Source organism: Haemaphysalis longicornis, unplaced genomic scaffold (genome assembly GCF_048455015.1).
Source record: "Haemaphysalis longicornis isolate Haplotype H1 unplaced genomic scaffold, Haemaphysalis longicornis Haplotype H1 scaffold_7, whole genome shotgun sequence".
NCBI lineage: Eukaryota > Metazoa > Arthropoda > Arachnida > Ixodida > Ixodidae > Haemaphysalis > Haemaphysalis longicornis.
The window spans coordinates 182504219-182575278 of NW_027526422.1; the positions used below are offsets into that span (position 1 = coordinate 182504219).

The following is a 71060-nucleotide window of genomic DNA, read 5'->3' on the forward strand; positions in this document are numbered from 1 at the left end:
CAGTTCCAGACAGGGGTGGTACCCTCGGCCCAGGGCTCCAATGGCCTCTGCTGCTTTGTGTGCCCGCTGAATCGGACTGATCTGGCCTTCGCAGCAGCCCCTGGCCACCAGTGGCTCCCGTTGTTCCGCATTAGGATTTCTGATTTTGGGGACAGCTGTTGTGCTGGGGCATTCCCATGTGGTGTGGTAGAGGGTGGGTTTTTCTTGATGGCACAATGGGTATGCGTCCGCATATCGAGTCGGACAAATTTTACTTAGCACGTCCAGGTTTGGGAACGTGCCTGCCTGCAGCTGTCTCCACTCGGTGGCTGCTGGCCTCGTCAGGGATGTGTGTGGCGGAGGGTACCTTTTTCTGATACTCCTGTAGTATGCCAATCACGCCAAGTGTTCTGGGGGGACTGGCAAGGGTTCTTCAAAGTCGGAATCATCGGGTGCTCGGTTGGTAGTACAGCCCCGAGCAACCCTGTCCGACTCTATCGCCAAGCACGCTGGGGCCCACAGGATCCTGCGTTCAATCTTAAGTGGATGCTCAGGGTAGGTGGCGCACCCAGCGCCATCTACCAATTCTTTTGGAAAAACTCCTGTCTATGAGGCACGCCATGCATGGCCTAGGAATATAATTGGGGTTTCGGAGCGAACGGCCAGGGTTGGAGCCAGAGTAACGGGTATATTTTTATCTAAGGCCATCGATATTTTTTCTCTCTAGAATGTCTTCTTAGATCAGTTGTGCAAATTCCATCCAAAAAATAGAAGAGTTGTGCTATGGTTTGGGTCGGCTTAAGGGCTCTGCATGGCTCACTAATGTTCTGAAGTGCCGGCTAGCTCACACCTCCCTGGGAACGAAATATTGCGCGACAGCAGCCTTTGGAAGCTCGTAGCTAGTCTACCGATTGTAACTTAACCGCGACATGCCACGCACAACCAGCAACGACAGCAGCAGTGAAAAGCTCATATACGACTCGTGATTCCCATTGGCAGCGATGTTAATGTACCTGTCCATGCATTACCTTCCACAAGTTGTGAATTGGAGCTCACAAATTTGCATAACTTAGGTGTTCCCAAAGCGCTTATGCCCTGGTAGGCAACAAAATCCACAAGTCACAATCCTAAGTTTTTCCCCCACCTACCAAGGGTTCAATGAGTCCCTGAGCGTCAATTACATTTTAAGTACGCGGTTCTCTGTCATCCAGCCTTGTCTACTCTCCACAAGTTGCATCTCCAATTACACCCGTAGCATCTGCACCTCGACGACACCTCCAATCCTTTTTTTGCATTTGGTTTGATTTACACTTTCTAATCCTGTTCATGAACTGTTATGCTACTTGGTTTTGCCGAGCAGGTACTGAAAAGCAACAGAATGAAGCCGCACAAACCCTTATTAATAACTTCGGGCGACACCCAGATGCCGTGCAACAAACCTTGCCTAGAAAAGTGTTAAAGTAAGATGTTTCCCTGAAGGTTCTTAAATGGTCAGCGACTACATCGGCTAGACTTAGGCAGTAGGCATTGCAGGTCACTGCAGTGTGTGGTGTTCAGGTTCAACAAAACAGGAATGCACAAATCGATAGTTTCTTTAAACAACACGAAAAAAAAAAAAGTTTTATTGCGCTTTTCAGCGAACAGAGACAAAAGCAAACATGGGAATGAGAACTGTTGTGATGTGCATGTTGTGCAATGTTCTATTTACAGTCGTAAAGAGTGACAACGTTTCGAGTAGTGGTTGCTTGACCAGAATGACGCTCGTGCCAATACATGGCATGGGAGGCCATTACAATTTACAGGAGGCAAACGCTTATACAACAGCAACACGACACTGCTTGACCACTTCCTTTCAAACAGTGTCCAAAAAAAAAAAAACCCTTCGTTTTCAAGGATACTCATCTTTCTAAAGACAACCTGCCTTCAACTTATAAATCAGAAAGAAAAAGGAACCCTTCCGAAATCTTTGGATAAGGAAAACCTGAGCACTTGCAGTATGAGAAATACCAAGTATTTTTGCAACAGTACTCACACAGGTAAACAGACAGTCAGAACTTCAAAAGCTCACAGGCCAAACAAAAATCGGTAAGTTGTTACCTCAAACTCCATTCTTTTTTTTTTTCTAACTCCACAAGACAAACGGGTGCTTTCAGCAATGGTGTTACAAACAGCACTTGCATCTGTGTTTCACACTCATTGACATCACTTCATCATCACACAATGAGTGGTAGATTCCAGCCAATCTTGCATATCGAATACTGTAGGCCTTGCCATCACAAAAGTGAGAATTCCGGCTGTTTTTTCAGCAAGTGTCGGCACCAAAACCTGTCACCGCACTTCACTTAAAACCAAAACACTGGTTACACGAGCAAGTTTCTCTCGGCGAGCCTGCGTTTGAGTTGCCAAACCTTACTGTACAGAAAGAAAATTATCAACAGCACACAGTGCCGCTTTGCCTAGCAAAGCAGCCCGCTGAAAAAAAAAACTGAGCTAAAACTAAAATGTCTCCCCCAAAGTCTTGTCCCGCACGCTCTCACACAGCAAACTGAAGACCAACGTCTCGTTTGCTTCGACTCCCCACCAAACGTTTGATGACATCTTGCTCGGCCAGGAGGCAGCAACGTATCCACAGAGACTACAGCAATTTTGCTCACAAGTCAATCAGCGCAACCAAGAGCACTGCCTCTCACTCCATCGACACAGCCCTGCACCGAGCCCGGAACAGGATCAGAGCCAAAATGACTCCCTAAGCACGCGAGAACTTTACAAAACAATTAGGACGCATAGTTCCCACCTCCTTTCACCACCTAGAGGAGGAAAGAAGTCGAGGCTCTCCCCTCGCACACACACGAATGACCACGTCAGAGAAAGAACCCCGTCCTGAAGTCAAGTCCCTGCCCAGAACAGGCTCTGGGTCCACATGATTTCACTGCTGCAAACGCCGCCCCCTTCCACACCCCCTTCACTTGGGGTGGAGGCTGGCGGCCTGCTGCTGGTAGTAGGCGGCCACCTGGGAGCTGTAGCCGAGGCCGACGCCCCGGTGCGTGTGGGTGGAGACGCGGGCCGCCTCGTACTGCTGGTCCAGGTCGTGGAAGAGCTTCTCCTGCTGCTTGAGGAGCGGGTTGGCGGCGGGGTCCGGCTTGTCCGTGGGCGGCGGCGGGTCCCCCCGGATGCCCATCAGCTTGCGGAACTTGGCCGTCACCTTGCCGTCCTGGTCCTCGGCAAAGGTCATGCGCTCCCACACCTTGGCGCACGTCGAGCTCGGCTGCTGCTGCTGCTGCACACAGAGAGGGGGGGGGAGGGAGAGAGGATTAACACGTCTCTCGACTAACGCAAAGGATGTGAGCTGGAACACGTCAGCAGGATCTACTCCGAAGAGCAAAACGGTCAGGTGGATCACAATCCCTGAACTGATTTCTCAACTAACGCAAAGGATATTAGCTAGAACATGTCATCAGGATCTACTCTGAAGAGCGAAATGATCAGTTGGATCATGATCCCTGAACTGAACGCCAAAAAAATCAATGTTACAGCTACCTGCCTTGTCTACCCAAAGTAATATTCCACTCTGAAGAGGTTTACAGTCTCCTCATTGACACGCTGTTCTGCTGGTTTGCGATAGCTGCTGAGCCTGACATATTCAGTACAAGTGTACAGCATGGCGCACACGACTCCAAGTTTGAAACATGGCATGTGTGTCTGATCAGCACCTGTGAAGGGAACCCTCAGACTGATTCCACTAATGTCATACACTTCTCAGCTACTGCTACACACAACAGCAGGCAACTATACTTGGGTACAACTTAGGAGCTGCAACGGAAGTTGCCACTCTGCCTCATCACCACAGCCGGATGTTACTCCGCACGGCGCAAGTAGCGCGTTACTAGAAATGTTTTGAACATGGCACGAGCCAGTTCCATGATTTTTCGGACTTAATATGTTTATAAACTACTGCAGCGATGACAAACAATGTGACAAAAGGCAGGCGATAGTATGCATTCACAGCAATCTCCTTTGAAAATGTGTATGCCCGTTGACATCCAGTTCGTCACTTAGGCGGAGTGATACCGTACATGACCTATTGCTGCTCTTAACTTATGTAAAAGTAAAACACAAGGAATTGCGACACTGCCTGAATGTGGAAGCTACAAAGTGAAAATTAATTCAGATTACATTGTTTTTTTTTAATAAGGGGAGGGGGGTCTTTGGGCAATTTTTTTTATTTTTAGTGCCAGCTTGATGAAAATTGGCAGGCTTGAGCAGTTTTTTATGCTGATTTCAAATATGTAATTGGTTTTAACATAGCAGAATTTGTTGAAGAAATACAGTGATTTGAAATGAATTTATTGAGGCATTTCTTACGGGGGTTTAGAGCTATTTCGCTTTATCAAGCTCAAAGATGAATTATATGGACATAATGCCAAAGGTCCACTCTGCCAGGCTATGCTATTTTTATTCATTTCAAAAGCTTTCGCAAAGTATGAAAGAAGTGAACATTTTATACAAATTATTTCGTCATTACTCAATTTTGCTTATAGGTGAACAGCGTCAGGGTGATAAAAATAGCATAGCCTGCTAGATCAATTCAATACGGATACAATGATACCAGCCTTGTCATCCTAGTGCAAGAGCAACATGACAAAACCCCCCGTAAGGCGGAGCACGGTCTCGCAAAAAACGAAACTGAGAAAAATGCATTTGAAGTTTCCGATCATGGTAACTTTTGTTACAGCACAGCTACAATAACAAAAATGGCATCACTGTGTAGCTCAGTTCTTCATGAAGAAAAGCACACTAAGTATGTGCCTGTACCACAAAAATAAGCGTAAAACATTCAGCGTAAAGCCTAGCATAATCTCTGAAAACGGTTGAGAAAAAAGTAAATTTTCTACTAATTCTTGACAACCTCGGCCGACTGGGCCTTGGGAAACGGGTATACAACTACGTAAGTAACTTCCTATGCGAACGCACAGCTACTCTAGCTGTAGGGGGACTCCAATCAGATGTGATCAAGCTTGGGAGCAGGGGAACTCCACAGGGTTCAGTCCTTTCCCCGTTTCTTTTCAACGTAGCCATGATGGGGATTCCCGAAATACAGCAAAAGATCGATGGTCTCCAACACAGCCCTTATGCGGACGATGTCACGCTTTGGGTCAGCGGAGGCAGTGACGGGCAAATTCAGGACATCTTGCAACAAGGCATTGAGGCGGTGGAGCGGTACGTAAGTCCCAGGGGCCTCAGTTGCTCCTCGCAAAAGTCAGAATTGTTGCTCTACAGGCCCACTAGTAGGGGTAGACGTACCGACCCGAACACCCCGGTTGTGAATATTTTCGCAAATGGAACGCAGCCCATCCCCACAGTGTCCAGTATACGGGTTCTCGGTCTCCGAATACAGGCCAATGGACACAACTCGGAAACCGTCCTCGCGCTCCAAAAAAGCGTGCGTCAGACTACCCGACTCATATCGCGAATCGCTAACCGGCATCACGGTATGAAGGAGCACAACCTTGTTCGATTAGTTGAAGCCTTCGTCCTCAGTAGGATAACCTACGTCACCCCTTTTCTACACCTCAAAAAGGACGAAGAACTCAAAATTGACGCCCTTATTAGACGGGCCTACAAGCAGGCCCTCGGCATCCCGATCACTGCTCCGACCGAACGTTTCGAGGCGCTGGGGCTTCACAATACCCTTAGCGAACTAATAGAGGCTCAACGGCTGGCTCAACGGGAACGGCTTAGCCACAGCCAGACGGGTCGGAATATTCTCGGCTCCCTGGGCATCAACCACCTGCGAACAGGCACTCACAAGATACCCTTGGCTCCCGAAGTGCGCGATCAAATTCACATCCCACCGTTCCCTAAAAATATGCACCCGGTTCACAATCAGGAACGCAGGCAGGCAAGGGCGAAAGCCCTGCACAAACGATTCGGAAATTCGGAGGACGTGCTGTACGTGGACGCGGCCGACTATCCGGGTCGCAATGCTATGGCAATTGCAATAGTCAATCACCAGGGCAATTCCATCAGCTCCGGGTCGGTCCGCACGAGCGAGCCGGAGGTGGGCGAAGAGGCGGCCATTGCCCTGGCAATGACGGCATCCGCAAAAACCAAATACGTGGTGAGCGACTCAAAGTCTGCTATTATAAATTACGCAAGGGGGCGCATCTCCCCAGAGGCATCTGCAATTCTAAGGATTGGGCTAAACAAAATTCAGCGTTCGGGCAAGATATGTCTAATATGGGCACCTGCACACTCTGGCCTGGCTGGGAATGAATGCGCGCACGACGCCGCTCGAGGATTTTCTGACCGAGCTGGTGACGACAATAACGCTCGTTCACTTCGCTGTTCGGGTAGGGATCGCCTTGTGTCCTACAGGGACATAACTAATCATTACAGGCTAGAGCGGACCCGCTTCCCCCGGCTCATCCTACCCTCAGAAAATGGCAATCCGTGGCTTGGAGACTTCTACAAACCAACTCGTATCCCAGCCCGGTTGTGTACAGTCACTGTTGCCCTGGGCAATATTCTGACAAGTGCCACCGGTGTAAGGACAGGGCAGACTTAGCCCACATGCTGTGGGCTTGTCCACAGGCGACAACGTTAGGTCGCAACATCGCTACTGTAGAGCAATGGGAGACCGCATTGCTCAGCTCCGACCCAGCTGATCAAGTCTGGGCCATTCAGCTGGCCGAAGACGCTGCTAGAGCCCAAGGGCTCTTGGCCGACGTCTAGGACTACTGGCTGTTATGCATTAAAGTTTTCACTCACTCACTCACTCTACTAATAAACTTCAGAAACCAGATTTACTATTTCCCAGTTTATTCCAGTGCCTCTGAAAACTACATACAAGCCCACTCATCACATACTGCAGTCTCTTCTGCTACCTGTAATGCTAAAGCACAGCAGCCAATGAAAAAGTGACATTATTCCGTTATGCTTTTCAAAACTAAAGCAAAGACGTAGGTGAATTGCAATTTTCTAATCAACGCTAGGGCTGTACAAATAGCATCACCTGCTATAGCAATTCAATACGGATGCAATGATACCAGTCTTATCATCATAGCTCAACTGCAAGATAAAAAAACACGCCGTAAGGGGGAGAGGGATCCCTCAAAACTAAAAACTGCAGGGCTGTAGCTGGATATTGCAATTTTGTGATCAACACTAGGGTTGTACAAATAGCATCACCTGCTAGAGCAATTCAATACGAATGCAATGATACCAGTCTTATCATCATAGCTCAACTGCAAGATAAAATAGAGCCCGTAAGGGAGAGAGGGATATCTCAAAACAAAAAAACTGCACGGCCGTAGCTGGATATTGCAATTTTGTGATCAATACTAGGGTTGTACAAATACCATCACCTGCTAGAGCAATTCAATACGAATGCAATGATTATCACGAATTTATCACGTCCAAGTCCACGAAGACAAATTCCGTGCCACTTTCCGAGCTTTCGCTCGCTGGTTCTCTGTCTAAAAGTTTGAACTTGCGCTCAATCGCCGACTGCGACGCCAAACGCTTCTTCACATCCTCCGCATGTTTAGCACGCCCGGCAGATTCACCAGCGGCGTAATACACGGTGTCGATGCGGTCCTGATTGGCACTCGAGGAGCCGGAAGACGGTTCGCTGACGCCTGAAGCACTGCAACTTGCCATGGCCGGAGATTCCGAAAATCTGTCTCAGACGCAACAGGCGATGTCGTCCCCATGTTCCACGCGCGTTTCTGCTGCTTCCCGCACGCTTGACGCGTAATTTTTTTGATGCGAACATCTCCCGGTATTGTAGCACGAAAAAGAACATGTTGCACCAAATTACAGCAGCAGAGAGAAAAAGACACGATGAGATAAACTACCGTGGAGGCGAACGCGAGGAAAGAAAAACAAAAATACAAACTCAAAAGGCGCCGGGTTCGCCGCGCCGCCCAATCAGAGACGCAATACGAGGGGCTCGTCTCTCGCGCGCGCGCGCGGTCTGGCCTATCAGGGACTCGTAAGTGACCTTTCGAAAAACGGCGAGAGCGAAGGCCCTTGCCATGCTATGCCATTTTGAGATATCGCAAAATACGCACAAAAAAACGACCTTTAAAACGCGTCCAAGATGGCTGCCGCCAGTCGTCTCCTTCGCGCATGGCGCGCGTGCGAAGTTCAAGCATTTCTTTCTCGATTTTCGACAATTTGGGGTCGCCGTCATATTTACAAAGTTGATTTTTGGACCCTTTTCGATCGAATTCAGCAGTGAAACTTTTAGCTTCTTGAAGTTACAAAGGCTTAAAAAATTTATTTTTCTCAAAACACGTTTTTTCGCGATTTTTGGCCATTCTAACCTGCGTCCCCCCTTAACTCTTTCGCTACCGCGCCTATCAAAATCGATCAATTTGATCGATACTTTTGGGAGCGCCTTTTCATAACGTTCCAGGCGTTTCTCGAACAAGTAAATCTGTTCCGGAGTTAGATCAGAAAATGGCCTTTCAAAATCAGTTTTGTTTTCATTTTTGCAACGGAAACGTGATTTTTGACACGCTTTTGAATCACCTGGGTGTGAAAAAGGGGTGTGGTCATCGCGCGTTACGGCTACCAACGAAGAATGCGTGCAACTCGTAATTGCTCTGCACCGGTGCTTGTTTTTTGCTATCAGGGCCTGAATGGGGAACTAGCAAACGATTTGCAATCGTCAGGTTCGCGCTCTGACAGTAATAATCCCAGAAATCGGCTGAAAATGTCAAGCAGTGCCTGTTTGCAAAGCTACTTTATGACTTTAGGCAGTTTTATTGCCTTTGCGCACGTTGTTCTAAGTACTGTGGTAGTTCTACTTACCCCAGGACCATTCGCAAACAGTTTACAACAGTTTCGGTTTCGTTCCTGCATCGCGAAATTCATATTTAGCGCTACTACGCAGTTACCCAACTTCAAAGCTACCTGCCATGGTGCCTGAAGCGTTCGCGACTGATCCTCGAACAAAGCACGGCGCTCCTGATTTCCCCCACCCCAACCCGATTTCTGCGATAAGAACTTCAGATGCAAGTCAAAAGGTCACACCCAGTCGCCAGATATCTGTTCCACCGAGGGCAGCGCTTCAAACCGGCCTTACACTGCCAGCTGTTCGCCTTCCAGTTTTGTTTCCATGCGAGGGTATATCCGGGTGTCTAATGTTGCTGCTTAGTTGAACTGTCTATTCGGACGAAGTCTCTGGTTTTTGTACTGTTTTTGAAAAATGTTAGGTGGCGCTGCATCAGAGGAGGCTCGTTGTGCTGATCTTTTTCAGTGCGCAACTGCTACTCGACCAAAGACCGCAGGGCACGATTCTAGCTCATCGTACCTCATTTTTGCGAGCAAGGCTACAATTGCGAGTAAGAAGATGATAATAAAGCTCAGCTTTATGTTTTCAGAGATAACTGACCGTGAACGACAACAAGCATCAGCCACGGCGTTCAGTTTTCAACTTCATGCATGTTTTTTTCGCATCGCTTGCTATTCCCAAATATTGTGCTCGCTGTAAATGCAAAGTCAGCCATTGACAAGATGTTTTTACGTTATGTGGGGGCAAATTGGTGCCTCCGATACCGTCAAACCGCCAAATTTATTCCAGGGAACCACCCGAAATTGCACAATTTGAATTAGAGGTTGGGCTTCACCGCATGACAGGAGCACCGTGCGTGCTAACATTTTTTTTTTATACCTGACAAACTGTTCCGCACAAGTCGACATTTTTTCTAGGGCGTGTTTTTGAAATGTTTTCCTACAAAATGTATATTCTAATTTTTTTCTACTACCGGTGGTTTGATATACACAACTCCTTTATTATCAATTTTTTCGACAACTTGACAAAAATTTTGGTTTTGATATTTTTTTAACAACTATGATTTATAAAAACCTTTAAAAAAGTGGTATTCGTATTGGAAATGCCGTTAAATAATCTGCATTTTGTGCTCCTGCAATCGGTGCCTAACCAATTTTTTAGCAGGAAAAAAAATGTTTTCTTGGACCCCTAAAATTAGTCAATTTTCCGGCGGTAGCGAAAGAGTTATATTGAGTAGAGTAAATAGACCCCCGCTCACCTTGTCGGCTGGGGCCTCAGGGGGGGTGCTTCCCGTCCCCTCGGCCTGCGGCTTCTTCCAGAGCAGCTTGCGCTTCTGCATCTGCTCAGAGTACTTCAGCGCGTTCACCTGCGTCGGGTTGTAGTAGCTGCACGGAGAAGAGACAGCACCGCTTGAGAATGCAGCCACACACACACTTCCCGTCCACACTGCTCAAACCAGTCACTTGGCACCGGATAACCTGCAGGGTACCTTTGTTAAACATTTTCGCAGTTTAACACACGACTACTCGTAACTCTCCCAACCCTCTCCCAACATTCCATTCCCGTACCCCAGGTGTTTTGTGCCAGACTTCTTCAATATATACCCATTGCGAAACTCCACTTTGGAACCTAGGCGGTTCGAGCAATCTATGTGTAATGGCAGAGCACATAGGGGTCAAAAACTGATTCGTGCTAACATTTACTTCACATACAACACAACTTGATAAAACAAGAAGTTTCCTTTTCAAATTTGGAAACAGTCGTTTCTCCACTACCACTTACGCCAAACAGCCACAAGAACTTGAGTGTGCTCAGTTTTCTGCAGACAGATGGCAGGCTAGTCGACCCGCCCTGTCTGCCCTCAGAGAGGGAGCCAACACTGGACTTGGTTTCTGGCATGCCTATAAGGAGTTTCACAACTCGCGATATTGAGCAACTGTTTCAGTGCAACATCAACTCTTCCTCTTAGCAAAGCCCCAGTTGAAAATGTTTGTGCTACAACACTGTCCAAGAACACTGTATGATAAAGTTAAAATAAAATGGACCACAAAAGGGGTAGGACAAGGATACACAAGTAGACGGGACACTATCAAACCAGCCAGTGTGTCAACAAGCAGGCCCATCAGCACAACTTCCCGCACACTTCACAGAGTGACTGCCTGCCTGCGGTGGTGGGCCCCAGAAGAGGAACTGTGGCGCGTGAACTTTCGGAGGCTCCTCACACAAAAAAGGAGGGGCACAGATCGTGTCAGTCAAACGTCAAGTGTAGCGTGTTCGTGGGAGAGCGAGTTGAGGCTATCGTGGCATAACTAGAACATGTAGCAGGTTTTTCAGATATTGCACTGTACCGGCACTTACACGCCATTGCATTTTTTTTTCCTTCAAAGTGAACTAGTCAGTAGCTAGCGCTCGTCCCGTCTACTTGTGTTTCCTCTTTCCCACCCTTTTATCTTGGCTACAAATCAACCGGCTTGCCAAAGCATTCTGCAACACATGATGCATGATGCTTGAACTGCACCCATCACTTGTCAGAGCAAGCATGAAGGCAAGCCAGGTTACCTCATTCGGAAGATAAACCCTTTCAGCCCTGGAATCCTTGTTTCGTGCAAAAATTGTTTATCTGCATGTTTTCGTACCGTTTTAGACCTCGGAAGAGTAGAAACAGAAAATTGAGCTGATATTGCAAGTGTATTACTTACGAAGTTACAGACATGACAAATAATTAAGTCATTAAACAATTAAAATTTTCCTTAGAGTAGAAACAAAATTTTCTTGCTTCCCTGCAGGCTACGGCATCCTCGGCCTTCAGGAAAAAAATAAGGCTAGTAGTGCAAGCAACTACCGATTTATGGACATTTTGACAAACCAGGATTTTCAACTTCTTTACCCGCGCCATCGTTGCACCCAGAGTCCACTGGAGCTGCTTCTTTTTCACGGCTTCCAGCCACGCAAAAACGCAACACTGCTGATGTCTACAGTGGAAACCCGATAATACAACTTTCAAGGGACTGCGCGAAAGTGCCATGTGAATGGGGTAGTGTATGATCAGGGTATGGGTAAATGCAAGCCTAGCAGACGCTCTTGTGCGACAAGTTGGCTAGAAACTTATTCAAGCTGCTATATTTAGGGCATTCTCGCTTAATTTGTGAACCCTTAGCTAGAATACCAACTTCCTAAAAGTAAGGAACGGCTATTTTGTGCCCCCTTCTCCTTTGCGGCATCTGCGCTTGTCCGCCAGCCTTGCGCGTGCGATGTAAGCTGGGAAGGCCGACACACCTGAGCGAATTGAGGGGAAAAAGCGAGGGAGTGGAACTGTTAAGGTCAAGCCAAACGGACCACAGTACGAGGCGGGATTTGGAAAAAACGTAAGAAAAGCAACGAACGGAGCAACATGGCTTTCAAAGACACTGATAAGCAGAGATCAGGCGGCATGAACGGTACAAGCCAGAAAGAAAGGACCGCGGGGCAATGCAGAGGTTGAAACAACGCGTTGGGGAAGAGAGAGCACCGTGAGAAGAACAAATGCAAATTGAGCATGTGAGGAAAGCGAGTTTTCGGTCATTGCCGTGGGGTTGCAGCGTATGCGTTTCCACGTTTGTCGGCTTGATGGGAGCTTCAAATTCACGGTCCGCCATCCACTTAGACTTCTCGTGATTGGCGCATTGCCGCTCTGCTGCTGCACGGGGTCGTCAAAAGGTTAATGGGGAACTCCCGCCCACCAGTACATGCCTGCTTGCTTGCACCGGTTCAGCAAGTGGTCAGGCTGGCCTGCGGTCCTTTCCACATCAAGCAGCGTCAAACAGGGGTTAAGATTAAAGAAAAGTGGGGCCGAGGCGGCGAAGTGGAGTTAGAGGTGGGAAAAAGCTGGCTTATCCCCACCAGCGTCTGTCGCATGAAGTGGACTGCATGCACCCGAGCAATTTATAATGGAGGTTTTTAATGCACTGTTGATTTGATTGATCGTAGGGTTTAACGCGTCGATGCTACACAGGCAATGAGGCGTGCCGTCGGCTCCGAATTAATTTTGACCACCTGGGGACCTTTAATATGCGCCAAAATCTTGAACACACAGGCGTTTTTGCTTTTCGCCTCCATCAGAAAAGCGGCCGCCGTGGCCAGGAATCTAACCCCTGTCCTCAGGCCATAGCCACAGAGCCACCCACTGCGGCGGGTTTTTTCAGTGCGCTATTTCTACGGGGAGTTCGCCGGGACCCCAGCGATCTGTCGCACAAAGCGGGTTATCGTAAAACCGGGCGAAAATGTATCGGGGTTCCACTGTATTGCCAGAGACATCCTTAAATTCTTCCACAGAAAACTATCACTTTTAGTTTTGTGCTTCACTTCACTTTTAGTTTTTAGCCTTCAGGATATTTTGTGTTGTGTTGTCCACTGACGACAGCAGGGCCGAAAGGGTTCAAGAAGGTGTGCACAAACACCACCCCTCGAGCGAAAGGAGGAGGCCCCCACCTGGGCAGTGCGCCAGTGATGGTCAGTGGAGGTGGGGCGCTCAGCGCTTCCACGGGCATCAGTCCCGAGCGAATGGCCGCCGCCCGGGCCGCCGCCAGGGCAGCTGACACTCCGGCAGGGGGCATTGCAGAGGCCACAGACATCGGTGTCACAGAACTGGCCACACTCGTGAGTAGCGTTGGCGAAGGGACAGCTGCCGCCGTGGGAGCTGGGCAGAGATGGGGAAAAAAAAAGCAGCGAGTTCAGTGCTTAGTACATCACTAGGAGTGGGAAAGTGGCATAGCAGCTGCACCTGCGATTCCTACCATTCCATCAACCAACTGTGCAGCCCTCAGTCATTGCAGTGGTGCTTGCTTCCCAGTACATGCCACAGAACTGGGCCTCGATAGCACAAGTGTCTGGTTCAGGCATCAACCCCTCCCACTACAAAAACTTTGTGCATCACACCCTGCAAGCCCTGCTTACCTTCAACATTACACCAGGTTTCAGCAGAGGGACACTTCAAAATTATTTCTCCCATCCCTCACCCCACTTGTAGACAAAATCTCCACTTGGCCTTTTGCAAGCCACCATCCGTCCACACAGCCGGTAACAGAGGGACAAGTTCATAACTACACATGCCTCACCTGCAGTCTATTCCTCAGAACATGTCACCAGGAAATTTTAGCTATTTTTCTAGCTCATAAATACATTTTAACAGCAATGCCCTTTAAGCTGGTGGTTGGGCCGTCAAATGTGCACAGGAAAACCTTGCCAAGCACATAACCACACCTTTGCCTCACCGCGCTCGAGTGGGACTCGTGTCGCCACCTGTTGAGGGGGTGATGCAACTGGTACAAGCACCACTTTGGAAAGGCGTAGCGGGATGGCTCGCTCTATTGCTTGCTGTGACGAGTGGTGCAGTTTTGATGGTGCAAAGAGAAGAATGGATGCCAGAATGAAAGAAGCCGAAAGGCTGCGAAGAGGTAACGTCAATCCACCTCTTAATTAGCGTCCCACATGCCAAACCACACAAGCCGAACGGCGGCCACCAAATGAGTTCAAAAAATTTGAGCAAACGCTCATCCCACTGCGCCCTCTGCTACTCCTGGAGCTTCACTACAAAGCTTACATTTTACATACTTTAAAGGAGCCATGAAGACAAAGTTTATTAGAAAGACTGCTTAATCCCGAGAACAATGATACCAATATCATCGCTATCTTCAAATAAATAACGGAGATATTAAAGAAAACGTGTGAAGCAGTCAGCGACCCCCTGGCCAATTTCCTGCAACTTTTCTATGACGTCACGGAACCTTGTTTGTGCGATTGGCGGCCGCCTAACTGACCTGTCGCGACGACACATGACTGGACATCTGTAATGGGGCCTCTAGTTGCATTTGACCGCATCACTTTAATGCTAACACACTAAAAAGTATGTTTTATTTTTGGCCCGTATGACGTCCTTCTTGCTCATAACACATCACTGTGGCACAAAATTTGACCGTTTTGAAATACTTTTTTTCTTCGTTAAAAAAAAAAAACACATCTTTTGGGGCTGTAATGGAGCTGAGTGAGATACCGAATCCTAGTTCTTTCAAATTACACGAAGTTGTATTTTCTCTTCATGGCTCCTTTAATGACCGACTGTTCACTGCTCTTTGGGGGGCTAACAACAACACCACGCAGAAAACCTTACCGAGTCCTGAAGCACAACCACGCAGAAAATGTGGCCGTCTCTCCAAGCATAAACTTCGCCACACCAAGAATATTCTAGGCGGGGCCACCAATTTCACTGTTTGCCCAGTCTTTGCACTGCTAGTGCAAAGCTGCCCCATCATCATCATCATCATAATCACCACCACCGCTCAGGTCCACTGCAGGACGAAGGTCTCTCCCACTGACGTCCAACCGCTCCTGTCCCGCACTGCTCAAGTCCACACAGTTTGCCCCCGAATTTCTCCATTTCATCCCTCCATCCGGTTAATGGCCTTCCCCTTCTTCAAGACCCATCTCTTGGTGTCCCCTCTGTTACCGTAATTGTTCACCGCTTCTCCGTTTGTCTCACTACATGGTCAGCCCAAGTCCATTTCTTTTTCTTTATTTGAACTGTGATCCTCTACTCTAGCTCGTCTGCTGATCCAGGTAGCTGGTTTCCTGCCCCTGAGTGTTAGTCCTAACATCATTCGTTCCATGGCCCATTGAGCCGACCCAAGTTTGCTTTCTAGTTTAGTAAGGTGCCAAGTTTCAGTTCCATATGTTATCACCATCAGCACGCACTGGTAGATTTTTCTTCTGAGCGGCAGGGGTAGCTTACTTTTCATTATTTCGGAGTGCTTACCGAGTGCTCCCCAACCCATACCTATTCTGCGCCAAATTTCTCTCTCATGGTTGGGGTCAGCACTAACCACCTGTCCGAGGTAGTTCTATTCTTTTACTTCGTTTCGTTTCTTAAGCTAAAAAGGGCGTTTTTGGCATGCTTATTCCTCATTACTTTAGAATTAGTCGTAGTTTTTATAGTATGACGGCCATGCTTTCCGACTAAGTTCTCCAAGCATTGTTCGGATATGTTCTGAAGTCTCACTCAGCAAGACTATGTTGTCCGCAAACCTCAAATGGCACAAGTATTCCCCGCTTATCCTTAATCTATTTATTTTCCCAGTCGAGCTTTCAAAATACCCCCTCCAGACATGCTGTGAATAGTTTTGGAGAAATGGTATCTTGCTGTCTTACGCCCCTTCGGATCGGAAATTTATTGCTTTGCTTGAGGACAGTTATCCTGCCCGTGCATTTCTTTGTATGGTCCAGTAAGAAAGCATCATCCAAACTCATACCAAATACGGTACACTGGGACCAGCTTTCACACTGAACCTGCTGCAATAACACCACAACCAGGAACGCATAAATGGAGCAGCTTCAGACTGATCCCACATCGCAGCTCAAGATGAAACAACTGTGGTTAACGTGCAATAGCCAGAATCTGAACGGGGCAACCAATCCGCATTCAATGTGACCAACACCCACCTGCCACTTGCACTGATCCGGCGGCCATCGATGCAGCCCGAGTGGCCGCAGCCTCAGACGCTCCGGCAAAAGCTTTCCTCTGGGCCGGTGCCCGGTCTTCATCCCGGCTTTGGCTTCCGCTCCGGCTCCGGCTCCTCCTGTGGCTCCGCGAACGGGAATGGCTGCGATCCCGGCGAGACGAGCGCTCCCGGCTGCGACTGCGGTTGTGCCGGCGGTGGGACCGCGAGCTCTTCTTGCTGCGGGAGCCGCCACGGTCCCGGCTGCGGCTCCTCGACCGGCTGCGGCTGTCCGAGTGGCTTCGGTGGCTCCTGCCCTTCCGGCTGCCACGCCTCGAGTTGTCAGTGTCCTGGGAAAGAGAGGCATCTAACATGGGGATAAAGGCAGGCGTGTGTCACTATGGGTACCACGGCCAACAGTTTCGGTGGGCGCACGGACTGTCTAGCACAAGGGAGCGTCCTAGGCCCCCCACCCTCCCCCCTCTCTTTCACCCCCAAATAAAATGAAGACTCCCACATCCCCGACGGGTAAGGCAGTGCAACCAAGAGGCATTATGACTGGAAAGACGGCTCGAGTGGTGCGGTGCACATTCAGCCAGTAAAACGAAAGGCTTAGGTGGACATAAACCTGTGGTGTGGCACAAAGGAGCTGAATTCAAATCATCGCTCGATTCCAACTGGCCAGAAAAAAAATGAAGGCTCCATTGCAGAAAAGATGCAGTGGAATTCTGCTTTGACAAAATGTGCGACGTCACTTGTCGAAGGAAAAAATTGTGGTTAGCATCCCCGGACACATTCCTTGATTGCCTCAGCTATGCCACATGGACGCCTCCCAAGGTTCACACTCCCACCTTACAGGTTCCACACTAGCTCTTCTCCACACTTTTAATCTAATGCCTCTTTTTAGACCACGGTTTGCAACTGTTGAAGCAAAGGCTGCAGAACTAGGATACGTGCGTCTTTTCACTGTTGCTATCGAGAATGCCAGCAAATCAGCCGATATGCCTCTACAAGGATTGCTCTCCAATAGGTTTCACATCTACGTCATCCGTAGACAAAACTTGCAACAGCGATGCACTTTAAAGGGCACTGCTCCCTGCACAGTGGTAGCCCTCATCCACTCGCATGCAGAAACCTGTGCAAATATACGGACTTGTAGCTGTCCCCACCTTCATCGCTGTTCAGTGGGGTTTGGTACATATGTTCTGATCTCGTGCAACTACCTACCCTCCCAGTGATTGATACCTCATACTCAAAACCACATTTTTTTGGTGCCATCATTTAAGCAGTTCATACCTTTTTTACCTTTTTTTTGGTACCCATAGCTTAGAAGACAAGCAGGTCAGCCAGGTATGCAAGCAGCTGTTAATCGAGCTCGAATGGTCAACGGTGGCTACCACAGCTGGGAGACAAAGTTCGACGAACTCTTTACAGGCACCACGAGCCCCATGCCCGCCACCGCTTCCACGAGAAATGGCGGCCACACAACGACGATGCGTCCCCGGCACAGAGCCAAGTCACTGTTACAAACCGATTTCCCCAGCTGCCGTCTCCCTTGGATTGCAGCTGTGACGCCTTCACTAGAAAAGCCTCACTCCAAGTGCCCACACAATGGCATCCCCCGTGTTTAATTGAAGTTTCTTTTGAGCACACACTTAACGACCGAGGCCAGATTTCACGGCACTGCGGTTACAGCTTGTGTGGATCCGCTGTTTCTCCGTCCTTCTCAACGGCAAACAAAAAGAGATTACGATTTTCCGGCTTTCGAATAGCATGAAGCATCATGCTATAAAGTTTAGCTCTTTAGATCCCACTACGTCGACTTTACACGACACGAATGCCATCTCATTTAAGAGTCGTATTGCATAAAGACTAATCATGCAAGTGCAACTAACTGCACATCTTCCAAATCCCCATTTCAGGCCAACTGTAACAATTGCGCAAAAGTATTTTACTGAAGCTCTACCCTTGCCAAAACTTTTTACTATGGAAGGCTACATATATTAGGGTGAAGCAACAGAGATGGGTGTGTTGTAGAGCATTGGTGCATTTAGTAAAACAATGTTTGGGCGTGGTTTTCAACAAGCACGCATGGCTTTTAAAGTGGCCTGATTTAGTACCTGTCCTTGTCTAGCGAAACTGTGTGCTACTGTTAGTAATTAATCACGTGGTGCCCTCAAAATTGATGTTGAAACACTTACATAACAGTTGGGAAGTGAAAGCACCTGTATGCCTGTGCTCCACTGTTATTTCAAACCCACAGAGACAAACATCACGGACTCAAACGACGAACTTCAAATGGCGTGCTCCACCACAATTGCAAGCGTGGTTGAAAAATTTTAGCATTCATTTGCCATGTTGGAGTTGTGCTACTGCAATCATTGTTCAGTTTTACACTAAAGAACAACATTCAAATCCTGACAATTTTTTTTACAATTAAACCATCAAACACCCTTAAAGAAATTGCCTGGAAGCGTAATTTGACATTTCTTTTTTTTTTCTGCAAACTACAGATCCATTTTACAAGTTCCCACTTTGGCTGCACTCTATTGCTGTTTAGTTCCGACGGCCATCTGCACGCATGTACTCACATCACACCCAAGTTGTACCCGTGTCACACGTACACGTAAAAAGACATTAAGTGTTTAAGGCCTTAAGATATTGAATGACAGAATTTGGGTGGGCCGTGCTACACGCGAAAGTGCAAAGGCATTAAATGTGTTATGCATGATGGTGATAATGACAAAAAAATTCACTCATATTTTAGAAAATGTAGAGAAAAACATCTTACAAGGGTTAAAAATGTTTACTCTGAAAGAAAACACTATGAGGAATAGTGTTTTCTAAAAAATAGTGTGAGCCATTTCTAAAAGCGGCTTCAGCGGCTGCCGTCGTCTGCCAGCGGTAGCGATGTTTTGCCTTTTGCCGCTGTCTTAGTGAACATCTTCAGAAATTCGCAACCAAGAGTGCACAAAAAATCATTTCGAAGTTCAGCTACCTTTCTGTGTCAACACTATGGTGCTGAGAGTTTCGTTGGTTTCAATTGGCGCCCATCGCGCTCAAGAGTAGGCAGATTTAAGGCGTTTGTGAAGGCGAATGAGTTGTGCAGAACTCCTTAAACCAACATGACATTAGAGCAAATGGCATTAGATTTTTGCGTGTAGCAGGGAATTAATGGCATTAAAACTTACGGCATTAAGCACTTAATGTCATTTTTTGTGAACGTGCGGCACAGGTATTAGGGAGCAAACGCAGTATTGCTCGCAATGGTCTTATTTGAGATGGGAAACCATTAATCTGAACATGCAGTGATATCAGTACATCCCACTGGACAATACTTTGCCCAACGTAAATCCTTTCAGCATGCTCTCGCTTCGTGACCCCCCCGCCCCTCCTAAGTTGCTGCGTATGCATACTAATTTGAATAGAGGCATGAATGTGACGACAAAGGTAGATGGTAAGATAAAAGGCTACAAAGAAGGATATGAAGAGTACTGGTTACCATGAGTGGCGCTACGTACCTTCGCCCCTCTAGGCTCGAAGATGTCAGCCGCCTGTGGTCGACAGTATGACGGTGCCAATCTCAAGATGTTTCTTGGGTAGCAATGGTCATACAAGACGTGTTAATACCCCGGGAAATAAAACATCACGACGGATATCTCTTTTTTTTAACTTCGTTCTCAAAACATTTCTGCGGGCAAAAACCAACTCCACACTCTAAGCGGGAGACCGTTGCACAAACGCACGCCATGGCGTGTTGTTTAAAGGAGCCATGAAGAGAAAACAAAAGTTTGTTTTATTCGAAAGATTAGGTGTTTCATAGTACCCCAAGCGCTTTCCCGGAAGCAAATGATGCTTTATTCACTGAGAAATAAGGCAATTTAAGCCAAAATTTTAAATCTCCCGCTAAAATTGCACATTTGGTGACGTGAGCAATGGTGTCACACGGGCCGGTCCATGAAACAGATACTTAGTATGTCGACTCCATATAGCACCCACACGCGGGAGTCGACCGAGACGGCGGCCATTTTAAAAATGCTAGTAAAACCTAGTGCACCCGCAGCCCTAGTCATGGAATCGCCTGATCCGGAGAACAAAACTCTCGCCGAGGAGCTCGGGCTTGCATTTAACAACCTCACACCACTTGAACGCTCAACGCTTCTAAGTGCACGAGCGGCAAGAGTTGTGGGATACGCGGTGGACGGGAAAGCGACCATTCCGCGATAGCCACAACAGACGAACGCCCTGCCGTCGGCACCGCTGCCTCGTCAGCGCCGTCGCCACGGACGAATACAGACTGGTACGTATGTGCCGTATTTTTATTACGGTTAATAATAGTTCAACTTCAGTAGCAGTATCGCTTATGCCAGTTGGCCGGTGTCGTGTATGGAAAGCCGTTCGCGCGAGCTCTCTGCTTCGACCAGAAAGATACGAGCGTCAATGCGCGGTGTTTACGGCATTTTTCCTCCAAGGTCAGAGCGCCTCGAACCCGAAAATTCGTCTGCGCGACGGCGAGATGTCGAGCTCGGCCAGGCGGTTGTTTCGTACGCATTGGCGCACACGCTTGTGTGTTCGTTCGGAACTTCAACCGTTTACTCCACCGTTCTTTGTCATAAAAAGAATGTGCAGTATGTTTCACGGGCATTTAGCTCGCTATGCAAACTGTAAGCCCTGCCTAACATGCGTTTGCTTTTGCCGGCCTCCGCCAATCGCAGAGCTTAGCCCATGTGACGGCATAGGTTCTGTTGCGGGAAATGAGCTGGTGGGTCGCATGACCATTCCCGTTTTTCCTAATTATGTAGCTTATTTGAGCGAAGTTTGCGTTATAAGTGGTGTCGTTATGGTTCTAACGAGACAATCTTTCGAATGAACCAAACTTGTGTTTTCTCTTCATGGCTCCTTTAAACAGCTATTCACAGCAATATCGCGACGAAAAAAAATCTGGCAGGCCGCGCCTTTGCTAGGACTGCTTGCGCCTTAAAACACTCGGCAGTCGTACAATAGTTTCAGAGCTCCTGCTCTCTATTTTTTTTTTTTTTTTACTTAAATGAAAGCGAAAACGCGCGGTCAACAACAAGCAAAACAAACACGACGCTTTCAAAATAGCCGAGACGCGGCGGCGCCTGAACTTCGGGGGTAAACTAAAACCAAGTCCTTCGAAGAAGTGCATGTAACATGAGAAAAACAGGCAGAGAAAGGCAGGCAGAAATCAAAAGAGATGGAGTTCCGTGAGGAGAGAGGCCTACCGTCCTGTTGTAGGAGCTGGGTGGCGACGATCGGTCCGACTTCGAAGGAGAGTTGCGCGTCATTGCTGGAAAGAAAAAGAGAAATAACAAAGAATTAACTTCGTAGCGGACAAACGCACGAAGCCTTTCGCAAGATGCAATAAGAGAAAACGCGAGAGAAGCAAGCAGTACTAAAAAATATTGACCTAACAGAGAGCGTAGTGAAAACAGCCCGGAACAGATTAGGCTTAACACTTCCTATGTAATCGCCTTTACACTCGTAGTGAGACTGTTAACAATAAGCATAGCAACAAAAACGAGCACCAGTGCCCTAATATGCGCCTAAAGACACCAACGAAATAGTTTCACGGAAGCCGAATTCTTACCGTTAGCGATTCTCAGTGCACCTCGAAGAACAGCCTGAAACCTGCGCCAGCGATACTTGCGAGAACGCGAAGATAAAGAACAAAGCAAGCGACGACGCTCCAAAGAGCCCTCTTTTGTCATATTAAATAAATAAAGATATTCTAAAATTTGAAATTACTTAAGATAGAGATTAATTTTATTCGTTATTGAAATATGTATCTTTTTATGTATTTTAACAAAAATCGTTTACTTCTTATGTCTCTTCCTAAAAACCAGACGGCGCTCAGAGCGTCAGCGCTGTCCAACGCCTTTCTTTTTGTTTTCGCGTTATTTTTGTCGAGTGACCTCTACTTAACTAATCAGTCAACTGCAATTTATCAACCACTTGAAATTTGATCCTGACAGCGCTTTGCTTCCAAAGCTAGGTGCCTTACTCACACGGAGAAACTTTTGTTTTCCTTTATGTATGTTTGCTGACGGGGTGTTGCTTTTAGTGCTTTTAGCCGCGTGCAATTAGCGACAATCAAGCAGACGCAACAGAAAAGGGCAAAAAAGCTGGAGAGTGGGAACGACCCAGCGCGAGGACATTGTGAAAGATAAGTCCGAAGAAGAGGACGCTTGAAGCAGCGGTTCTCTTCCGTCCAACATTTCTCCCTTCCCGTGTGCGCGCGTGATTTGTTCGCTCTCTCATCTTCCAATTTGCGCGCGCAGTTTCCCTTTCCCACTCTCCCCTCCCGCCGTCTGGTGGTGAGCGAGAGTCGGCGGCGATCATCATCAAAAAGCCATTCTTGCCGGGCGTCGTGAGCCAGTCAGTCACTCGTCGTCACAACCCCCGCCAGTGCGTCGTCGGCTTATTCCGCAGGAATCATGGCAGCAGCGTTTATCGGCAAGTGGAAGCTCTCCGAGAGCGAGAACTTCGACGAGTTCCTCAAGGCGCTCGGTGAGTTCTGCCTGCCTGCACACCGCAATCTGTCGTCGTGCGTTCGCCTTTTAGAGACGGAGTTGAAAAAAAAAAAAAAAAAAAGCGGCAAAAAAAGAGAAATAACTAGAGGGGTTATTTTCTTAGCCGCTTATAGTTTCTTTCCTACGATCGTCGGTGCTATCATAGAACGGAACAGCGACCGGATCACGCCACCGCCGGCGTCTCACGTGCCCGGTGCGCTGTCGATCGTGCCACGCGATGCCGGTAAGACGAATGTCGCCTCGAATACTAGCAACAAAAAAACAAAACTGCGCGGTGCGATCTTTAACCCTATGCTGTGTGTGGCTAGATGGGGACCGCTCGTTGTTCACGTAAGTTAAATATTCAAATCGTCGTCGCCTACGTGTCTGCCGGCTTGTGAGCCGTACCGGCATCTTCGCCGGCGTGCGCCGACTCGGGAACGGCGTCTTTTTCCCCTCTGCGAAATCAATCGATCGGGGAGGCGGGAAAACGCGAATCACGCGATACCGGCGCTTTCTCCAGCGCCGCTTCCAAGCGGCACAAGCTCACTGGGCCATCCGTAACGGCTCTGGGCAGTCTTGTGCACTTTATTCTCTTTTTCGTCTAGTCTGCGGAACCTGTTTTGCTGGACGCAGGGATCGTTCCAACCGGGCGGTGGTCGTTAGCTCCGGTAATCGAAAGGGCTTTCGCCGCGCTTTCGGGCGCGTCGGGCATGGCCGTAGGCTGGCTGCACACGCCGCAGTTCCCATATGCGTTGAACGTGGCAGCCCCGGCCGTCTCGGTATCGCCGCCGCGGTGATGGTTGACGCCGGCTGCCATCACGCCCCCCACCGCGCTGCGGCTGATTTCCGCCCCCGTTGTGCTTGTCGTCGTCGCAGCCTGCTGTCGGACGGGAATCGGCTTGAACTTCTGTGCAGCAGTCTATGCTATCAATGGCCTCCCGAAATAATTTTATATATACTACATCCGCCTACATCTACTACATGAAAACATCAGTAGAAAATCGGTTGTTAGCGGTGTCCTCGACTTCTGTACTTTTTAGTGTACATAAAGTTCAAGCTGATTGATTGATTGATTGTGGGGTTTAACGCGCCGACGCAACGCAGGCGATGAGGCGCGCCGTAGTGGAGGGCTCCGGATTAATTTTGACCACCTGGGGATCTTTAACGTGCGCCGAAATCTCGCACACACGGGCGTTTTTGCTTTTCGCCTCCATCAGAAAAGCGGCCGCCGCGGCCGGGAAACGAACCCGCGACCTCGTGCTCAGCAGTTCAAGCTGATTCCCATCCGAATATGTGCTAACTGGCACTGATCAGAGCCATTTTACAGGTGTTAACGCGGCGGCCCTCAAGAAGTAGCATAAGTTGCACAAAATATGAAAGGACATCCCACAGGCGTTTTCCAGTCGCACCGACCCCGCCCTTTGTGTTTCAAGCGTTCTCTTCGATGATCAGGCCAATGCCTGTACGCAGGTCCGACGTAGAAAAGGGCGCATACGTCAAACGACTTCACATAGAAGGTCGCGAGCGTTTGGCACTACGGTTGTTGGTGCGTCTTGATAAACTAGCTAGGGTAGATATCTGCCGCTGTTGAGAAAAGTAGTTCTGTAAGTGGATGAAGATCGCGATTTTATAACCGTCTACTCCATGCACGAGCCGTAGCGCCACATTCGATGGACTACACTTAGCGTGTGATTTGATCGGAAGCCGTTCCTATCCTGTCTGCTGCCGCATCGTGATCATTGCGGCTATCGAGCCACCGGCGCAATTCACCGGAACCAAAGTCCGTTACAATTTTTTTTTTTTTCCTGGTTGGCACACTGGTCGTTCACGATTTAGGACAGCCAAATGCGAAGTACACCCGGAATCATTGCTTGCTCGTGTATTTTCTCCGCTTCTGTTTGGCTGCTTTAGTCGACAGCCACGTACCGCCGGCTGCTGTCTGGTTGTGCCTGGAATCCTCACTCTGTTGGGCCCAATAGCCATCGGGGGGTTATTGTTTAACGTTCGCTGCACTCCAGTCGGCCCGGGGGTCGCAGAAAAAGCCCCTCCGAAAAAAAATGTTGAGCCCATGACTCCGTGTTCTCATTGAAAAAGTCTTCTAACGAAGTACCTGGGGCGAGGAGCGTGATGCCCGTGAGCGGAGTTGGAGAGACCCGCGCAGGCGCCCTCCCGAGCTCGCAAGCGGTCGCTGCTGGCGTGGAGTGGGTCCGGTGTAGATTAGTCGGCGCGTTCAAGGACGTCCAGGTACCGTTGTTCCACCGCGGCTTCACGTGCTGCTGCCACAAGTAGGGCGTGTTGCCGTTTCTGGCTTCCACGTGCTTTACCTCATGCTTATGGGTGCTAGCGCCCTTTCTTTGGCCATTATTGTCGCCGGAAACTTCAACGCGTAACAAAACGATAGTTGGAACGGCCGAATAGATTGTGCGCCCCGTATTGATCTGATAACTGGTCACTGCGCTTGCGGTAGTTGTCATCACCTGTCATCGGTGTCCGCTGTCTTCAGTTTGAAGCCTTTACGTAAGTGCACAGGATGAAAAAAAAAAATCTGCGAAGAGGGTGACGGGAGAGGAGGGGTTGGATGGAGAAATCTGTCACAACCGTAAGTGCACTAGAAGCGCCATGGAGGAAAGAGTACCTCATGGTTAGCGCAGACCCCATCGTATCAATCGAGATGATCGCCCGCAACTTTCTTCCTCAGTTACAAGCGCCTCTGCTTTTAAGAACCCCCCCCCCCCCCCCCCTAATTTAATTTTCTGCTGGGGCTGCGAAAGGGCTGGCATGTTGCTGAACGCACCGCGTGATGTTAGTGTGTAGTCGGCAAAAAAAAAAAAAGGGGGGGGGGTCTTTGACTGTCAACAAAGGTGTGGCCACATGGATCATTTATAGTTCCGTAACTACCTGCGAAAACGCGGAGGCGAACCGTGCACAAGGGTCACCCATGTCAACTAACGCGAAATTCGCGTTCATTCTTGCAAGGTGTGTCGGTTGTCAGCTCCAGTCTCAATTGCTGCAGTGCAACTATTGTATTGTGATCGTATAGGCACGGCACGGCTATGCTGGGTACTGCGATGGCGTACTGCGACTATGTCTACACAGGGTTATTGCACTTAACGACTGTAGAAGGAATGCGATAATTTCGTTGCATTAAAGGGGTTTCGCGAGAGTGGGGCCGTGTTCATATTTTTTCTGTTCGCGCTGAGCTTGTCCTTTACTACGTGTGCGCATGCGCAGTGCGCGAGAACAAAAGATAAACTCTACATATTTGCTTGTCATTTCCTTAGCGAGTAAACTTTAAACGAGTATTTCTAAATTCAAAATTTCAGGCCCATTTGCAGGCAGATTTGCAGATAGCTACGCTTGCATTCAATGCCCCAAGCACATTCTTTCCCAGCGTCGAACTGAGATGCGCCATTGACGGTGTGGCGGCCCTTAGTGTCTCTCATCTCTAACTGCTTTACACGTGACGACGCAACCGGGTACTGCCGGCTGCTTTCCGCTGGGCATGTTGCGAAACTGTCGGCGTTTCTATCTATAATTAGTGTTCGACGCTGAGATTTTCGCAACGTCCACCGCTTTCTTGCATCATACAAAACCAGGTGGCGGGGCGCCGGCGGAAATACCACCCTGGTCACGTGTGCCAATCGTTTGAATGGAGAGGGAAGCGGCTCGTTAGTCTCTGTGGCACCGAACTATTGAAGGCGTGCGCGATTCCTGAAAAAGAAACGCATACTCAATAACAATAGGTTCAGCGTGTTTTGATCCGACCGCGACGACTTGAAACAGTCCAAGGACTTATGATCGCTACTTTTTCCCGAACCTTTAAACGGTGTTTCTGTCAAGCCTGCGATTGCCTGCCTGCGGGGCATTAAAGTCGGCGACGCGTCGTTTAATTTGGGTGAAAAGCGTTAGGGCTTCGTTCCGCATGGTGTACTGTAGGCGATCCAGTAGTCACAATGCTAACCAGTTTTGTCCGCCATTCATCATCGCTGTCAGCTCAATTAAGGCTAAAACTGTTGCGTTCACATCAGGCGTAGGCTTTTAAGAGCGGAGCTGTTTAGGGGTTCGCAGTGTCCGTTGATGATGCCCGTCACGTCAGACAAACGCATCCCACTGGGCCGACAGATGGCGCCGCCGTCTCGACGGCCGTCCAGTGCGCGATCTCGGCTCGTGCACCCGGGTGCGCGGCGCGCGTCCACTCCCTATTATATGCACCGATGAACTATTATATCTCCGTTGGTGAGCTTCGAGTATGTACAGGCATGGACAAATGAAATCCGAACGAGACAATATGAAACAGAACGCACAGAATTGAAAAATACCGTCCGTGGAGCTCCAATAATGGCGCGCAATTGTTCTGCTTAGACAACCACGTTTTCCAATTTTGTTACTGCAATTATGCCACGCACCAATTTGGCTTGCATGGAAAGAAATCGCGCTATTTGTGTACTCTGGTTCGTATTTTCGTGTTCACGTGTCAGGGGTGGAACAGCTGCGCCATTGAGCGCCAAACGTGTTTAGCTGCGCCATCCTGCGCCAAACCGCCCCTGTTGCGCCAAACCCGCTTGAATGGGACGCGGGTCTTAAAATGGTCAAAAATCGCGAAAAAATGCATTTTGGGAAAAACGCATTTTTGAAGTCTATATACTTTCAAGCACCTATTCTAAAAGTTTCACCGCTGAATTGGTCCGAAAATATCTTAAAATCGGCTTTGTAAACGCAGCGGGAGCCGCAAAACGTTGAGAATAGGGCTAAGATTGAACTTCGCGCGTGCGCCACACTTGAAGCAGACTGCCGGCGGTGGCCATCTTGCGCTAGCCTTGTAGCGGCTTTCATTTTGCGTATTTTGTGCTATCTCAAAATGGCGTCCCATGAGGAGAACGAACGTTACCGCCGATTTAGCGAAGATTGTTTCCAAGCCGCAGGAGCACGCGCGATCGAGGCCCCCTTTCCGCGTCTCTGATTGGCCGGTGCGGTTGAGACGCCATTTTGTTTTTTTCGTTTTGCAGGCGCGCATTCGCCGCCGCAGTATTTTTAATTCGGGTGCGTTTTCGCTGCCGTTAATGACTGCAATTCTGCCACAACGTCTTTTTGCCTGGTGCCGCAACGCTTGGAGTCATTTACCTCAACTATTTACGCGCTGAAATCGCACTAAAAAACGACGAAACACTCCGTAAACGGCAATGCCGGGAGCGCCTGTTACGTACGGATCTGGTCCGAGAAGCGCCGCGTGGAAACGTCCAGATTTACTTTAGTTTGGCCTTCCAACAGTAATAATGCAACCAACTCGCTGGGGCTGAAGGTAGATTACTCCGCATTTGTAAACCTCCAGATATAGTACAAGAACTTGTAACGGCAAGCCACAGTGCCAGCGGCAGCAGCGTGACGCAGACCCACGGGCGCGCTCACCCGCCGGAGGGCTCGCGCGCCCCTGGCATCAGTAGATAGAGACCCCACGGCGTTCGGAATAAACCGGCTTGCTACGTGGTCTGGTCGTCTCTGTTTCAACGCCTCCGTGGCATACAGGCACCATAATGCTGTGAAATGGTGTTACATCTCCTCCAAACAGCAATTCTGGCTGCTCCAAACCTGCTCCAAAAATGGCAATTCTGGCTGCTCCAAGCCTGCTACAAAAGGCACTTTTGCCTGCTCCCAGGACTGCTCCCAAACTCTTGGACCCTGTTCCACCCCTGTCGTGTTATACGTATTTTCGTGTTCACGTGTTATATGTCCATGAGTGTACACACCGCGGCGACTGGCGTTGAGTCAGCTTCGCTGTTTCGGCAGATTTAACAAGTGAGGAACTGGCTATAGTTTGTGTATTGGCAGGGCTCAGCAGTAGGCGTGTTCTTCAGTAGGCGGAACGCCTACACCTCTGCAGCCGCTACTATTCCGACGTCACTCCCTATACCGACGCCACCTTTACTTCCTCAGTGAAGTCACGCTGGGAAGCAGGTCTTCTTAAAGGAGCCATGAAGACAAAATACAAGTTGGGCTTATTAGAAAGACTGCTTAGTCCCGATAACAATGATGCCAATATCATCGCAATCTTCGAACAAATAACGGAGATATTAAAGAAAACGTGTGAAGCAGTCGCGACCTCCTAGCCAATTTCCCGCAACTTTTCTATGATGTCACGGAAGCTTGTTTGTGCGATTGGCGGCCGCCTAAGTGACCTGTCGCGATGACACATGACTCGACGTCTGTAATGGGGCCTCTGGTTCCATTTGACCGCATCACTTTAATGCTAACGTGCAGTTAACGCACTGAAAATTGTTTTATTGTTGGCCCGTATGACGTCATTCTTGCTCATAACACGTCACTGTGGCACAAAATTTGAAAGTTTTTAAATACTTCTTGCTTTTTTTTTCGTTAAAAAACATCTTTTGGGTCTGTAATGGAGCTGAGTGAGATACTGAATCCTAGTTCTGTTAAATTAAACGAAGTTGCATTTTCTCTTCATGGCTCCTTTAAGAGCGGAACATCACGGGGAGCTCCGGCACCCTCAGCGACTGCTGTCAAAATAGCGGAAGCTACAAAACTGTAGGCACCCCATGTCACAATGCGAGCAGCTCCCGCCCCGTCTCCAAAAAATGAAAATCAGCCGCGTGCACTCTTGGAGACCGATGCCCCTGACAGACATTTTCTCTCCCATCAAGTCCTCGTTGATACAAAAACGCCTGTTTTGCGGACGCGCGAGTGCCCAACTTTAAACAAGATTGGTGAAAATGCTTCGATGCGGATGCCGTCTGCGTAACAGCGAGTTCAACTTCGTTACCACTGAAAACTGCTGCAACAAACTTGTTAAAAAATGTTCGAGGTGAAGGGGGTGGGCTGAGACTTTAAAACGGCGCCGGAGTTTTCTTCAAGTCCCGCTCGGGGTAGGCGGGTGGATCAGGCTGGAAGTACCAAAACTGCTAGGCACGTTGCCCGACAGCGGCCCTTCGTACTCGTATACGCCATGCGAACGTGGCACAGAAAGCGAATACGCCGCTTGGTAGCGCGTGCCCTCCGTCTCTCGGGCAGCGGATGCAGGAAGTCCGATTTCCCGCGCCGGACACCCCGCTCCACCTACTCACCCCCGTGTGACGCAAGTTCGCCATGCAACGGGCGACGGAATGAATGGGTAGACCGCGACGAGAGCGTGACGGCAGTAGCTGCAGCAGCAACAGAAGCAGCGGCGGTACGGCGGTTTGCGGAACGCCTTTCTTCGCCCTTGCGCAACAACAACCCTGCAGGGGCTTGCGCGGCGGTCATTAACCGGCCCCCCCTTTCCCTCCTGTCGTCGTTCGTCGTGTTTTGAGTGTGCACAGTCGCGCATTGCCCACATTCCTGCCGAGGCGTGCCGTATTTGCGCGTCTGCTATCCGCCGACGTGGCCCCGTTTCGGCGGGTTGCACCCCCCGCCAGGCCTTCCTCAACGCTGTCCCCTTGTGCAAGCGCGCGGGCCCCTTGCGGCGCACTCCTAATTGAGCTGAGCGGAAACGCGAATTAGTGGTGGGAAGAGAAACGGCTCGGAGGAACCACCAGTGCGCACTTGCGTGGCGGCAGTCGGTCCGTTTGCGAAGATCGAGAGCTGCTGCGCGTCTGCTTAGGATCGTTCGTCGCTTTCGTTTTCTCTAAGCCGTCGCATTCCGGATTTGCCGAGAGTAGTCTTTCGGGTGGAGGATTGGGAGCATTGCGAGTGACTGTTGACGTGACGGCAATAAATGGCGCACACAATGAAAAAGGGCTGGCGGCTTTGGCGTTGTCTGTACCAGCGAAACGGCACCTGAATTCTCAATTGGTCGCTACTCGTCATGTGACCCAATAGCACGTGCCTTTAAAACGAGACGCAAAGGGAAATCCGCGCGCCCCCGCTGAGGCACCACCCGGGCATGTGCAGCGGCAGCCACTCTGACTTCAGTACGCGTAGCGCTCAGTTTGTCACTCTGGAACCTCTACTCCCCTCGACCAGAGGTGCAGCAGTCACCGGTTAGACGGGGCGCTCTGGCGGTGGAGGGGCGTTGATTCGGCATTAACGATTTTGCATTGACAACTGGTAAGCCACCCTCCTCAAGCGTCTTCCGAATATTTTTGGAGTGGCGACAGTCTTGCGGAGAGCTACGGCTGTGCACACCTAAGCATTTCGGTCTTCCTCCTAACGTTAAGAGGCGTAGGCGGAAGCAATGGTTCTGAAAAAAAAAAATCGTTTTATTTGCCAGTCGTAACAGTTCAGGCCAGGCGACGGTATACCGGTTCCTGTGGAGGGCGTTCTCCTAAGACCAAGTCATTTACGCATAAGGATTATCACCGACTGGTGCTAGCTCTCCTCGGCAAAGGTCGCCGGTATACAGCGGTCAGCGGGAGTGCCTGAAGAAGACCCTAGCTCAGAACGGCTCACCACGGCTCAGCGGTGCCTCCAGTCATCTTACAAGGCCAGGGGTTCCTTGCAGAAGGGTTGCGGGTGCCCTGTCCCATATATCTTTGCGAAAGCGTGGCGGTGGGCTACTCGGCAGGTGTTACAGTAAGTGTACAGCGACGTGCGGCACGTGAGCGCGATTATGAATTCTCACCCGAGGCATCCCGGCTGGCCTGCTTGGCAGCAACGCGTGTGTTTAGGAGATAGTGTGGGGCGATGAACGATAGGGAAGCGCATATATACAAATAAATGCTGCACATCGTGCAGGTGAATTAGGCAGGTTCTAGCACTGAATATGGACGCATTCCTCTCGCACTGCCCCACTGTCCGTGCGCGGTCATCGTTTCAAAGTGTCTCCCGCCTTTACTCAGGCGTAGAGGGGCAGGATTACGATTTCTCCAGAAGCTCGAGCTGTATAGTTCGAGATATATGCATAAATCTACGTGGCAGGCTTCACCGTGGCATGTTTGGTTTTCTTTTTAAGTGCGATTGCACTTTATAAGCGACCCCAAACCATCCACCGCCGGCGGCGGCGGCGTCCGCAGTGCTCCTCTATATTTAAAAAAGAAACAGCATCCGGCGCCAGGTTTCGATCCGAGGACTTTGCGGCCGCAGCGCGACGCTCTACCGACCAAGCCACGGACGCGACGCTGATATCAGTGTTAGTGACGCGCCTTATATCTTTAACGCATTCAAACTACGTCGTCAGCGGCGTGCGTTGGCGACTCAGCGGCGTTATAGCGGCTTGATAACGGCGTGGTGTACACGTGATACTACAAACCCGATGGAAGAGATGGAAGAGAAGGCGGCGAGGCGGTGGGCTGCGGGGGCCGAGCGCAAGCGCCGCAAGCGGGCCGACAACCGTGCATTCGCACTTTCACATTCTCCCCCTCGGGGAAATGCGGGGGAATTTTTTTTTGTGTGTGTCTCGGCAAACGGTGCCATTCCCTCCTCCGACTGCCCAAGTGCCTGTCAGCTGCACAGCATGCGGCTTCAGAACGCGCGTGTTAGTGCATGCAAAGAACGTGCAGCACTTTTCCTACTGCACCTTCGTCCCCAGTCACCTGGGCTACCGTCGGCGCACCTGTATGCCGCATGAGCCAACATGCGTACGCTGCTCTGGGCTCCTCCTCATTTGTAAACATTTGCTCTCGTATTAACACTCACGGGGCCGAGGCATCACCCACGCAATGCCTTGGGGCAACGAACTCGAACGCGTTTAATTTTGCGCGTGCGCTTCGCCTTCCATTTCCTCATCGTCTGTTGGCGTTGCAGTCGCGTGTGCACTCGCCCGTCGCACCTGCGCTCCGGGTGTCGCGGCCGCAGCCTAATTCATCAAGCCCGTCAGATATGGCCTGTCTAGCGCCGTCAAGTTGCAGCCGCTCTCCATTGAACTCGCCGCTTCGCGCCCTCCTGCTTCGGGCCACGGAGGCGGCTTGTGTTCGATATGTCGCTGCTGCGGCTGCTGCTGCTGTGATTGTAACGTGAGGTTGTATACATTGGAAGCCAGAGTGTAATTCCCAGAAGAGCTGATTAGACGTGTCGGTATTTGGCGGTGGTTGGCAATGGAAAGTAAGGAAGTGGGTTGACGGGGTGGGGCGAATCCGTCTGCTCAGAAGTTTATCCGAATCCGGTGATCCTCGTGTGCAACCTGTTAACTCGTTGAGCCGGTTCTGATGACTCCGTCACTGCGTCCTGGCTTGCCAAATTCCCAGCTCCCCTTTCGATCGCTGTTGCCGTGATCACCGAAACAACAAAATTCTCCTTATTAAGGTATGTGTCTACGCCTTCAAATCTTTACACTGTACTCGGCTCGGTGAGTATGCGCGCCGTGTAGCGGCGTGGTCTTTAGCAGCAGCAGCTTCAAGCACTACGGGCGGTTGCCTGCGCACAATGCTTATTGTCCGTCGCCGAGCCACTGTCGTCCAACACCTCTACGCACGTGTACGTCGGCGCTTCTGCGTGCATATAAACAAGGCCGCGCGCGCAGTCAGTGCGTATACGCTAAGTTTAGACTGCCGAGGCACTGACATTCGCCGACTGGCGTGCGATGACGTCAGATCCGCGAGGCGCGCGCCTTCATGACAGGTACGCGGGGCCCGTAAGTACCGAGGTAAAGCCTAGCGCTTTTTGACACGCGGCATCCGTGTGGTCGCCTGGGATGATCTAAGCTTGCGCGCCTGTTTGCCACGCCAGATATCTGCCGCCTTCCATGCTGGAGTGGCATGCCACGCCTCGTGCTGCACATAGTCTACTTCCTTCTTCCGGAAGCGGCTGTCCAGGCGGTCCCTTTTCCTTGTAGAATAGCCAATGTTGCTTTGTTTTTAGTGTATGCGCTGAAACCCAGAATGTTCGCGCATCCTTGCTAGCGAGACCCCCAAGACGGCGCGTGCTATTGCCGGGCAGTTTTCGCAACCGACACATTCCGCAGTTCTCTACAGACGAAATTTTCGAATTTAGCGCGAATATTCGAAGACGAAATATCCAATACAGACGTGTGTATAGTATTTTTTTTTTACTCTTGCAATGCGACTGAACGGAGGAGGAAAGATGCACTAACTAGACTAACCGGCGTATGTTTTGTACGTCAGCGATGCGTGACGCTGGCATGATTCAGTCTCAGGCGATGTAGTCATCTCGAGCTGTTTAGCAGCCATTTGAACCCGTCGCGGTGGCTCAGTGGTGCTGCTGAGCCCAATGATGCAGGTTCGATTTCCGGCCGTGGCGGCCTCCTTTTCTGGTGGAAGCAAAAAGCGAAACGCCCGTGTGTTCCAGATTCCGGACGCGCGTTAGGTGGTTGAATTTAATCCGGAGCCCTCCTCTACGGCGCGCCTCATCCCCTGTGCATTGTCGGTGCGTTAAACCTCATAATCAATCAATTTTGCTGCCAGCTACAGGGCGGGTTAAGCAACTCTATATTGGGCCGACACCGAGTATTCGCAGATTTCGAGTGTCGGATGCTTGAATCGAATACGGATCGAACACTGAGAAGTACGTTGTATTCGTATTGGAAAGTAGGAATATTCACGCTTTTTCGCCGGAATCGTATCTTCGAGGCCAGTCCCTAAGTGTGGTAATAAATGTCATCTCACGTTGGACAGGAAAAGTAACAGAAAAAGAAATTCCCACCCGAAAAAGCGCATCCCAACCCGCCGAGGTCTCGTCCAATTGTGCGGGCTGCTCCGAGGCAGCTGAGTTGCCGCTTGAGCAGCTGGTGGCCGTCATTAACCACGTTTTGGCGTTTGGTGTTTTCTCTGCTACGCTGAACCGAGTGCATGGTGTTTCGATCATGGGGCTACCACGGGCCCCCTCGTGGGTGCGTCTTGCTCGCGCTTTGTGGTCGCCAATGAATTCGAAGGGCGTGCTCTAACTACTTACTCGATCTTTAACTTTCGGTTCAAATGAACACCGATCGTCTCGTTGAAGAAGCTTTTAAGACAAAATACAACCTGGTTTATTTTGATGGAACTGGCTTTTGATAACTCGCACAGCTTCTTCCAGCCAATAAAAAAAGAGAAATGCGTTCTTTAAGCAGAAAAAAAAAATCGCAACTCAAATTTCGCGCGACACGCCGGCGGCAGCGCGTACCAAAGGGAAACACAAAAACAGTTATCGGTATGTTAACTAAACGTTAGCATTCAAGCGATGCGATTGAGCGGAACTAGATTCTCACCACAATGGCGCAGTGATGTTTCTTGGCGGTGGATCAGATCGGCGGCCGCCATTCGTACAAACAGGCCCTGTGACGTCATAAAGACCTAGCTGGTCTTTATGACGTCACTGCTTCATTTGTTATTTTTTGTACTATCAAGGTTATTTGTTTGAAGTTTGCCCGGAAATTGGTATCGTTGGAGCAATGCAGTATGTTTATTCAACCACGCTTGCGGTATTCACGATCCCTCAGTGCCGAGCGGTCGTAGGTAAGTTGTCGTTATATGTCGCGCTTTCTGAATTATCCAGCACATGGCCTGGCGAATTACGCGAATCTTTAGTGGTCACTGTCCCGCACTTCGAATTAACCGAAGTTTCTCCTTCGTCTGGGGTTTTTCTGCTTCCGCGTCGAGCGTGACTCGCGTACACTTCATCCTCGGCTTCGTCCTTGCGGCGATGCCCCTTGCATTGTCTCGTGCCGATCGGTACGTAAGACGACGCCCCCCACTCTGTCGCCGTCACCGATACCGCCAACGAGACAAGGAGGCCTACGTGACGTTCGCACGGCCGGGACGGCTCAACGGCCGCATCCGCGGGAGGCTTCGGTTACCGCCTAGCGAAGGGTTCTATAAAAAGACCGCAAGAACGCGCGCGAGAATTCGCATACGACTAGGTTATGTGGTTACGTTGAAAGCGTTATGCTGTGGGTATTTCAGTATCTGTACAGGGGCGGTATTCTCGATTTTTGTCCCTTTTGCGTCCCTTTCCAAAGTGTACCTTTTGGCAAGCCCTGATTGGCTAAAAGCAAACAACCGGAAGTGACGTAACGCAAGCGCGGCAAACCTACTGCCAACGTCCACTGCTTAACCGGAAATACGTCACGATGAAAGGGACTCAAAAGGGACGTTTTTCCAAAGGGACAGTTACGAGAATACCGCCCCAGGATGGAGAAACATGGCGCCAGTCTTGCATCCTAGAGTTCTTGGTGTTGATGGTCCCTCACAAGTTGTGAGTTAACTCACAACGGCCTCTCTCAGAGGCGGTCTGGGGTGTAGGTTGTGGGTCACAAGCTCTACGCCACAGGCAGTCTCTAACTATCTGCTCCCTTCCCGAGGGCCCACAAGTCTTGTGACAATACGTGTATTTATATACCTGTAGGTATAGCCGTACTGAATTCGGCGAACACTCTGACGTAAGAAAGCGTAGGCTATCTCTGCACTAAAAGAACATTGCACAACCACTGCTTGCAATCGGTGATGATTTAGAAGCAGGAACTTGGGGCTTGCTAACAACCTTGAAAGCAAGCTTAGTATTTTGTCGTTTCACCGACCTATGGAAATGTGAGCAACGCTTGGGTGGGGAAACGACAGTCTTGGACTGGGGAGCGAACTCCTGGGACAGACATCCTAGCTCAAATTGAGAGGAATGTAGGATTAGGCTGGATGCGTAATGCAGAGAACTGGCGACACCGGTGGACCATTGGGGTAACAGGAGTGGAAGCTGAAAGACTGTACTAAAAGTAGAACACAGGTAACTTGATGGACTGGTGACTGAAGGAAATTAGTGGCAAAGAATGAATTCCGACAGCCAATTTATGGATGGGAGCAGTTGGAGACGCTTTCATCCTGCAGTGTGCATGGAAGCTGTCTAATGTCATAAAACTGTCTGTCTAACGCACAGGTTAGCCTCCATTTAACGAAGTCACCGAAAACCGGCAACTGTTTCGTTAGCTCTGGAAACCGGTAAACTCGTCAAGCTTACGGGAAACTGCACGAAAAATCCGAATTAGTTTATTAAATCTGGAGATACGTAAGATCGAGGTTTAGCGGTAACGTGTGTCGGCTTCTGCTTTTACTGTACTGTTAGGCTTTCATCCGGTCTCGCCACTGTCCACGACTCCAATCATGACATGTCTGATGAGGTTTTCCTCATCTCCGCGTACAATCATTGTTAAAACGACGCGTCGTCACGCACGCGCGAGTGGATCTCTGGTTAGCTACATCAACTGCAGCGCAGCGCCGCCATTGCGTCACGTTTTCTGGCAGCACATTTCGCGAATTGGTGATTATCGCATACTTCGCTTCCCCTAGCGTGAGTGCGCTGATAGAAAGCGCACTAATCACCTTTCTTTGTTGAGCTTGTCGCTGTCGCCGTCGCCTTGTATGCACAACCCCTTAGTGGTCGCGCTGTCGAGTACCCTTATCTGAGTGAGAGTTGTTGTCAACCAGCCCATTTGCATTTTCGACGGTGCAGTATTGCGCCCACCGCACACTGCTCACAAGACGCTCGTTCGGAGAAAACGCTTTATCGGGGGAACTTTAGCAACGCCGCCTGTTGCCTTATATTGGCCACACAGCCGCAGTAATGGCGGATCGGTCGCTGGGAGCGAGAGTAGCGCATGCGCAGAGCGCTACTGGGAAAAGGCCCATTGTCAGTTTGGCCTTATAAAAACCACGCTCAGGGGTCGCTTCCTTTCTTCGCTCGGATATCGTTGCGCGTAACGAACTGATTACAATGTTCGGCAACCGTTTTTTTTTTCTTTCTTTTTACTCGCCACGCTTATTAGTCTGGTCCGTTTTGTCTCTTTGCCTTGCAATGGTGCCGTAGTTTCCTCGTGACGACGCCAACGCCCTGTGCCCCTCCAGAATTATCCGTTGCTTGAGGCAAGCACAACAGATAAGGCCTTAGTTGTACTCCCCCGTCGATAAATATAGCTGGGGATAGCAACTGCAGACGCTCATTGTAGCTTAGTGCATCGGTCATTGTCGGTACCTCGTCGCCCGCTGAGATAAAGCGCGTCCACTGATCGTATCAACGCAAGTGCCGCCGCTGGTGGCGGCCAGCTCGCTACCGTATATTTCCGCCAACTACCCGCAGCAACAAAGTTCCGGCAGCACGAATGCCGGAACATCAGAGTAGTTTCTACCGTAACAGGATGTTTAAAACTGGTATATGGGGATTGTTGCCAGCAAAATCAAACCGCGCGTTATGACTGCGCCCGGTACACAAGTGGTATCATCTTCTCGGATACCACTCGGATAAGAGCAGTTTTTGTGGGAGGGCAGATTCACTACCTCTTGAAAATGTCGGTTTGCTTTTCTTGCCCCTGTGGCGCCCTCTGTTGGAGGCCATTCCGTCGCATAACGCTGTTCTCACGCTGGAGCAGCGTAAACCACGGTTTTTGAAATCTGCTTGTTTAGCCAGTGCACGCGCTGCCGAATATTTTCTCAAGAAAAACAAACCGTTGCCGCTCTAAAACATGCTTCGAATTTTTCACAATGATGCATTGGTTAGGGGTCACTCGGCTTAAATACCGCCTTGACTCCCTGATTGGGCTCTGGGGGGAAGGGGGGGGGGGTTGCGAACTTTCAAACGCTTGCGCATCTCCGCGTTCAGCGCATGCGCGTTGACTCAGCGCAGCAGCACAGTATCGCACCAGCGAATTTCGGTACTCTCAAACGCTGTCTTGTCGAAAGTTTACTGGTGTATTTGTCTCCTGCTTTTGTATTTGCATCCGTCGGCCTGTATTTCTACCACATTCCGGAATCCACCGTGCGCGGCATTTGCATAATGAGCAATAAACGCGCTGGTCGATCTACGAGTACCTGCTGTGCTCACGCGAGCAGTTTGCTAGTAATCTGGCGGCACCACTCGTATTCCCCGAATTCAGCTATTGCTAACGACAGACAATCCCCCCCCTACCCGTGTGTGCGTTTTTTTTTTTTCAATCCCAAATCGCGTCGTATATACCCCCTTGCTTATTATTGTCATTCTTTGCTCTTCTGCATGCAGGCGTCGGGCTGGCGTGGCGCAAGCTCGGCCAGACGTCCAAGCCGACGGTGGAGATCAAGGCGGAGGGCGACGACTGGTCCATCAAGACCCACACCATGCTCAAGACCACCGAGCTCAAGTTCACGCTGGGCAAGGAGTTCGACGAGAACCGCATGGACGGCACCACCGTCAAGGTACGACGCAGCGGTCGTCTTTCAAAGCGAAGCTTTACTACTCTCGTCCAGCGCTTTCGCCGTGGATGCGCAAGTTCATCTTTTGACCGCAGACACACCCCCTGCTACACACTCCTCGAAGCGCATCGCGCTACTCGCCGGGCCCGGTTTCGTTGCTGCGCACAAGGCCCCGTTTTCAGTCGTCCTGCTCAACTAGCGGCGGTAACGGCCTCCGCGGTTGCGGCTAGCGTCACTAAATAAGCTACGCTTAAGAGTACCACCGCTTCGTGCACCCAGAACCGTCTGGGGGCCATTTTGTTTCTGTTTTGCTGTGTTGCCATTTCCCCCAACGAAACCGCCGCCGGTTGTGATGAGCAGTGACCGGCCGCTCTAGCGTCCGCGCAGCAGAAAGAGAGGCGCCAGAAACAAAATGGCTGCGCCCGTATGTAAAAAAAATATCACGTGGTGCCGACCGACCAATGAAAATCCTGGCGGTCCATAACAATGAGAAAATAGTGCCGATACTCTAAAAGCCTTTATTTAGTGACGCTAGTTGCGGCCGCTCAGCTGATCGGGAGCCGACCAACCCCGCCGCCTCCCACGCATGCGCCGCTGGGTCGTCTCTGGCTGCGTGACTCGTCTTGCGCCGCGTTCGCCGTGAATGAAAGGGATGCGGGCCTCCTCCTGTGAGCGTTGCACGGGACCCAACGGCCATGAGCCATGCTCGGCAACACAGCAGCATCAAAGCGTAACCAAGCAAAACCAAGACTGAACCAGACTAAGCCAAGCTTTTTTCTTTGCATATCCAAGATTAGCTGAGCTAAGCCGCAGCCATTTTTTTTCCTTGTTCTTTTTTCGGACGGTTGTGCTTACAGATGTCAATCTCTACTACACGGACGTTCGAAGGCGTCGTATTAGGGTCGCTTACTTCCTGCTCGCTTTTCCGTTAAGCATTTCCAAGAGTATTGACATCGGTAACTTTCTCCCCGTATATTTACAATTCCGAAGAGGCGAAGAGGCATGTGCAGGATGGAACGTAAGCCCCCCCGAAAAAAGGTGAACCGCCCTAGAACCTAGTAGGCCTGCCGGTATCTAGTAGAAATCAGTTAACTGTAAGGTAACCTACGAGGAAGTCTTCATTCGTCGGGGCTTACCTCATCTTTATTTATTTTTTTTCCAGCACCCGGCCGGTGCTTTGCAGCGAAAATCCCCCTCTCCATCTTTATTGTTTTTGTGTCCCACCGTTCAGGGGTGTCATTTTGTCCGCGGGTGTCATTAGGTCGGTAGAGTGCACAATTCGGAGAGTGCCGTGCCCAGTCGTTGCCGCATGTGTGGTCCACGCTGCTGGGGGTGATTGTGCCGCGGATCGCTGCACACAGCTGTTTCACGCGTCGCGTCGCGCGCTTTTGGCCGGTGTACTGCGGGGCCGACCCGCTGCGGTCGTAATCGGACTCCGGCAAAACATTGGTCGGCGACGGAACTGTGTGCAGTGCGTCGTGCATTTCTGGCTATTCCCGGAAGAGACGTGTCCCGTTTGCTTTTGAAATGTACGCCGGACAACCGCCGTTTATAATTGCTTGAAAACAAACAAAAAAAAAACAACAAAAACAGTCGTTCTGAATAGGGAGTATAGTATTTTTTTTTTCTGGTGCATCGGTAATCGCAATCTCTTCGCATAGTTCATTAGCTCTTCGCGGTGTTGTTGTCACAAATAGTTTCTTTCATCGGATCTTTCTGTTGGAACCCTATTTTACGTATTGCTGCCACGATAACCGAAACCGCACAAACGACTTGTGGATACTCGTAAAGCTAACTTAAGCCATCTGTAAAAGAATAAAAAAAAATCGAAGCTTCTGGTTTAAAATTTGTTCCCTATTCATTTTATCGAGTGCTCAATTTGTTTGGTACAGCGTAAAAAAAAAATTGGGGCAATACTGCAATGGCTGTGGCCCTTTATAGCGTCTGGGAAGCGGGCGGTACTTAACAAATCACTTATAAGGTAAGCGTTAACATTGTTTCCTGCGACGGAAAGGGGATATGACAAACATTTGCAGGATTCCGCTTGCATAAACTATTCAGTATCATGGAAGCGGCGTTTTTTTTCTCTGCCTTTCTAAATAACGGGCGTGTAACTTCGGAGATGATCGTGACAGTCCCGTCAGGACCTTCAGGGGAGAGGGGCGAAACTCCTTTCCTTGTATCTATAATCCATTTGGCTATGGCCATGGCTGGGCCTTGGATACATTTTTCTTTTTTTTTTTTTGTAATCGGCTTCACTCGCTGCCCGCTTCGATGAATAGACTGCATTCAACGAGGTAAACAGTGTATCAAAGCGTCTCCGCACTCGTGTTTTGCCAACATTTCGGCAATTAACCTTTAGAAACTATTCCCGCACGCTTGCTGGTTGGGCGAGGTGCCTCTCGGTTTTTCTCCCGACTCGCTATTTATTCCTGGCCGCAGCAGACGCTTGAGGCTGCGTATTTATAGCCGCTTAATGACGTTCGCGCATTCATACCGTGCAGTGCCGGGTCACTGGCAGCGCGCGGTTTTGGCTGCTCCCTCGTTGCGTCAAGTGGCGGGAGTGTGGCAAGGAAATCCCCATTTCCTGTGTGCTTCCTCCGTTAGTTTCGTCAGCTGCGACATTAGCTCTGAAAGTTTCAGCAATGGATGCCCGCCCGCCGTGACTCTCCGTGTTGCAATATGGCTTTCTGCCTCGTTTAGCAAAAGATGGATCACTGCGACCCTTATCCCCCTCCCCTCGTGGCTTGACGCATACTCTCGCTGCGGTGGCATGCAGTGCTAACAGCCTGGTGTTGACAATGGGAGAAGCTTCTTTTCGCAAGTACTACCGCTATGATAGCTAATATGCCGCTGAGCTTGGTTCCATTGTATCTGTCCACCCAGCGCCGTGGCTCAGCGGCTAAGGCGTTGTGCTGCTGAGCTTAAAGGAGCCATGAAGAGAAAATTCAACTTCGTTTAATTTGAAAGAACTAAGATTGAGTATCTCACTCAGCTCCATTACAGCCACAAAAGATGTTTTGTTAACGAAAGAAAAGTGAGAAGTATTTAAAAACTTTTAAATTTGGCGCCACAGTGACGTGTTATGAGCAAGAATGACGTCATACGGGCCAACAATAGAACATAATTATCAGTGCGTTAGCTGCACGTTAGCGTTTAAGTGATGCGGTCAAATGGAACTAGAGGGCCCATTACAGACGTCCGGTCATGTGTCGTCGCGACAGGTGAGTTAGGCAGCCGCCAATCGCGCAAACAAGGTTCCGTAACGTCATAGGAAAGTTGCGTGAAATTGGCTAGGGGGTCGCGACTGCTTCACACATTTTCTTTAATACCTCCGTTATTTGTTCGAAGATTGCGGTGATATTGGTATCATTGTTATCGGGACTAAGCAGTCTTTCTAATAAACCCAACTTCTATTGTCTTCATGGCTCCTTTAAGGACGCGGGTTCCATCCCCGCCGCAGCGACTGCTTTTCATATGGAGGTCAAGAGCGACAACGCCCGTGTGTAGAGATTTCGGCGCACTTTGTTATGGTACCAGGTGGACGAAATTAAGCCGGAACCCTCCACTACGGGGCGTCTCAGCCCATATGTAGCTTCGCCGCGTTAAACCTCATAATAAGTGTACCCATTTTACTAAGGACGCCCCTTGTGGTCGCGGGTATAGGTTGTGTGGCTTGGCTTTCGCACCGGGTAGCGTACTTACGCGCGAAAAGGGCCCTTCCGCATTTAACGAGCGGCCAAGACGTAATATCGAGCAGCCGGTTTCGATCGCATGCCGCCAGGGCGGTTACTTAGATAGTTACGAAACGGACGAGATTTAAGTATCCCCGTTTTAAGATTTAAATGGACGTTTAAATGTATCCCTGTAGGCAATCCAACCTTGGTACGTAGCCCTCACCTAGGCTCGCTTTATGGCCCAGGTGCAGCGTGGGCGCCCGGTTTACGAATTTGATTTGAGCTTCGGTTGCTTGCGTCATTCCATGCGCGTTCGAGACAAGACCAACTTCTACTGCGAATTCGCTGTTAATTTCTCGCCTGAAACATTTCCTCGGCCTACTGTCGGAACCAGCTTCACTTTTAATTAACTCCCCATAGGTTATCGCGACCTGAAGTCTCTCTCGCAAACTAGTCCGTGACGTCACGGGGGCAGTGCGAGAAAGTGGATAGCGAATCGCCCTTTTTTCATCTTTTTTTTCAGGCCGGATCATTAAAGGGCCATGCAGACAAAACTCAAGTTTGGCTCATTCGAAAGATTGCCTCGTTAGAATCATACTAGGCAGTTTTAACATATCGTTACCGTGTTTGCGTTACCGTTTACCGTGTTACCGGAAGCCGCTGGCGACAGTGAAGCCTGGTAAGTTACCGTTCGCGGTAACTCTCGCACTGCGCAGTCGACTCCCGCAAACACGCTAAGCGGTAGCGTAAACACGGTAACGATATGCTAAAACTCTCTACTGACACCACTTTCAACGTAAACTTCGCTCGAATAAGCTATATAATTAGGGAGGCCATGCGACCCACTAGCTCATTTCCCGCAACAGAACCTACGACGCCTATGCATTGGCTGAGGCCGGCAAAAGCAAACGCAAGTTGTTAGGCAGGGCTTCTAAGCTTGCAGAACGAGATATTTTTGCTCGAAGATGTGTTCATGTTGCGTCATCGCAGACATCACGAAACACAGGATTTGGCGGGAGAATCAAAATGTCAACTTAAATTGATTAATTTCTCGGGGAATAAAGAATCGTGTGCTGCCTGAAAAGAGCTGATGTGGGCACTTTAAAACATCTTTCGAATAAAAGAAACTTCTATTTTGCTTGCACGGCCCCTTTAAGTGCCTCAATGGACTAGAAACGGGCGTTGTTTTTGTCCTGTACAAGAAAAGTCCCACTGCGGGAACAGTACCTGAAAAAAAAAAAAAAAGGCATTTGAGATAGCATGGGAATTTCAGCCGTGTGCGTTACCGCCACTCTACGTGGGGGCGTGGCCGGCAGCGGAACAAAAGTGAGCCCAGTGCATGCTGACGTCGTATTGCGTGACACGTGAGCGTAACGGCACGCGAGTATAACATGTGCACCCCAGCCACGGAGAATTGATTCTGAGGAAACTTTGGCGGGGCGTTTGGGCAATCGGCTTGTCGAAGCAGTTTGCGCCAGAAGAGGAAGAAACGCGAAGAGACGCAAACACAATTACGGAGTAAAGGAGTCGACAGAAACCAGCGAGGGAAGCCTTAATGACCTTCGTCTTCAAAGCGCGTAAGCAAACTTAAGTGCCTAGAGGAATCGTTCGCCTCGCTTAATGGCATGAAGTTCGCGTTAAATTGTCACGGTTGGTATTCGGACGTGGCAGCCTTTCCAATGAACCGTACTTGCATTTTTCTCTTCTCGGTCTCTTGAGTATCTTGTCTGACCCGCACTCTCTACCGGTTACCGAGCGCGAAACAGTAAATGGCGAAACTTTCATTCCTTTCCAAGCTGTTGAACCTCGGCAGCCCCGTTGCTCGTCCTCCCATGCACGTTATCCGGTGGCGTGGTACCGTGGTCGGAAATCGTCGTTGCACACGCCTGATCACTGGCCGTGCGTGGCAGGCTGCAGCTGTGTCGCAAGTTCGCGTCGCTTTGTGCGCGAGTGTCACCGCTTGTGGCGGCCGCGATGAAGTTACGACCCTCTGGCGCCGCCGTGCGCCAGTCACCATGTGGCTACGTGTCTGCAGTGCATCCTGGCTTTTAAACCTGAAGGGTGAAACGCGCTCATTCAAGGCTAACGGGGGTGGGGGGGTGGCCGCGTATAAGCTTGCTTTTTTGCAAATGTCGTCGGAATACTGTGCAGCCCCGGCCATGTAACGCTTTTCCTCTCCCTCTCTCACCCAACGCGCTATTCCCTTCCTTTCATGGATGTTTGCGTAGTTCAGGTTTTCCACGCCTTAACGCTCGCCGTGCTTGCGCGCGTTCTGTTGGGGACATTTCGTGTCTGTTGAGCTTGGCACGCCTCGCGGCAGGATCTTTTGTTTGATTTTAATTTCGCCTCTTGGGCTGGGGTCACAACGCTTTTGTTCCTTATTTGGTATCGTAAAAACGAATCCAACGCGTATTCACAGAAAAAGGCCGGTGCTTTCGGTTATTTACTGGAATGTTACCCCAAATATGATCGAGGTTTTCTTTGCGCTGACCGATGCGTACATATGTATGCGCCATGTCCCACCACACAACACACTCCGTGTTCAGATATTCTTTCTCGTTTTTTTTTTTTTTTTTTCTGCCGTGTGGTTGAATCAACTGACCCAGACCAAAATTATCGCGTTTAGGTAACTCAAGAAATACTCTTTTAAAAAGGCCGGATCGGGCAACGAACAGGATTGCATTCGGTGTTGCAAGTCTGTGTGCGCAACTGGTACCAACTCTCCTGATTTCGAGCTCATTGCTTCGTGGTTGTGGCGTTCACTAATCGTGACGATGGGAAATTCGGCGTTCCGAAAATGTCCCTCTGAAAGCGTCCCGACAGCTTTCGCGATGCCGAACGATGCAGCGTTCCACCAGGCAACAACAAAACAAAGTGGATCAAGGGAATAAGCCTTTTGAGTAGACCCATGGGGGCGAATTGGTGGTACGTGTACCTCTCATCTGGCATCCTTTTATTATTCTTTGTTCACCTCCGCTTGTATCGGCCGGTTTTGTTCGATTTCAGCGGCAGTCGATTAAGGAGCGAACCGAGGCCACCGAGGGGCTCTCGTAACAATCTGCGCCGGTTCCGCTCCTCCTCGAGCTCTTTTTCCAGCGTCACCAGCAACGAAGCAGTACCCGAGCCCGTTTTCTCCTTTGTGCTCGCGCGACCACCATCCCTTCTTCAACCACCCCGAGAGGCGACGACGCCGGGCTCCGTTTCGTCATCGCGCCGCCGCCTCCCCCCATTCTTCACTGGGTACATTGTGGCGTCGTCATCGTCATCCGGTCTATATATCCTCCCCCGAACAACGCTGCCGGCAGCGCGCATTCCATCGTCGGGGCCAAACACAATGGCTGGCCCCCATAGTTTCTTTTCGCCCTGTCACGGGCGGCTCTTTGAGCTCCAATCTCCGCTCGCTGCGGATCGCCCGGCTTACGTAAGCTTTCCCGAGCGGGACGGTGCGGTGACTGGTTGCGGCAGCGGCCTGGGGATAGGAACGTGCTCTCCGGAACCCTCCTGGTCGTCGTCACCCCCCCCCTTTAAAACTTAAAAAAACAAAACAAAACACTTCAGCCGTTCATAAGAAACTTCCCAGGCCTTTCGTAGTTTTCAAGCCGTCGCGGAGTAGGGAGAAAGGAAGGAAGGAGGGAGAAGGGCCAAGGAGGAAAACGAGGAAGATTGGATTGGATTGGATTGGATTGGATTGAAAGGATGGATCAAATTACCTAACCGTTTCAAATGAACGTCAATAAGCAGTCCTGCGTTAATTTTTTTCTTCGTGTTCTCACCGGGCATTGGTCGTGCAGCGATAGACGCGAGAAGAATGATCATCAAGGTTGCTGCACTGATAAAAAGGAACTGTTCATGAATACCATGCTAGCACGCTGCGGTTGTTCTCTAACCCCTTCCGCTATTTGGATGCACCGTATACGAAATTGGTCGTTTTGTTCATCAAGGGAGACATACAAATACTTGTAACGATTTATTCGAGAACTTTGTTTTTTTTCGTCGAACAAACGCCGAAAGAACTGCAAAAGCTTCCATTTTACAGTTAAGACGACCCCTCGAAGATTTTAAACATTTCATGTGTTATCGGCTTATACGATAACGCAGGACAATGAATTGTGTGCAGTCTCCCCAGGTGCATGGTCCTGGCAGCGTACTCGTGCTGCCGTATGATTGAAAAATAGAGCGCGACTTCGACAACGACACAAAGGAAGAACGACGGGACAAGCGTTCATTTGTGTCGTTGTCCAAGTGGCGCTCTATTTTTCAATCGTATTGCATCAACTTGCCCAACAGCTGTGTTTAATGAAGTTCTGTCTGCCGTATTTTGCGGGCGAGTAGATTATTATGTGGACTTGACAGCCTGCACGTATAGCTGCTGCTGCTTCTCTCGTTGCGTCGTGCCGTTTCCCACACCATATGTGTTCTTCGTCAGTACCACTGTTCTATTGTAGTCAAATCTTCCCGAAGGGAGGAAGTACGGACACAACCGTTTTCTACTACCCTATTTACGACGAGGGGAGTAAAAGAGATAGCGCACGCATACGACCACGTAAAGCGGAATCATGTCTAATCTGAAGGCGCATCGGGCAAGTTGAGCAAGTGGTCGTGAAGACCACGAAAGGTGTTCCCGGGAGGGGGCTTTCCCTAGAGTTTCTTAGTAAGAAACTCTATGGGGGCTTTCTTTCGCGATCCTTTTAATGCCGAGATACCGAGTAGCTCCTCGCTAAATTTAGGCGCGCGCGTTCCGCCGGCCATAGGCGGCAGTCGCATGGTTCCCCGGGGCGCTGTGCTAATCTTTACAACACGTTCGTATTTATGCCCTTCGCCGCTTTACGATTATGCGATAGTAAAGGTGCTCGCTCAATATCTTAGCACTAGATAAGAAAGCATTGCTGCGGTGGTGGTTCGTCAGCCTAGGCCTGTTCCATTGGCGCAGGTAGCTTCGCGCGCGCGGAGACGTTAACGCTTATATCCACCCGGCCATCAGACATGCAACCTGGTGGCAGTAAACAAATTTGTGCCAATTTCTTGATTGATTGATTGATTGTGGGGTTTAACGCGCCGACGCAACGCAGGCGATGAGGCGCGCCGTAGTGGAGGGCTCCGGATTAATTTTGACCACCTGGGGATCTTTATCGTGCGCCGAAATCTCGTACACACGGGCGTTTTTGCTTTTTGCCTCCATCAGAAAAGCGGCCGCCATTTGTGCCAATTTCAACTGCCCGGGAAAGTTTTCTTTCTTAGAAAAAATGGAAAATGTTGGAATTAGTTCTCGCCATTTGTGGGGAGCGTGTTGACCCATATGCAGTAAAAAAAAAATCACGCCATATCCACGGAATGAATGATAAGTGGGGCGAAGCTCGAGAGGGGGAGATCATCGGTAACCGTAACTCTCCCGTGAAAGTTCGCCCATTACATCATTGAGAAAGACGTAAGACTGTGTGCGTACATTGTACAAATCAACTTTTATTTTCGGAGTGAATGCTCCCAGGCCCAGACCTGGTGAAAGACCCCGCGCCATCGAAGACTACCCCGCACCTCTACCACGATTTGTCACGTAGGATGGGACACAACGGTAAAGAAAGAACTTTTATTTAGGGCGAACTTGTGCCCGAACAAGACGAGAGGAAACGAGCGAAGGTCCTTGCGTCTCGTTCGATCTCCGAGAACGACTGCCTGCGTTCGTGGCGTGATCTCTTGCGTGATCTCCCCCTCGCAGTGCACGTGCGCTCGCGCCTCCGTTGGCGAACACGGACAAGCTCGCGCTCCCGGTGCCGAGTTTGCGCTGCCGGTTGCAGCCGGTTCTTGCGCGTGCAACGCGGCCCACTTTGCGACATCTCCGAAAGCATGCGGCGGTCACGTACCACGAGACACAAGGGATGTACAGACCCATGACTTAAGGAGCTTCGCCCCTAAAACAGAACTCGACAGCAGCAGCGCCTCGCAGCACGGCAAGCGATTGTGAAAGCTTTCCAATGCCATCGAAATCGTAGTGGAGCACGGCGGATTCCGAATGGCATTCGAAGCCTCCCATTTGAGTCAAATGGCATTTGGTTCAAACGACATTCATACCCCAGTGTAGCCAGAATATTAGATACAGGAGTTGAAAATGAAGTTTCAGGGTTTCTTCAAGTGCCTATAAATAGCGATTTAGCGCATCGATGGTCTCGAATTAAGTGCCATCGTCGTGTGGTACTGACCATGCACTTGTGGCCTGCTCTTTTTTTCTTTTTCAGGGATTGTAGGTGCACTGAATTCGACAGCAGGGAGAGGGGGTCGTCCCCGCGAGTATTTCCTGATGAAGGGGGGGGGGGGGGAGCAGCGAAATAAATGAACTCTCCCACCACATAGCATCAGGAAAGAGCAGCGGCAGAACGCGTAGGAGACAGATCGAAGACATTCGAAAGCGGTTAAAGCAGAGGGCAAAGCGTCTCCGGCGGCAGGATTGCAGAGCCCTTCGACAACGTAAGGCGAAGCCAGGCGGCTCAGGCGTTCAGCTGGACAACCACGATTTCTCATTCACAACAACGTGCTTAGGTGCGTTCGGATTTGTTTTCTGGTGTCCGGTTTGAAGAAGCCCAGCAGTTCTGTGAGCGAATCATAAAAAGGCAGCAGTGGTCATCCCTCTATTTACTGTAATGTAGTTCCTCCTCCCGTCTCGCCGATAGGAATCGCAATCCTTCCCTTTCAATATCACCTGCTCTTCATTGAGATGCGGATTGGTAAGACGGGCTTACTGATTTTCCATGTGCGTGAATGACAAGGACACGGGATTCCGTCGAACGTACAGCTCCGCCGTAAAATGGCGCGCAAACTCAATTCGTTTTATTTGTTTATTTCGGTAATACTGCCGACCTTTGAAGCAAGGTCCTTGGCAGGAGTGAGCGATACAGTATACAGATGACGCAAGATAGATGAACATGTATCACTGGGGTACGGCCAGCGAACCATACAGCACCTCATACAAAATCAAGCCGGGGAGAAGCAAAATTTCACAACAGGACTGCACAACACAAGAGATAAGCAAGAATAAATGCGTCGTTATCTTCAACGACAAGATAACACACTGACCACATAATTCGCTTTTGAAATAGCATTTTAGAAACCGGCGCAGGACAAGTAGTAGGCGTTGCGGCGCCGTGCGCGCACGACATGATAGTCCAGGAAAAGAACGAACGAGGGGGTGTAAATCAAGTTATTTTTTAACGCTGATAGAAAAGGTTCAAGGGACGCACATTCTACAATGTCTGCTCTTGGCCTATTCCACTCACGAATGGTTCTCGGTTTTTGTTCGGTGGCTGAAGTTCTTGTTTTTTTTTTTTTCGTTGTTTGTATGTTTCGGCCTTGGGACAACGTTGAAACCACGTTTTCTTTTCCCCCTACTTTAATCTTTTTTTTTTTTTTCAGGACCTCCGGTGGGCACATAGAGGTCGTGTTTTTTCCACCGTAAATATGAGTTAACGAGCTTGTTAGCACACGGCGGAGAGCTCAGTTCTGGCCCTGCGTCTTTCTTGACACTGAAAAGATTTGGTGCGAAGTCCAAACGCGTACTTCCGCAATAGCTCATTTCATTGCTTGAGGTCCCTCTCCCGTTGGGAGAGGGGGTAGGAGGTATCCGCAATTGGAATCTGAGTGGATCGTTGGAGTACCGTTTCAGACGATTCTGGCAACCGTGGTTCCTTATGCATGTGACGGCGCAGGAGGGGCTGCGGACTTTGCGCTTCGGTCCCGCCTGGTCTCTGCACGTCCTCGCCATCAGTTATCACCGAAGGTGTACCGCCCTGTGCGTGCCGTATTTGCACGATTCTAACGCGCACCCTTTTTTTTTTATGAAACTATAGGCGGTCAAAAACATGCGGGCATTACAATCTGACTCAACTCTCAAAAACATCGAAACCGACACCAACTCGAAACTGAAACGAAGCAGCTCAGTGAACGTTGGCCAGCCGCATTGCCATCGGTATCAGCCAACCGTGTGCTGATTTATGCTCAGTTGGACATTTTTAGCGAGGCCGTGTCTAGAGTGCCGTCCGACGGTATTATAAGCAGTCCACTATATCGACGTCCACCGGCGTTTTCTAACAAAATTGCCGCGGCTGGCACTACATCGCTCTAGATAATGCAAAGCTAGCCAACCTAACCTAAACATAGCATAAAATGACCTAACGCACACGAAGAAAGCATTTCAAACACCCAAACTAACCTAAGCCATGAAAATTATTGTTGGAGGTAAAGATGAAAAAAAAAAAAAAAAACAAATGAGGCACAAGGCGGTTTCGAACCACCGTCCTTGGGACCAAGAAGCTAAGGCGGATCCTCTACACTACAACGACAGAGGCTTGGGTCGGTGATAGCTTAGTCTTAAATATTCGAATGTCGTCGGACGGCACTCTAGACACTGGGTTTTAGCAATTTTGAGGCGTCACGTCATGGCGTCTGTGCATGGTTAATGGCAATAATACATCTGCGTGGTTGAACCTGCGCCAAGTTGTTTTTGTTGTTTTCCGGGTGTGGATTTCTGCTGCGGGTTACAATCGAGGACGCGTTAGAATCGCGTAAATACGGAACCTCCCCCTTGTGGGCGTCTCCCAGTTATCCGCTAGGAACAAAGCTTATCTGTTTTGTCTGTTCACGGTGTACTTTTAGCACACGGCCCCTCGACCCTGTCAAGGTCGTTGCTTTTGTCAATCCTTGGTGAGCGCGTGCTCGCGAAGTCGGCGAGGTGGGCGTCTTCCGATAACGCTGTTTCTGCCGGCCGTTCACCCGCGACGGCTTTCATTATCGGCAGGCGCCAAGCGACTGTCACGCAGCTTTTCCCCCTAAGTACAAAAGAGGTTGCGCCTTCGAGCACAATGGCTACAAATATTTTAATTGTGTTGCTTTTGAGTGCAGCGTCGCTTTGCTCCTCACATTTTTCGCTGTGGTACTAGATAATCTTTGCGTTATGGATTGGGTTTGCAGACAGCCGCTATCTAGTCTAGCGGCTCGCACTAGAATCGTGGTACTGCACCAGGATTTTTAGTTCATGTGGCGATTGTGTGCCCATACCTTTTACTTGATTTCCTCGTGGTCTATGTGCTCTTTTCTTTATTTTTCGGCGCGGAAAAACGTCCAACTGGACCCTGAATTTTTTGCGAGAATGGTAGCTTTATTTCTGCTGGTTCAACTGGTCCTAGCAAAGCGCTGCAGCAATCTTGGCGTGCGTGTGTGTGCGAGCGCGCATGGAGAGGTAACATGACGGAGAGAGCTGTACCAACAAACATTCCGCACGGACTTGCTGGTTCTCGAACGTTTTTTTTTACTCGCATGCACGCGTAGTGAACTGCAAGGTATGGCCAGGGGTGTGAGGGCTTTGACGCTGTATAGCTCTCTCAGGTGCGGCGAATGAACGACTAAGCGTGCGTGCAGTGTACGTCTTCCAATTCTTCCTCTCAACCTTCAAAACAACTTCTCTCCTGCCGGCCCCCGAAACCTCACTTACCTTTTCCTGCTACTCGGAATCGGGGAGCGAAAGGCAAACACACATTTGTCCCTTTCAGCTAAACGCCGCTTCAGTGGCAGGCAAATTCTCTGGCGGAAACAACGTGGCGTGCCAGGTGCTGATGTGGCGTCTCTCTAGCGGTTCCAGCCACCCGTATAATGCTGGCGGCAGCGTCATAACGTGGTCCTCCTCTTCCTTCTCCTCCTCCTGATGCGTGTACACATTTATCCGCCACCGTGTATACATCATGGCTGCGTAATGCGTCGGTTTGCCTTTTCCTTGTCCCGTTTCGTTGGCTACCTTCGCGTGCCGTCGACAGCGGCTCGAGTAACAGCCGCGTCGTTGGTTCGTCCTGACCGTCGTCTTTCCGTTAACAGCCCGCTAGCGACTCTGCGTGGACTGGCGATGCCCTTGTATACGCCCTTGCCTCGAAAGTGGAGGGGTGCTGGCAGCTCCTCGTCTAAACGAGTTTCCGCCGGTGAAATTAACGTATCTGCTCGGGTGCGTGCGCGTGCGTGCGCGCGAGTAGGGGAGGCGAGGCTCCAATACTCTCGTACAATGTCCAACTGGAATGCGGTAAACCTAACTGTATTCCGATTCAGCGCAGAGTTAAAGCTAGACCTCGAAACGCCGCTGTCGTGTCAGCAGTGGCAGGAATGATTATTTTCGGTGGGCAGAATAATTGGCAGTAACCTAAACATTGGGTGTATGCTTGGTTATAGTACAGCAGGCCGTTTACGTTGCAAAACTACTCGCTTTCGACTACGGTTAAATCTTGCAATAGGGAGCAATTGGCTGGTCGGTGCATGTTCAAACGAGAGGAAACGGCGCGAAAAACGCGACACGAAAAAGACAGCGCCGTGATTGCGTCTCCCAAGTCTCGACTCGTTTTAGGGCTGTTTTCTCGCGTTTTAGACTAAACATTGTTAGCAGAAAGCTAGTCCGGCTTTCTCTAAACTGTGAAGCATTTGAGGAAGGACCCAGAATACTGCGAACGTATTATTCAGCACGCTCGACGGTTAGCACCTCTCCGAAGGAAAAGTGGAGCTCCCGTTGCACGAAAATTCGCCTTGATCCCGCTCGCTTCGTAATTTGTATTACGTGTCGAAAGTCCTTGTGGTGTACTCGAGGGAGTCGACAAACGGGCGCGTGGTATCTTCGCTGATGTTCCTTCGAGTAACGTTCCTTCATTTTTTTCTTTTTAAGGAACGTTTCCGTGACATGGGATCTAAATGAAGTGGTAGAGGAACATCCATGATCGTAAATGATGGGCTCAGTGTCTTAACGTTTGCGCTGCCATGCATGGTGTCGGAGGCTGGATTCCCAGCATTGTCTGTTTTTAAGGCAAAAGCCACGTAAAACGCGAAAAGTGACCGTCGGCGTCAGCGTGAGAGAGAGAGAGAGAGAGAGAGAGAGAGAGAGAGAGAGAGAGAGAGAGAGAGAGAGAGAGAGAGAGAAACTCTTTATTAAAGAGGAAAGTGCAGAGAGGTTTGCCGACATCAGATCGCCGGCATGCTACTCTGCGGGAAAAGGAGGAGAGGGAAAAAGGTAGTAGGTGTAGTGAAGAAAACGAGAGTAGTAATAATGAAAAAAAGAATAAAATATGATCCTTCTTCCGGGTATTGAGTTCAAAGGCTCTTGAGATGGAGGAACGACTACAATTTCGTGGACACACCCATTTCCTGGAGGAATTCGAATAGCGCGGACAAGATTTTGCGCTGAGCGGAGGGAGAGGGCCATGGTCCAAGTACCAATCTTGTGAATGGTTCCACAGTGACCGCCGCTGTAAAGAGAAAATAAGTACACACTTTGGTTTTGGTGGGATTTAGCCCCCGGATTCAAGGAGCAGGGGAAAAGTGCGCTAACTACAGCTCCTACCGGCACTCTGGCAAAATGGAACAAAAATTAGCCGCGTACCATCCCGTGAAAGGTGCGCGTGACAGCACGTGAGTAGGACAGGTGCACGTCGAGGAGAGCTCTGATTGGCGGGGGGGGGGGGGGGGGGAATCTTTTGACGGGAATCTTTTGATTCCCGTCAAAAGACGACGAAACAAAAGCGAAGTAAGACGCAACCACTGTGCAGCAGTGGAGTCTTTGATAATGCCTATCTTTCGCCTTCAAATCATGTGAGCATACTCAAGTGGCCAAGGCATTCTTTTAGAACTGCTCCCCGGTGTACAAGCCTTTGCCAGGAGCTCAAGATAGCTAAGCTAATCCGTTGGCCTCACCGGCTGATAAGCGTCGGCGCCCACCAAAGTTCGTTTTTAGTTCCCTTCGCATGCCACCGCCGTTGCAGTACAACGTCGGTTTGCCGTCGCCGTTGCGTGCGGTTGGGGAAGAGGCCCGGCCGAGTGGCTGCCCGGTAATCTGTGCACTCTCCGTATCAGCGCCAGGCCACGTTCGCGCGTCTGGCGGGAACGCTAGCACCCGGATGTCATCTGTCCGCGCACGCGGCTCTTGAAACTCGAGTGGCCTTTCCTCTTCGGACTTCACGTGCCTGCTGTGAGGCGGCACTCGTCACGTCCCTCGTGTCTCCCGCGACTGATAGGTGTCGCCTCGTCCTGCAACGCCCCCAAGAAGGAGAACGTGTCGAGAAAAGAACAATTGCTTGGGCGGTGGCGAAGCGATCGGGCGTGATGACCATTGTTTAAAAGTGCGCCTCGCGCCGTCTAATCTGGAACTTGTCCCTACTTAGTGCGCGATTGACCGTCTTTCATGGCTTCTTCCGATTACTTGCTTCTTACACCTTATCAGCTCCCAGTAGGGGAAAATACTCATTGAAGGTGGGCAGATTGTTCGCGCTCGGTGTTTTAGCGCCCGCCGCGTTTATCAGATGAATGGAGCTCGGTCGAAGCTTCAAGTGGATCTCTTAAATTCGGTAACCTTGGTTTCTTTTCTTTTTTATTTGCGTTCTGTGAAGTCCGATACGACCATAGCTTTGGAGTCAGACTGAAGTGTTTTATGTCAGAAATGCTGTGAAAGCACCCTTCGTTCCGTCTCAAGTTCATAAAATAGTGCGGTCGCACTTGAACGTCAAATTCTTCTTTTGAGTTCTTTATGGCGCAGAAACTTTTGTCATGTCCTATAAACTTTTATCGGACATACAAAATTTTCTAATTATGAATGGCAGCCTACCATTGTCCCTGAAGAAAGTCTGACCGGTACTCACTTACGGGGCAGAAACTTGGAGGCTCACTAAGAGGGTTCACCTTAAATTGAGAACGACTCAGCGAGCAATAGAACGGATAGGTGTAACATTAAGGGACAAGAAGAGAGCGGAGTGGGTCAGGGAACAAACGCGTGTGAAGGGCATATTAGTAGAAATTAAGAAGAAATGGGCGTGGGCAGGGCATGTAATGCGGAGGCAAGATAACCGTTGGTCATTAAGGGCAGCAGAGTGGATACCTAGAGAAGGCAGGCGTGGCAGGGGGCGGCAGAAAGTTAGGTGGGCAAATGAGATCAAGAAGTTTGCGGGGATAAATTGGTCGTAGTTACACAGCAATGGGATAATTGGAGATCTTGAAGTGGGCGTAGATGGGATGATTGACACCCTAGGAATTTTGACACCCTTCAAAGGTAGCGCAACCTTTAACGACCTTGATCGCCTGTGACAGTACTCCTGTCCCGATGGTCTCCGACGGCCCTAGATGCCGCGTTTTAACATTGGGAACGGTTGACAACACTTCCGGCCGTTACTGCGTTCCATATAGTTTATTTATTTATTTATTTACACGTACTGGTTTTAAGATTCACGAACAAGTATAGCTTACAGTGCATGTCAAGCAAACATATATATAAAAGGAGGAATTGCGCGAGAACACATCATAGTTTACAAGTTCAGTGCACAAAGGGCCAATAACTACGAGGAGAAGCCAGCATTGCTTTTACGCGAAAGATTAAGTCAACACAAAAGAAAATCAGTAATCATTCACGGTTATTGGAGTGGTTTTGATTACTAATAACTTATCGGAAAGCACCATTCTTTGCGATAGTCGCAGTTGCTGCTGGAAGGCCGTTCCAGTCGCGTGATGTTCGTGGAATGAACGAACATGCGTGCGAACGCGTGTGACTCATAGGGATGACAACTTTGTGGACATGATCACAACGTGATGATACGTAGTTTGATGGAGAAATTAGGTTGTTGCTTAATGTGGGATTACAAAATATTTTGTGGAATGAGGAAAGTCTTTTTATTTTGCGACGGGTAACTTAATCAGGTTGATCGAGGCTAGCTTTCGTAGATGATATACTGGCGGCGTTGCGATGAAAGTTGCCGAGAATAAAAGGAGCAGAGTTATTCTGAACCATTTCAAGTCTATTAAGTATGCTTGGTCTGGGTCCCATATCGCCGCTCCATATTGAAGTTTGGTTCTAACTAGTGTTTTATAAAGAAGTAACTTCAGGGAGGAGGGGGCGCCACAGCATAGTTTCGCCTAATGTATCCTAACGTCCGGTTAGCGCTATTTAATGTGATCAATGTGGACATTCCAAGTTAACTTGTCTGATATGTGGACCGCAAGATACCTATAATTGTTTAATACTCGCAATTGTAGTCCTTTAATGAAGTGAGAAGGTATGGTGCTCGGTGTACGTGTTATCCTCATTGCCTTACATTTCGCGATATTTAAATTCATCAGCCAATTTTCGCACCAAGTGGAAATGTTATCTAGGTCTGATTGCAGTGCATGCATGTCATTGTTATCGGTAATTTCTCGAATTAGCAGTAACCCGCCGCGGTGGCTCAGTGGCTAAGGCGTTGCGCTGCTGAGCACGAGGTCGCGGGTTCGATTCCCGGCCGCGGCGGCCGCTTTTCTGATGGAGGCGAAAAGCAAAAACGCCCGTGTGTACGAGATTTCGGCGCACGTTAAAGATCCCCAGGCGGTCAAAATTAATCCGGAGCCCTCCACTACGGCGCGCCTCATCGCCTGCGTTGCGTCGGCGCGTTAAACCCTACAATCAATCAATCAATCAATCAATCAATCAATCAATCAATCAATCAATCAATCAATCGAATTAGCAGTAGTTGAAACGGTGCAGCCTCTGTTACAGAGACTTACCCTTACCCCCGTGTTCTATCTCCTTCCTCTGCTCCCCGCAGTCCCTGGTGACCATGGACGGCAACAAGCTTGTCCAGAAGCAGTTTGGTGACAAGGAGGTCACCATCACCCGCGAGATCAAGGACGGCCACCTCGAAGTGGTGAGTGAGTGAGCGTGCGCGCTCCGCTAATGCGGGTCTACTTCGTAGGCGTCGCGGCACTTGCATCGATAGCGACCGCTGCCAAAAAAAAAATCAGCAATCGTCAAGTTAACTGTCGTCAAATTAAGTCATTACTACCGCCTAAAACTAGCTGCTGCGAAATTTTATTCACCGGAGTGTCGAAAACCTACACATTATCGCCCGTTATTTTCAAACACCGAGTGGATGTTACACACTGCTCATGGTACGAGTCGTCCCCCGATTGGCGCTGACAGGGAAGGGGGATTTTATGTCAGGTTTCCGCCCGTAGCAGCGCGGAGAGAGGCTGAGCCCCGAATTCAACAACAAAAAACATTTGTACACACTGCTGGGCAAGATCGAACCTCGTTATAACGAGGTAGTATTGGGACAGTAATTTACTTTTACAACGAATATCGGATGTAACGAACTAGAGATAAAAATCTGTTCAAACCGATTTTTAGCTTTATCCATCTCATCTTATAACCAACTATCAAACAAGGTAACCCTTATATTTCTCCTTGCGGCATTTCGAGCTTCATGAAGCAGAACATGAAACGGGGAATTACCATAATAAGGGCCATTTGACAAAAAAAGCCAGCGTTCCTATTTTATCGAGGAAGGATATGATCTTTGTGTGGCGGCTATTCACAGCACTCAGCAGGATGAAGTTCTGCAGTGTCCACGAACAGAGGGGCCTTTACTACTGGTGCTGTTTCGGACGCTGGGAGTTTTTCTAAATAACTTATCGGCCTACAGGTCAAATGTTTCTTCGTTGTATCCGATAGTAGCCGCGGCTCTGTTTCACTTTCGTTATAAAAGAATAATTGTCATAGATATGAAACGTGACCAACGAAAGTTCGTATTTAGTTCGCTATAGCCGATAATTCGCTCTATCAGTTTTCGTTATAACGAGGTTCGACTGTACCAACTCACAAACATCTTTTGGCAACATGGCGAGTTCGGCATCAAGCCGTTTTGTCGAGTTCGAAGTTACGCTTGGGGAATCTATACTCGGTTACAACTCAAGAACGGCATCACCTCATGTAGTGTATCGCTCCGCCAAAGCGCCGGACCCGTGACGTCAGTGCGCGCGCGTTTTGAAAGGGGTTTGCTATAAATGCGTGATATCGTCTGCCTTGTCTCACGCAGTTTGTTTGTCGTCACTGGATTCCTTTATACGCATATTAAGTCCAAAAAATCCCGGGAACGGCTCACGCCATGTTCAAAATATTCCCAGTAACGCCCTACTTGCGCCGAGCGGGGAAACATCCGGCTACGGTGATGAGGCACAGCGGCAACTTCCGGTGCCGTTCTTAAGTTGTTACCGACGTTCCGCTGCTTCAAATGGCGTGTTTCAAACGCCAGCCGCCGTTGTCAATCGAAATGCGCTGGTACTTATATATAGTTTTAGATTAATTGTGGGTTCCTCCTTGTTATCGTCCCGCTTACTCCTTAACCTAAACTTGGGTATGCCGCACCAATTTGGGGCCAACACACCAAATTACTAACGGAAGCACTTGAAGCGGTTCAGAACCGTGCAGCTCGTTTTATTTCTGGTAATTATAGCCGTCTAGCTAGTGTCACCGCAATGAAAAATGCATTATCACTACCCAATCTTGCCATGCGCCGCAAGGCAGCACGTCTTTGCCTATTCTTTAAAATTTAGCACCAGAACACAGACCTAAAAAATGCACTACTTCACGACGCATTGATCATTCTCGCAAGGTTGGCATTCCGCGCTGTCGCACTGCTGCATATTCGAATTCATTTATTCCCAACACAGCATCAGAGTGCGCACCTAGCAGTATCAATTGCGCTTATCAAAGATTTTGATGAATTCAAAAGACGTTTGAATGACCTGTATTCTATCGGCTGAGTGAATTATTTCATTCCATGTGCACTGTTTCATATATTCCGCTACTGTACTTTCTCTTGTAATTCTTTTTCATGGGTCATCTGTTCACTGTAGCATTTACACTGTCATTGTCATATCGTATTTGTTTTTGGTACGGGTATCATTACGAGTATCAACACGCTGACACGCTTACAGATTTTTGGCTGTATCACTATCTTTTTTACTTTGCCTTGTACACGCGTTGCCAAGTTGTCTTATGTTTGTCATCTTTTGTTTGTGTTGTACTGCTCATGTACCACTCCCCTCATTATTCCCCTTAGCGCCATGAGGGTATCTTGAATGAATAAATAAATAAACCTCGTCGCTTTCTCCCGCCAGACCTGCGCCCTGGAAGGCGTGACCGCTGTGCGCAAGTACCTGAAGGAGTGAGTTCGGATCTCACGCGCTCACCGCCGCCGCATCGGGGGCCCGCCCGGACGCGGAGGGCTGAGCCCACCGCCGTTCGGGGACGGACCGTCGTTGCCCGGCGTCGGCCGCCTGCCGCGCCCTGGGCGCGGAGGGACCACAACGAAGTCAGTGTGCGCCCGTGACAATGAGCCCGAGTTCGCCGCGCCCGAACCAAGTTTCTGCCCAAAGACTTTTTTTTCACTATTACGCTTCCCACGTCGTGTTTCTTCCTCCCCTGCTGTACCTGTGTATAGGTGGTTCCATGTATCGGATTGAAAAATGACCCTTTCGAAGTCCTTGTTGGCAATTTAGTGGGGAAACAGTACCCAATTGATTATCTACTTTAATTATCTTGCTGTTCTTGGCATTCCAATGTATTGGCGTGGAATTGGTCGCCGACAAAGTAGTCAGTAGTGTTCCCGCCGTGGCTTTGTACCCGACGAGATGTTTTTTTTACGGTGGTATTTTCAAAAGAACAAATAAACTTTTCTTCCTTTTTTGTACGAGTCCCTCTCTCTCCGCGCTCGCAGGACGTGAGCGGAATTCAGCTTGTGGCGGCCGTGGTACGTATGCTGTTCACCCGTTCATTTATGTCGATCGAAGGTCGGTAAACAGTGCTCGCTGATTGAAAAGATAAGCTTGAAGGAAGGTTGAAGTGGACTGGCATTGCGGGCACTGTCCGTCTGTGTGTCCCGCGCACACCTGCAACGTCGACAAAGCTGCACCAGGACTGGGCAGTCTGGACCATCATTGAAGAGCTCTGGAATCAGCTCTTTCAAAAGAACTGGTATTTTGCGACCGTGAAAAAACATTACCATTCCTTCCTAAAGAAAATTGAGAGAAGCGCGAAAGGTTTCTTGTAGGGGTGTGCGAATATCAATTTTTTCGAATATGAATCGAATACGAATATCTATTTTCGAATATCGAATCGAATATCGAATAATTAAGCGGGGACGTGGCTTTCAAAACCAACTTTTTTATTTCTTTGTGGATTTTGATAATTCTGAATTTATTGCTGGCTTCGTTTGCGCGTCTGTATTTTTCTGCCGTTCGGGCATATGAATGAACGAAGATAAAAAAAAAATGGCTTGGACCGGAAAGGATCGCTTGGCCGATCCAATGGAACCAAAATGGCCGCGCCCGCTGGCACCGTTGCGGAGATACAGTACTCCAACAATTGCCGTTTTTTTTTTTTGCGCTGACATTTTTCACACTGCAGCCCGGAAAAATATTTTTATGCCACTTTGCGATGGTTTTAGGAGGGAAAACTTCCCAAACGCACAGGATAGAAAATATAGATACCGAATATGTTCCTTTCAAAAATACGATGTTTTGTCATTTTTTATGAAGTTGAAAGCCGTGTCCCCCCCATTCAAATCAATCCAAATATTCGATAATAGCCGATTATCCGAACCCTTTCGAATATTCGAAATGTTTCGAATACGTAGTTTTCGAAGCGAATACGATGACATATTTAATGTTCGAGTATTATTCGAAATTTTCGAATATTCGCACACCCCTAGTTTCTCGCAACAAAACTGCGTCAAAAGCGAGTAAAACTTTGGTTACCAATCGATTGTCAAACCTTCAAAGACCCAAATTGCAAACGAAGAACGCGTGCGACGATGTTTAGAGCACCAAGTAAACGCATCTATACAAGAACGATCTAAGCGTATACCGACAAGTGGTTTGTGAGATAAAAGTATACTGCTGCACTCCTCCTTTATGATGGATGCGTGTATTGTCTTCTCCGGAGCCGTTACTTTTTCCCGATCTGACAGTGCGTTCTGACCGTTCTGACAGTGCGAGCCCGGTTTCACGCATGCGCCGTGTGTCCAGACATCTTGTCAGCTTTCCGGTCGACCAACCGGTCTATAGGGAAATGCATTTTTGACTGAACGCCACCATTCCCACTACGAAGGCTTTCGCTGTAATATCAGCCAGTTCTGTACCGCTGTTAATTTTAGGCCGCGCTACGGGGGCCCGCCGCTTGCTGTTACCTTATTTCGGTTGCTTGCTTGCTTGTGCCGGCCGGGCTGATGTGTACGTAGTGTACGAAGCAGCGCTGCGGGGAGTGTTTTCACTCTTGTGTTCTTGAGGGGGAATGGGCCCGGAACAACCAGGAAAGAGGTCGGGCACCGCCACGCGTATTTGACGAACCTGTTCGCCAAGACGTATCCCAGGTTTGTCTGTTTTTCGTGTCGTACTAGAAGAATGGAATAGCTAGTCGAAAACGTCTTGGCGGGATAAAACAGGGCTGAATAATACCAAACTGCTTATTTCTGACGAGAATGCGTATAATTTAGATAAGAGACCGTCGCAAAAACCAGTGGGGATGTAACCGATGCGTGAAAACCCACGGCTCTACTTCTAGGGCAGTGAGGCTTAACAGCTGACGCCTGTTTAGTAGTTGCAGCTCCACCCTCGAGGATCAGCGTCAGCTGGTCGTGAGGGCTGTTGACGTGGCCCGTGCTCAAGGTGTCCTGGACTGAGGAAGCCAACCCGAAGAGTCTAAGAATCCATTCTTTTTTCTCTGGATTAGAGAGTTCATTCTCGAGATAATTGCGTTCCAAGTGAAACTACGTGGCGCTATTGAGGTGCGTCTAAACGGAGTTTTGTCAAACGCGGCAGCGGCTCGGGAGCGATTCTCACGCGAGACGAATGTTTTGACCTCTTTCTGTAACTCGTAAAGTAGACCGTCGTCTGCCAGGTGGCACGATCAACGGGGCCATCTTGGCATGATTGATTCGCCAATCCTTCGATACTCTCTCCACATTTTAAATAGTGGATTAGGTGTCCCACCCAGACACACTTTTGGCTGAAAACCTTTAGCCGTTAAAAGCTAGTGGTGCCATATTTGCACGATCTGCGCACGCTTCCTGCCCATAAACGATCGCTTTTTCCCACGCATAGAAATGGTACCCGGTGGTCCGCTAGCACCGATCAGAGTACAACAGTATACCTTTAGCTCTTAATCCACGTATCAGCGTATACATTTACCGTACTTACCCGATTCTAACGCGCACTTTTTCTCCGGAAAAATAGGTCGAAAAATCGCATGCGCGTTAGAATCGGATGCGAAAGCGAAACTGCCGAAACAGGACATTTCGTCCCACCCATCGCCATCTCAAGATGGCGCCAAAGCTTTTAGCAACGATTTTTCGGACGCAGGAAGCATAGCATAGGTGCCTAGGCTTTTCTATCGGCGTTCACACAAATCGTCAAATCGTTCCACTTGCGCGCTTGATAACAGCAATGGCAGCAGCGGCTCTCACGCGTTCAAAATGAGCGGTCGGCTGAAGCGTGCCCCTCTGGAGAAGCTCGCGGGATGGGCGTGCGAGGCGTGGGCCACGATCCCATCGACCATGGTTGAACATTAATCGTTCAGAAGTGTGGCATCCCGAACGCGCTTGACGGCACCAAGGACGAGATGTTGTGGTCAGCGGAGAGCGACGAGGAGTGAGATGGGTGAGATTACTTCGAGAAAGAAATCGCCCGTTTTTCTCGCATTCCTTTTTCTTGCTCACAAAGTTCCGTGCGTGTTACAAGCGGAGGTGCAAGTTTTTCGGGTTTTTTTTTCCAGAAAAATCGGGTGCGCGTTAGAATCGGGTAATTACGGTATATCGTTCATAGATGTGTTTACTTAGAACGCAAAAAATCGTCGCATGGGCTCGTTGTTCGATCGTTTTGCGATTTGGGTCTTTGAAGCTTTGACAACCGATTGAACGCACTTGCGGCGAAGGTTTTGAAGCACTAGTGACGCAGTTTTGAAGTTGGAGAGCTTACGCACTGGTGGTTTTTCGTGGGAGGGGGGGAGGGGGCGAAATTTAGAACACCACTGGGGAGAAGGGCATGTTTGAAACGTAGATGTAAAGGCGAATTCGCATGGTATTAAAATAAATTGAATGTGAATAAAATTGCATAGGAACAAATGAAGGGGAATAAGTACTTCGTTCTCTTTATAGGGGCACTAAATGAAAGTGTAAACATTAAGCAAACACATCGTTGGGCAAGCTGGCACATATTATTATGAAAAACACGCCATATATGGAAGAAGCACGACAGGACTAGCTCTCACGCAAAAATATTTATTGGAAGGGTCGTCACATGTAATCGTCGCTTACATCAGGGTGGATTGTGAACATTGTCTAGTTACGTGACGAGATTTAGTTAACGAAAGCGTGGGGCATGGATTTTTTTTGTCCGTTTAAGCACATTTTTTTAACGAAAAAAAATGCGTTCAAAAGTGCCGATGCCCTCGGTATACATTGTTTCCGTCCATTGGCTGACGTCGGCTGTGACCACACAAGTCCGCGGGGTAAATTTAACTAATGTTGGCACGAGGAAGTTTAGCGCGAACAGACATTAAGTGTATATCAACTGCGAAATAAGGGAAAATCAATTTTTTACCGCTGGGATAGCATTGAACACTCATTGGAACTGTCCGATAAATTACGGTAGTTTGGTGCTTCGGCCGTAAACGGCCCATATAGGTATAGCACTCCCTTCCCTCTTGTATTGCCCATTAGATTAACGATCGAAGGCTCTAGATTTTGGTTAAGCACACTTGATCAAATTTACTTCGGTGTCTCTTTTAAGGCAAAACAAAGGATATAACTGTTCCAAACTGATGAACAAACAATTTGCCATCCCTTCCTAAAGAAAGTTGAGAGAGAGAGAGAGAGAGAGAAGAAACTTTAGTGAGCAAAATTAAGTTGTAGGATAGTAAGTCCATGGGCTGTAGTGGCTCTGTCCGCTCGGTCAACCAAGATCATCTGGTCGTCGAGGCTCGAGCTGGGCAACATGCTCTCCCACTGCTCACGGGAAGGGTTGGGAATAGGGCATGGAGGAAAGAAAAGGTATACGGTGAAGGTCGGAGTTTCGGTCGCACTCCCAGACGTTGTGGTAGAGGGTGCCTGAATTGCCGCAAAAAGCACACTCCGGGAAGTATTGTGTGGGGAATAGATGATTTAATCGCACTGGATTTGGGAACGTGTTTGTTGAGAGAAGTGCGAAAGCTTTCTAGCATCAAAAGTGCGTCGAAACCTTCGCTGAAAGTGCCCGTCCTATCGATTGTCAAACCTTCAAAGACCCAACTCGCAAAAAAAAATGTCGAAATCATGCGAAGATTTGTCGCGCTCTAAGTAAACGTTTCTACGAGCAATCTAAATACGTGGTTTATGAAATGAAGGTATGCTATTGTACTGCTTCTACATCATCGATGCCTGTACTGTCTTTTAAATGCAGAGCATTTCAGTAACTCACGATGTCACCCGCGTTGACGTCCGTAGTCGCAGTCCGCACCCCTCCCCCTACACTATATAAAAAAATACTATCCGGCGCCTGGTTTCGATCCCTCGACCCTGCGGGCGGAACGCAATGTACATGGTGCTCTACCCACTGCGCCACAAAGCCGACACAGAATGGGAGGCTACGAACGCGCCTTATATCTTGCCTCATTCACACTACGTCAAGAAGCTGCTGATACAACGCATTCACTACCACCAACTCCCCAAACACTAAACGTTAACGCAATACACCCACCCCCTATGCGACGCATTTACTCGAGTCCCCCTCGCGGGGAGATCGGCCCAATTTTTTGTAGAGCCACTCCTTTTTCGCGATTTTTGGGGAAGCGTTTCAGTGCAACAGAAGCCTGTTTTCACGCATGCGCCGTGTGTCCGGAGATCTTGTCGGAGCTTTTAGGTCGTCCAACCGGTCTGTGGAAAAATGCATTAGTTTTGTGAGAGGACGCCATCGGTCCAAATAAAAAAGCTTTCCATTCAAAGGACCACTCGTTTCCCGAACCACATGATTGCCCTTACGAAAATGCCATATATGGCCCATATATAAACTATATGTGGCCATATATAGTTATATATGTACTCATATAAGGCTACCACTTGCCATATATGGCGTGGTCAGCCCATATATGGCGTCAAATATGGCCATATATGGCCCCACGTAGAGCCAAATATGGCGCATCAACCCATATATGCCTCCAATTACAGCCATATATCACCCAGCCAACCCATATATCGCGTCAAGTACAGCCGTATATGGCCCGGCCAACACATATATGGCGCCTTGCCCCACCATATATGGCGATAGATGATTCTTTATATGACATGAACAATGATGGTACACGTTCAGGGTGGTGAGTGCGCACTCTCTTGCCATCGCGTGAGATGGCAAGGTATGGGAACGGCATGCAGTGGGCAGAACCATACAAGATGGGCTGTTGTGGCGGGAAGATTGCAGGACTGGCAGAGGTAGCTTAGCAGGTGGTGGTGGGGAATATGTGCGGAAGCATTATGATGTTGAAATCGGTGCCAGTGGGTAACCTGCGCCACGTTCGGGTCTTTGCAGTATAGTGAGCGACGGGAGATAAAGGGTGTAGTGGAAGCGGATGTGGCAAGGGAGGTCAGTATGTCTGAAGACGAGTAGGTAGCTTATTTAGTGGCTCTAGGTACGATGCTTTCTGTCGTTTCAGCGTCCAATCGCAGCGTTTCATCTATGCAGAGGCTATCATCACAGTGAAGTGAATCATGTAGAGCGGCTCTAAGGACCCTACCAGGGAGAGCGCCATTGTTGGTATGGCTGTTGCTGTTTCGTGCGAACAGATATTAGGGTGAAAAGAAACGGTATTGTATATTTGTAAAGACGAAAAGATTTCCCCATGAGCCTGAAGTTGTGGAAGGGACATCACTGGTGCAATAGCGCTGTTTGATAGGGGAAAATAACTTTGGGCAGCGTTCATACAGGGGCATAATACGGTTTTGACAACCCATATCTGAGAAAAAAAAGGCATGCAAGAACGCTTTGTCAGGGGTAAATGAATGGCGACTGAGGTCTTTTCACTGCACCATTGGGTGTTATTTGGACGTGCACTTATCTCTATGAAAGTCTGACTAACCGTTGATATGATGGCATGGACGTATTATCACAGTAAAGCGTTATTTAGCCGTATTGTCAATGGTAAATGCAATACGGTCGTCGACTGAACAGCGCGAGTTCCACATTGAGTGGGCAGTATATCTGATAAAAAATTATGCGGCAATTAGTTCATGGCTGTTAGAGTTACTGCCACGGAACGCTGCATTGAACTCATGAATACACAAATACAAGCTACACTTGTGGTTTTTAAAGCAAAGCTGTACTAGTTTCGTGCAGCGATTTTGTGGAGGATGCGCAAATGACCTTTTGACCGGAGACACACCCCCGGCGACGCACCCCTCGAAGCGCATCGCGTGATTCGCCAGGTCAGCTGTTGGCGCCTACGAGCGCCGACAGCGGTCGCCACCGCCGCTGTGGCCGAGGCAGCCAACCACCCCCGCAGCCTCCCATGGTGGACAAGCCCTACTGCGCATGCGCCAACTAGACACCAAAAAACAAAGAAAGCAACTTTTTCCTTTTCCGGATGTGACGCCATGGCTTGAAAAAAAGAAAGGGCCCATCTCCCCGCGAGGGGGACTCGAGTAAATGCGTCGCATAGGGGGTGGGTGTATTGCGTTAACGTTTAGTGTTTGGGGAGTTGGTGGTAGTGAATGCGTTGTATCAGCAGCTTCTTGACGTAGTTTGAATGAGTCAAGGATATAAGGCGCGTTCGTAGCCTTTCATTCTGTGTCGGTTTTGTGGCGCAGTGGGAAGAGCACCATGTACCTCGCGTTCCGCCCACATGTAGTGAATGCGTTGTATCAGCAGCTTCTTGACGTAGTTTGAATGAGTCAAGGATATAAGGCGCGTTCGTAGCATTCCATTCTGTGTCGGCTTTGTGGCGCAGTGGGTAGAGCACCATGTACCTTGCGTTCCGCCCGCAGGGTCGTGGAATCAAAACCAGACGCCGGTAAGTATTATTTTTTATATAGTGCAGGGGGAGGGGTGCGGACCTGTTGTTGAGAACGAGGAGGGTAGCGTGGTGCGGAAGAGGAGGAGTGGGGGAGAGGTCGCACCTGGAACGGCTGTTGCGGACGCCGAGGCACGCCGACAACGCCAGGTGACATCGTGAGTTAAAGAAATGCTCTGCATTTAAAAGGTGCAATAAGGTAGCAAATTGGGCGAGTTGGAGTGTGTTCATGACGGTCAGCGCAGACGAAAAACTGGACAAGAAGAGTAAGGACGACAGAAGCGCTGTCTAGCAACTGAACTTTTATTAGAAAGTAACAGGTGTTATATAGGCAAAAAAGTCACAAACGGCTCAAAAATATTAAGCCACGCAACCACTTAAACACCACACTTGTCTAGAAAGACAACCTCATCATCCGTAAGCGAAATTGACGGATAGCTCACGCACGTGTCTCCGCTTTTTATAATCTTATAAGCTTCGGCTATTTCCCGTGTTCGATTGTCCGATTAAACTGCGTAGCGCAGCCGTACTCTTTGCAGTGACGGAACAAGTGAGAGGATGGCACGCCCTTCAGTGAAGCGGCATGTTCTTTTAGGCGGACGTTTAGGCATCGTCCCGTCTAGCCGATATACTTGCCACCGCAGGGAAGCAGCGGAATAGAGTAAACGACTCCGGAAGAGCAGTTGATGAAACGTTTTTCGTGCTTTATGGTGCACTTTTCACCACCACTAGCTGCTCCTCCTTGCGGCAACCTTCTGTCAATACCGGCACACACGCTCGCCAGCTTCTTCCCTGCACGAAGTACGACATTGACGTCATATTGGCTGGCAATGTTTTTCATGCGGTGTGAGACAGAATGCAGATATGGGATAACAGCGATTTTTCTTCGCCTACCCGGGAGTGTTTCCGCTGCATCCTGGCCAGAGAATTATTCTTGCTTCCGTCGATTCAGCAATCGTTGCGACACAGACGCAAGAGCCAAGCGCGGGAAACCTGCCGCTTCCAATCTGGCAATTTGGCGCGAAAAACTTTCGCGCACAACATGAGCACGACAACATGAGCACGACATGAACTTTCCTTCGTCCATGCTATCAGGCGGGAGTGGGACCATATTTAACGACCCACAGACTAGGAATATACTTAAAGGAGCCATGAAGAGAAAATGCAAGTTGGTTTTATTCGAAAGATTTCGTGTTTTATAGTGCCCCCAGCGCTTGTCCGGATACAAACGGTGCTTTATTCACTGAGAAATTAAACAATCTAGGTTAAAATTTTGATTTTCCCGCTCAATCGTGCGTTTTCGTGGTCCCAAGTGACATCACGGGAACCGACCGCTCTGCAGCCTAGAGTACCTTCATTCACGCATCCGCCGTACAGGGTAGAGACACGTAACGCTGGCGCCGCCATGTTCGGTTGCTCGCTCGCCGCCGAAGCAAGTCATGGTGTCACCCGCCGCGGTGGCTCAGTGGCTAAGGCGTTGCGCTGCTGAGCACAAGGTCGCGGGTTCGATTCCCGGCCGCGGCGGCCGCTTTTCTGATGGAGGCGAAAAGCAAAAACGCCCGTGTGTACGAGATTTCGGCGCACGATAAAGATCCCCAGGTGGTCAAAATTAATCCGGAGCCCTCCACTACGGCGCGCCTCATCGCCTGCGTTGCGTCGGCGCGTTAAACCCCACAATCAATCAAGTCATTGTGTCAAAACCGCGCTAAAATTATCGCCGCAACGCGGTTTACTGAAGAAGTTTGAATCATATTGTCTGTTTCGCGTTGCTAGGTCTCGTGGGAAACGAAAAGAATAACGCGTTGAGCCCGTTGGCCCAATTGCGGCGGCACGGGACCGTTCAAAGGTTGTCTCCACCCTGTACAGCGGTGTTGGTTTGTTCCCGCGTTTCTTTACGTTCCGTAACCTAGATGGCGCCACCATACCGTGGCAAGCGTTTGGTTTGTTTTTGCCCGCATTTAAACCTGGCTTGTTTTTGTTCTGGGAGAAAATATTCGTTCCCTGAAACAGTGCTCGCTCGACAAATGGGGTCACGTAAGACACCGTTGCTTGCGTCAATCGGCCAGTGTCGTCTGAGACAACCCCAAGCCCCGTAGTGCTGTGCAGCGAAACCAAAGCATGCTGTGCGCAGTACGAACAGCAGAACGCATCAGTACTTCTATGTTTACATGTGCTTTCGTAACTTCCACTGTTTGTCCCATCATTCTTATTGCTTTGTAAAGAATGTGCCCTAAATTTAAGTGCAAATCGCTCGTTCGTCTAGTTTGTAAGCTCTACCTAATTTGCGTCTGCTTCTGCCAGCCTCCGCCAATCGCAGAGCTTAGCCCATGTGACATCACAGGTTCTGTTGCGGGAAATGAGCTGGTGGGTCGCATGACCATTCCCGTTTTTCCTAATTATGTAGCTTATTTGAGCGAAGTTTACGGTAAAAGTGGTGTCAGCATGATTCTAACGACACAATCTTTTGAATGAACCAAACTTGTGTTTTCTCTTCATGGCTCCTTTAACATTATCGCGTGGCTTCTATTTCTATAAGGGCACAAGCTATTGTCAGGTATTAGGTAATCACCTCCCCGAATTATATTTTTCTACGACGTATACATTCAAAACAAGGCCGAATTCGTTGTCCGCAGTGCAAAACAATACCAACCTCTCACTGTGCCAATATTAGGACTAAACGAGGCGTCCATAGAATTCACTTGCGCCTAAGATATTCGGAGGTGACAGTGGTGATATGCCGCTGCCGTCGCCGACGGCCGTAAGGGCGGCGAAAAAGCGCGCACTACAGCGTCTCCGGTTAGCTCTTGTTGGCGTTCGAGCACTCTAACTCTAATCAGGACGCAGCTATTTTTTGAAGTGCCCTAAACGTACTATTTGCTTACAGACATCACCATAACAAGGTGTTTAGGGTGCGGAAAGGCAAAAAGAAGCGAAAGAGAACCAAAACATTGCATGAGCCGCTATCAGCTGCGCAGTGGACATCCCGTAAGCGCCGCGGAGAAGCGGCGGCAGGTGGCGCAGCGATAACGGAGCTCGAGGCGTATAACCTTATTTTGGATGTAATATTCACGGTGATGTCATTGACGTAGATGAGAAATAAAAATGGTTCTAAAACAGATCCTTGTGGCACCTTCGAAGGGACAGCCGTGAGAGCTGATTCAGAGCCGTTGATAACCACTTTTTGTGAGTGACCCGACAGATAGTTTCGCACGCAGCCGAGCACGGAATCAGGAAGGCCAAGATAGGACATCTTAAGGAGTAATTATAGAGTGGGGGTCAGTGTCAAAGGCTTTTGTTAAAGTCTAATAAAATGCAGTGAACTTGTTTGCCAGTGTCAAATGAAGAAAAAAAAATTCACCATCTTCCTGTAGGGGAGCCCTGAGTAGTGTGCGAAGCAGCCACGGGGTCGACTGAAGTTCCCATTAGTTTTCAGTTCGTCGTTTCCGTTGACGTTCAGCCTCGCGTGCCTTCGTTGTATCAGTACCTTCTTGACGTAGTTTGAATGAGTGAAGTACATAAGGCGCGTTCGTAGCACATGCTCCCGTCTCGGTTTGTAGCGCAGTGGGGAGAGCGCCACGTACCTCCCGTTGCGGCCAGAGAGTCGTGGGATCGAAACCAGGCGCCGCCTAACTATTTTTTTTATAGGGGACTACGCTGAAGTCAGCCCAAACGCTGACGGGGCTGAAGAGACGCGCATGCGCAGTAGAGTACGGACGGCCGATAACCCTAATGAGGGAGGGAGAGACACAGC

General features: G+C 49.4%; 2 protein-coding genes across 3 annotated transcripts; one reads left to right on the plus strand and one right to left on the minus strand.

Annotated features, from left to right (window-relative positions):
• Positions 1-1563: 1563 nt before the first annotated feature.
• Positions 1564-21962, minus strand: LOC144147317 (uncharacterized). Of its 2 annotated transcripts, none has more exons than XM_077679434.1 (6): positions 21857-21962; positions 21492-21556; positions 16250-16595; positions 13247-13454; positions 10038-10164; positions 1564-3253 (listed from the first exon to the last, which is right to left on the minus strand). In XM_077679434.1, the coding sequence occupies exons 2-6, from the start codon at positions 21552-21554 to the stop codon at positions 2942-2944; spliced, it is 1056 nt and encodes a 351-aa protein (XP_077535560.1). In that variant the 5' UTR covers positions 21555-21556; positions 21857-21962; the 3' UTR covers positions 1564-2941. The 2 variants fall into 2 exon arrangements, with proteins under 2 accessions (XP_077535560.1, XP_077535559.1); XM_077679433.1 differs by having other exon boundaries at positions 1564-3256; positions 21857-21957.
• A 649-nt stretch (positions 21963-22611) lies between these two features.
• On the plus strand, positions 22612-59590 carry LOC144147319 (sodium/calcium exchanger regulatory protein 1-like). Its single transcript, XM_077679435.1, has 4 exons — positions 22612-22776; positions 38622-38794; positions 57042-57140; positions 59395-59590. Exons 1-4 carry the CDS (start codon positions 22704-22706, stop codon positions 59443-59445), a joined length of 396 nt encoding a protein of 131 aa, XP_077535561.1. The 5' UTR covers positions 22612-22703; the 3' UTR covers positions 59446-59590.
• The last annotated feature ends 11470 nt before the right edge of the window (positions 59591-71060 follow it).

Excerpts from the sequence above, each read along its gene's own strand:
- LOC144147319 (XM_077679435.1), top strand. The coding sequence starts at position 22,704 with ATGGCAGCAGCGTTTATCGGCAAGTGGAAGCTCTCCGAGAGCGAGAAC. Across the intron at positions 22,777-38,621 it reads CGAGTTCCTCAAGGCGCTCG|GCGTCGGGCTGGCGTGGCGC; the intron begins GTGAGTTCTGCC and ends TTCTGCATGCAG. Across the intron at positions 57,141-59,394 it reads AGGACGGCCACCTCGAAGTG|ACCTGCGCCCTGGAAGGCGT; the intron begins GTGAGTGAGTGA and ends TTCTCCCGCCAG.
- LOC144147317 (XM_077679433.1), bottom strand. The coding sequence starts at position 21,554 with ATGACGCGCAACTCTCCTTCGAAGTCGGACCGATCGTCGCCACCCAGC. Across the intron at positions 16,596-21,491 it reads CCAGCTCCTACAACAGGACG|GACACTGACAACTCGAGGCG; the intron begins GTAGGCCTCTCT and ends TCTCTTTCCCAG. Across the intron at positions 3,257-10,037 it reads CTGAGGCCCCAGCCGACAAG|CAGCAGCAGCAGCCGAGCTC; the intron begins GTGAGCGGGGGT and ends CTCTGTGTGCAG.